The sequence below is a fragment of the Athene noctua genome, chromosome 3, assembly GCF_965140245.1.
Source record: "Athene noctua chromosome 3, bAthNoc1.hap1.1, whole genome shotgun sequence".
NCBI lineage: Eukaryota > Metazoa > Chordata > Aves > Strigiformes > Strigidae > Athene > Athene noctua.
The window spans coordinates 7,178,002-7,249,456 of record NC_134039.1 but is presented as its reverse complement, the minus strand read 5'-3'; the positions used below and the strand labels follow the sequence as shown (position 1 = coordinate 7,249,456).

General features: G+C 39.9%; 2 protein-coding genes across 6 annotated transcripts; one reads left to right on the top strand and one right to left on the bottom strand.

Annotated features, from left to right (window-relative positions):
- Window positions 1-23,681: 23,681 nt before the first annotated feature.
- Window positions 23,682-32,580, bottom strand: RAD51AP1 (RAD51 associated protein 1). Of its 3 annotated transcripts, XR_012633278.1 has the most exons (10): window positions 32,528-32,580; window positions 31,697-31,746; window positions 30,226-30,367; window positions 29,326-29,435; window positions 28,919-28,993; window positions 28,121-28,270; window positions 26,827-26,982; window positions 25,238-25,384; window positions 24,530-24,708; window positions 24,229-24,360 (listed from the first exon to the last, which is right to left on the bottom strand). XR_012633278.1 is itself a non-coding variant. In XM_074901223.1 (9 exons), the coding sequence occupies exons 1-9, from the start codon at window positions 32,545-32,547 to the stop codon at window positions 24,233-24,235; spliced, it is 978 nt and encodes a 325-aa protein (XP_074757324.1). In that variant the 5' UTR covers window positions 32,548-32,580; the 3' UTR covers window positions 23,682-24,232. The 3 variants fall into 3 exon arrangements, 2 of the variants coding, with proteins under 2 accessions (XP_074757324.1, XP_074757325.1); XM_074901223.1 differs by lacking the exon at window positions 24,530-24,708 and having other exon boundaries at window positions 23,682-24,360; XM_074901224.1 differs by lacking the exons at window positions 24,530-24,708; window positions 28,919-28,993 and having other exon boundaries at window positions 23,682-24,360; window positions 25,238-25,372.
- A 101-nt stretch (window positions 32,581-32,681) lies between these two features.
- FERRY3 (FERRY endosomal RAB5 effector complex subunit 3) lies at window positions 32,682-56,407 on the top strand. 3 transcript variants are annotated; one of them, XM_074901849.1, is made up of 15 exons: window positions 32,728-32,794; window positions 33,720-33,832; window positions 34,383-34,577; window positions 34,853-34,998; window positions 36,367-36,548; window positions 38,241-38,340; window positions 38,436-38,557; window positions 40,799-40,905; window positions 41,633-41,830; window positions 45,239-45,367; window positions 46,481-46,549; window positions 48,132-48,334; window positions 53,307-53,364; window positions 54,586-54,653; window positions 55,649-56,407. In XM_074901849.1, the coding sequence occupies exons 3-15, from the start codon at window positions 34,400-34,402 to the stop codon at window positions 55,739-55,741; spliced, it is 1,653 nt and encodes a 550-aa protein (XP_074757950.1). In that variant the 5' UTR covers window positions 32,728-32,794; window positions 33,720-33,832; window positions 34,383-34,399; the 3' UTR covers window positions 55,742-56,407. The 3 variants fall into 3 exon arrangements, with proteins under 3 accessions (XP_074757951.1, XP_074757949.1, XP_074757950.1); XM_074901850.1 differs by lacking the exon at window positions 33,720-33,832 and having other exon boundaries at window positions 32,682-32,794; window positions 45,239-45,346; XM_074901848.1 differs by lacking the exon at window positions 33,720-33,832 and having other exon boundaries at window positions 32,682-32,794.
- The last annotated feature ends 15,048 nt before the right edge of the window (window positions 56,408-71,455 follow it).

Here is a 71,455-nt window from a genome sequence, read left to right as displayed (position 1 = left end):
CTAAAAGGCACATCACTCCCATTTCCATCGCTCCCACTTTTCCATACTTCCAAGCTTGGCAACTCTCTAGTCAACAAATCCTCCCCAGTATTAGACTTCACATGTAAGAGAAACTTCTCATTCTCTAGCCAAATAACCACACAGTCATGCCAGCGAGGCAGGTTCAGTCCTGGGAATGTATGGAGATGCCATGTGCTGGAACGCAAATTAAACAGCATAAACATGCATCAATTGTATTTAAGTTAAATCACTCCTGCACAAACATATACAAACAGGCACGTGCAAGCACTTGCAGCCAGTTACGCTCCAACTCTTCTCTCCCACAGGTATATTAAACATTTCTGAGTAATTTCACCAAGGTTCACAAGAAGGGATTTAACTAATGTAGTGTGTGGCATGTATTCTAGCTGGGAAAATATAGATTTGGGGTACTGGGAATTATCAGTACAGTCCCCTGTTGGTATCACATTTATGAACTACGTAGATGGGGAAGTAGCACGATCACTACTGGCACTTGCTAATAGCACAAGGGTTCTTCTTTCGACCAGCTGTGCTAGGTATGTGCTAGGTATATGAGGTGGGGTATGTGACAGAAAGCTGCACACTGCATTTCCTCTGGCTGCTTATAACTCAGCCATTCTTTCATTGAGAAGATTTATAATACAGCTTTACGTATCTCCACAACCCTCTGGGCCATACCTTTCCCTCTCAGGTTTTGACTCTTGTTGAGAAATGATTAATCTTCCCAGGATAGCCTACATAGATTTGACATAGATCTGACCATGCATTCAGCTGTCCCCTATTAAGAAGAATGTCCTCTGTTTTCTTTGATTTATTTCTGTTCTTTATAATGCTTTCTATTCTTCTCCTTTTATTTTATTACATTCTCGTAAGCCTATTCAAATTTGCTGTGCTAAGTCATGCAGGAATAGAAACAATGTTCAGGATGATTCTTTTCTCATACCTGAAGAGGACCAATTAATTCTTGAAACACAAGAAACTGTATAATCTACTACATTTCTCAACAACACTCTCAAAGCAAGAAAAACCTTTCAGGATTTCTACTAAGTTTCAGTCACGATACACTGGACTAAAAAGCAGTGCATAAAATGTTTCAGCTATAAATTACAAAGCAATTTTGTTAAGTTTGAAGGAAATACTTATGGTGTTTTTAACTAATTTTTTTTAAAATACCCATTTTTGAAAGATATTTAATTAAAGGGACTAAGTGCAATGGTAGGTTAATTCCTCATGGATGTGATCACTGGCTATGATCATCCCATAGACAAAACCTTAACTATAAATCCATTAACTTTAGCAACACCTCTGTGAAGTAGAATTAAAGAACTTCCGCTGCAAAGGAACGGGCATTCTGGAGTGGGAAGAGGATGAATTCCATCTTAGCCTAAACACTCAGGGTAAACAAACTTCCCTGTGTAAATTCTTGTGTCTTTTTATTGGCTTGGCTTGAGAAGGAGCCTATGCAAATAGTGTAGACTAGCTATCCCAAATTTTTATATCCCTAAAATTAGATTAGATTAATTCTACTCTTTATACCATTTACTGTGCTCCTCCTGCACTTCAATCCTCCTGATCTCAGTGAGAACAAAAGATACAGAAGAACAATGAACTGAACACCGTCTCCAGCCCTGTGCTGTGACATACATACAGGCTTGACCAGTGCCATGGAGAAAGTCAAACGCTGTCACTGCAGGATGAAGCAGGAAAGATGAAAACCAAAAGTCTGTGAAGAATAATGTGAGTGGAATTATCAGAAAACTTCTTAAATCACTCCTGCTCTATTTGCTGTAATGAAGCATATGAGCTATGTCAATAAGACTGTTTCAAAATCAGTGCAAATGGAAAGGGTGGTTTAAGGTTTTGCATACATTTACTTGGGCGGAGATCCCATCAGATGAACCAATTAGTCTGAGTCTGATGGAAATGGAAAAGCCAGTTGCACAGTTTCTGACTTCTTTAGAATGTGTCTTCCACAGAAGAGTGCAAAAGCTTGGTGTAAAGTCAAGTTTCTAACATTTAAATTATTTGCTAGGAAGCTGGGTCTTTAAAGTTTATTAGCAATTCGTATCATGGTTAGGATCTGCTCCTTTTCCTAGCAAACATGAAAAATAAATTAATGATGCTGTTCAGTTCTAAAAGGGCTCAAAAGCGAGATAAGAATCATGAATGTAATTTTACGTAGGAGGAAATTAAGACATCGCGTAGCTAAGGGAGATAATTCCTAACATCTGAGCAAGGGTCCATGACTGAATTCAAATAGAATTTGGGTACATGGGGATTTTCCAAACAGCTGTTTGACTGTATGAAGCCACCAGGACCTTAATGACATCATCATTTCTCGGAAACAGACTGGGCAAACAAAGGACGGCCTAGAAATTAGTGCTCAAACAGGTTTTTCTAAAGCATCAATCTGTTCTTAGGACTATTCCAAGAACAGAAAATATGGTTATTCCCGGATTCAGAAAATGAAGAGGATTCACATGAGAAGCAGGAATTGGACATGGACCAGATAAACTCATTTCAATTGAGTGGGGTGCACAGATGAAATGTAGCTCTAGATATGTTGAAAAGTCATAGCAAATTAAAAAAAAAAGAAAAAAATTGATAGGCAGATAAGATCATTACCATGATGGAAACATTTTTTTAGCTTTCCTATCAAGCCCTGAAAGCCTTGCAAGATGTTCCTTTCAAGAAAGAGCTCCAGCTATTTCTAACGATCTGCAGGTCAAACTGGGGAAATTCCTGTGTCACCCCTGTGATGACTGGGAGTGGAAGCTTGAGAGGCTGGTCCAGAAGAATCAAGGCCTCTGAGTCCTTGTATAGTTCATAAGGACACTTACTACATACCCTCCCAAACACTACTGACATCAGACGTTCATCTGTGCGTTCAGATATACTTCCTAAGTGGTGCCATCTGGGGAGGAAAAGCAGGGGCATCATTTCACAACTTTATTACTTCAGAGGGGTTATACTAGTTTAACATTTACTAATTTAAATTACTATTTTTATTTAAATTTAAAATTACGTCAGTGAATGATCCCTCGCGTTGATTTTTTTTCCTGTAGAAGGTCAGTTTAAACAAAATGATCAAATTTTAGGTTTAAACTTAGAAACACGCATTTTTAAAAAGGCAGAACTTCTGATTTCAGATTACTTTCTACAGAGCATCTCTTTTTTCTCTAAAATACAAATTAGACTGTCTGTCTACAATATACATGTATTTTTAATAAATCACAAAGCAATTAAACCTAAAGGTCAATCAGACATCCGCAGAACCCTAGGTACTGTGGGATTCTACGAATTAATTATTTGCTCACCATTTATGCACAAACCTATAAGATACTCCTGTAACTTTAAAATGTTAACAGTTCTTAACTTTGTAGCATTAATAACGCTAACGTTTTCATGAAAAATTGTCATCTTAATGCCACTTCTCCAGATTTAAATAATGAATAATCCAATAAAAATATCATATGGAATTGATAGTAGATGGTACAACTGATCAAACTGTCTTATTTCTGTTTTCTAACGTTATTTTCCATTCCTCACAACAGGTATGCCATAACCTAATACAAACATTTGTACATCAAATAGTAAAACCAAATGCCAACCACTATTACCTTAGGCTTGATTCTTCTATTTCTCCTCATTCGTAAACAAGAGTTATTGAAGAAGCTGAAATCACAGCAGCTCTCGCTGCCTCCTTCTTTCCCCATAATGACAAAGCTCCATGTTTTAAATCTGTCTCCATTAAATTGTTCTCCTTGTAATTTAAACCTGACGCTACTGTTCGTCTAATCCAACACAGCCACACAGGTGCCCCTCTGTGAATAATAGCACGGGTTGATTGATGATTTTTATGGGCGAGCTGGCTGGCATCAAATCACATGTTGTTTTACCACAGTTCCACAGGAGTGACACAAACCAAATAATATCAAATTGAACTGTGAATAGTAGCTTCTTTGCTGACGTGCTACGAAATCTTTGAGGACTTCACGCAAGCACAACATGTTTGTCAATTAGGCTCAGCATGATTGCAAAACCATCCCTGGAGGCGCCACAAGGTGCATCATTTGGTTTCCTTTTTTTTTTTTTTTTTTTTTTCCTTTTTAAAAGACACAGCCATAGCTTTAGCTCTCCTGCTATAAACATAAACCGCCTAATGTAATGAAGTAATTCAAAGGTAATTCAGCATTTTACTGAGAATCCAAAGAGTGCCCCAAGCATTTCACTCACTCACAGCTTCCTCTTAGACCTCAAAACTACTTGCAATCTTGGAATGACTGTTTCTAGGTAGTCTTGTCTCTGCTTAAATTTTAATCTTCTGTGCGCCCTGACAGCCTTTTAGATACTCCATCAGCAAAACAAATGCTTGCAGAAGGTGCAGGCTTAGCTTGGAATATTAAGGGAATAGACTTCAGTGATCTTTTATTCATCATGCCGTAATCTATTTTTGTACTCCTGACAGGCTCCATGGGGGAATAGCTAACACTTAGTCTCAATTCATTATTTTCTTTACTTTTCTTCTGAGAACAATAAAGCAATTCACATTTCATAAAAAGCAGAAAAATGCAGACAGAATCTTTGTCAAAGTGGAAAAAAGATTTTAAAAAGCAGAAGAGCAACACAAACCTTATGACAATAAAGTCATAGTGGGATTGGAATAAAAAAAGAGAAAAGAAATCTCCAAATCTTTTTTGAAAAGACTGAAATTAATACCAGTTAAATTTATTATATTTTTAAAGTTAAAAAATAATTTTACAAACACTATTATCATTTGATCCTTAAAAATGATTTCATGCAAAAAAAGATTCAGGACAACAGAGACACAGAAATTATATTCTCTTGTTATTCAATTTTTATTTCCTTTGGAAATTTGAAAAAAAAAAAAAAAAAAAGAAGGGCGGGAAAGAGAAGGATGAGAAAAAAGACAATTGGATGACAAAACATAAATGCCAAACAGTCAAACCCCAGAACTGTTTTAATTAAAAAAACCCCAAGGAAACAAACAATGAAATCTGAAGACCGTAACTTTTCTCACAAAACAAATAGAACCTCGAAGCCCGAGAAAGATTTTAGAGAATCAACAAAGAGTTTGTTCCACATGGCAGGAGATACAGCAATAAAATAATAAATGGAATAAAATCTATAATGAACAAATTCAGCGTTTGCCTTCATATCCTGCTTCACATCAGTGAACTGTTCTTCTGTTCCCAGGAGTCAAATTTAGAGCTTGAAAGGAGAAAAGACAGGTGACGGAAAATGGAGAAACTGTATGAAATCAAATAAGTTTTTTGTGAAGTCTAGTGGAAGATGGATCATTTCCCAGATCCTGAACCACGGTCACTATTAACTGAGCAAGTCCACATGACATATGTGAGCTTTCATTCAAGCATCGAGAAACCTGTAATGACTCTCCTCATCGTCACAAACGCAATACTGATGAACCTGACAGTCAAAAGGTGCCAACTAACTGATCATTTTAGTGTAGGTTAGGATAATTGCCAAATGAATTTGGAGGTGTCGGGAGGCAGCAACTTGAAAAACTTAAGTTGATTCGGAGGAAAGACAGCTAAATGAATCTGCACCAGCTCCTTTTACAGCTCAACAAGTGCAGATGCATGGCAATGACTTGTCATCAGTATGCTACTAGAGTAAATATTACTCACATTTGGAAAATAATAGATATTAAGAGGTGCTGAGCTTGTGTGTACCTCCTGTACGGGTATAATTTGATCTGCACTTGTGAAAAACTGAATGGGTGTGTACCACAAAGGAAGCCTGAGACGGGCATGGCTGAGGGAACTGGGTTGTTTAGTCTGGAGAAAAGGAGGCTCGGGGAAGATCTGATCACTCTCTACAACTACCTGACAGGAGGTTGTAACGAGGTGTGTGTTGGTCTCTTTTTCCCGAGTAACAAGTGATAGGACAAGAGGCAGTGGCCTCAAGTTGCACCAGGGGACGTTTAGATTGGATATCAGGAAAAATTTCTTCACCAAAAGCCCTGTCAAGCACTGGAACGGGCTGCCCAGGGAAGTGGTTGAGTCACCATCCCTGGAGGTATTTAAAAACATGTAGATATGACACTTAGGGACACAGTCTAGTGGTGAACTTGACCGTATTAGGTTTATGGTTGGATTTGATGATCTTTAGGGTTTTTTCTAACCTAAACAATTCTATGACACCCTGTTTCCCAGTGTGGATCTCCCAACTAGGCATGTCCTAGACCCTTGAGAGCTGAACCCCCTTCCTGCGAGATAAAAGTCACAGTGCTCTGCCATTGCAGCATCTGGTTCAGTGGTTAAATGTTTGCCCACCCTACCACAGACATCTCCTGCCTCTCTGCTGGATAGACATCAGGCCTATTCAAGCAACAATGCAACCAACATTACCTGTCTTCCCATACTTTTCCCATTTACATTACACTAAAATTTTCATGTCGATCTTGCAAATTGTTTACCTCTGTATTTCCTTGGAAGTTTCTAGAGACCTGCTGCTAATCATAGGCCACGTCTCTTCTAGTTTCGTCAGATAGAATCACTTCAGTTCTTCATACAGAGGGCTCAAAGTAAAATAAAATAATTGGTTTACTAAAACCATACATGTAACAGTTCAAGACCCTCCTCTGTGCTTGACACTGCTTCACTACACCTTTGATTCTTGCAGCTCCCTGTATGGAGCAAAGCTCTTTGCTATATACAACAAGCCTATACACAAAAATTACATTTGCTGCCCAGATTTAGGGTTCCTTGAGGAATCTTTACTTAATGAATCTTTTCTGGTTAACATTTGATAAAGACAAATAAAAGTATATTTGTAACAGAATGGGCTTCACTCTAGGTTTGCCTTTGTAATCACATACACAACTCAGAGTTGAGCCACCACCTCAGTGAATGGCAACTTACATCAGTCCCTGCTCCTTCTTATGTAGGTGTTCTAAATCATTACATCATACAAAATCCACCTTAGTTTCCCTTGACTTTTCAATTGTCTGTTCTTTCAGTGATCAAAAATGTCCATAAATTTCCATCAGTCAGCAAGTCCTTTGTTGTCTTTGGTTCTGCTCCTGCTCACATTGCCTGTTTCAGGGTCATCAAGTCATCCATCCTCAAACAACCCTCTTCTTCATCTGTCTTCCACAATCTCTTATAACCTTTAAGAACATTAAAACTAGACGGTTTGATTATCACCCATTTCTTATCTTATGTCTATATCAGTTAAAGTATTACAACTAGCTCAAGCACGCCTAAACTAAAGGTTTCGTTTCATCTCCCTTTATCCACTGATTAGCTAGGCTGCATTTTTGGCCAACCATGGTGAGGGCTATACATAAGACAAATGAGCAGTACAGCATGGTTGTATGACTTCTGACTGTTTGAACACCTGCATCCTTACAATAATTCACTAACACCTAGTGTCTTATTCAGAATCACAATGACCATTGATTTCTTATTTCTATGATCTCATTTATTTATATGTAATAATTAGATAAATTTTCATCGTTTCTTAACATGTTTTGATACATTATTTGACTGGAGTTATCAGTCAGGTGTCAGGACAACTTTGTGCTGTTAATATTTAGCATTTCTAGGTAGGGACTGACCCACAAAGTGTGGTTTCATGTAAAGCTGACATCAGTGGTCATAGCTAAGGGGAGTGTAGAAAAGGGGAAAGAAGATAAGATCACTGCAGAAACAATGAAGCATTACAAGCAAAGAGGCAATCACAGGCTTTTCCAGCTGAGGTTGATAGTAGGTAACCTGGGAAGAATGTTGGAAGAAGGAACAATTTAAGAAAAAAACACTTTCAAAATTGGACAGTTAAATTCTGAATGCAAAATACAAGTAAAGCAGATAACTGAATACTAAAAAACCCAGGCATCTGTATATGCAATCACCTGAAAACATGAAATCTTCTGTGACTCCTAAACTGAAAAAAAATCAAGTCCCAGTCCACAAAATAGATGGCCACAGTTTTTCTGGGGAGCTATATCATGGCTGCCAGTGAACCACTTAATAGAAAAAGTACATGGTAAAGGAAATCTGAATGAGTGGATAAATACAGGAACAAACTTCAGCTCCGCACATTAACTATGTAATTATTATCAGAAAACAGAACCTAGACTAAAAAGGAAAAAAAAAACAAAAACAAAACAAACACCCCAACCAAGCAATAACAACCAAAAAAAGAAGTCGGTGGCTTTCCAACATTTTTAATTAGGCTGAGGAAAGAAATTACCCCTCTCTCCAAACTTCACTTATATCCTTAGTCATCACAACTTCAAATACATGGCCCCTACTAAAATATAAAGACAGCTCTATCCATATATTTTTGGTTAGGAATAAAAACAGATCTAATGATTAGGTGGAAATATGTGAAGGCAGGAAGCTGCTTCCAGGCACATCCCTCTGCCTCCATTTTGCTTCTGACCAGCTCTGGGTGACTCCCTCTGGGTGTTTTGAGTGATTCTTCCTTCCTGCAAGGGCTGTATGTGAAGCCCAGGGACCTTATATAGGGAAACCAGACTATCTACTCCTGATATCTACTTTTAGGTATTGCAAGATACCTACCTTTAGCTATACAGGTTCCAGTGGCCAAAAGCCAATTTTCAGAAATGTTGTAGGCACTGAGGTGTATCAGGAAATTGGGTGTCCAGTCCACTGCTGTCCAGTCCCTCCTGCTCTCATCCAGAGCCTCATTTAGGAGTGCATGGCCCCCTCCTTCTCCAGACCAGCAGCAGCTACAGCTGCAGCTAGAGGTACAGAGGTGCTGTAGTATAAGGGGAACCAGAAATGGGAAGGGTTGAAATTGCCTCCCATAATATCTGCACTACCATCCCCACTGCAGCCTCCTCGGGGTGTTACCAGCTGTGTTTGGCAAAGGGGCCAGGTGAGCAAACCTGGCAGACCTTCTTGATTCACCTCTGATGCTGATGTGCATCGCTGGCTGGCGATCACTGTCCTAGTGAGGTATTTCTCTGTCCTAGTGAGGTATTTCTCAGTGCCTGGACACCACGGGGAACCCCTGGGATTCAGACTGGTCTGCATTTCATGTGCTGTTGTTAAACTGAGAAGTCAACTAGGTCTTGAATAACATGTGGTAAGGCAACACCTCTGTGGGGGAGACATGAGTTGAATAAGCAGTCTGAGGCACTGATTCCGTGAGGTATTTCAGCACACGGTTAATTTGAAGTATGCAAGCAGTTCTATGAACTTCAAAGGTGAGTGCTTACAGTCTTTGCTAGATCCAGGTATGGACACAATCTCAGTACACACGCTGAATTTTAATACATTAGTCTCACTGTATTGAAGACAGATGTGACAAAAAGTCCATAGCTGGCACACGTGTGCTGCTACCATTAATTTAAATGAAAGACTTTAAGTATATATTTTGCCTCACTTTCTCTTTGGAGAGGAAAAATGTGTTACAGATCATGCCCCAGTGGGATTCCAGGAGAAATATGTATTTAATAAACAAGCTTTCCTATTATTTCAGGAAAACACTTGCATAATACTCTCTTTACATGCATTATAAATACACAAGAATATTAGGGAGATTTCAAAGGAAAACTATTTCCTTAACCATTACATATTATTTTACAAAGAATAATTGGGGTTGAAGTAGATGATCTCAAGAGGTGCCTTCTAACTTAAACAGTTCTGTGACTGTCATATTGCAGCATCACCGTTTACCATACACACAAAGGTTGTGTTCGCCTGTCTTTTTACTGGTGTTACCACAGTTGTGTGTCACACTTCGGACAGTAACATTTTTTTAGCCTGTGTCAAAGACACCCCCTGCATGTTCAACTACAGAGTGCAAAATAATGTCATAATCAAAACAGTAATAAATCATATCACACGTTAACAAAGCCAAAATTTGCTCATAAATCCTTTTTCCTTTACAGGGACACATGCAGAAAGCATGAAGAGTGTAGAGAGGAGCTACTGCAGTATGTGCTGGGTAACATGTCTCAGGAATGAGACAGATCAAAATTTGGGAGTTAGGAAGAGTTCTTGCTTAGGAAAAGGCTGTCTGTGATGTGTGGAGGACAGAATGTTTCACATCACTTAAATAACATACTTCCCCACTCTTTCAGGAGCAGCTGGAAAAATCTGCCTCCAAATTTCTTTGGCAAGAAGGCAAGAAAGATGAATCAAAGCAAATGAAAAAAAAAAAAAAAAAAAAGGAAGCAGGAGCTGATCTCAGCAGAGACAAGCTCACTCATGTTCCAAAGTGTACACAATTCAGCAGAGAACATACACTCTCTTATCACTTATTTTTTATTACAACCTCACTGGAGCTAATGAAGATACAGTGCACAAAGGTGATGAATGAGGAGAATCAGACTTTCTGTATACAACGGCATAAATTAGAGGTGGAAAATACATCCCATACAGACCATGAGTTTTCTTGAACTGATGGTTTCAAAACTATTCAGTGCTGTATCTATATCTTGCCGATTTAAATGTTCCCAGGAACTTTCGCAGCTCTCCACATTTACATTTCCTTTGTAGGTAGCCTAAATTCAGCCAGCTCTTAGTAAATAAATCTCATCTTTGTGCTTTATGGGCACACTTCAGCCTTCCTAGAAAAGGCTTTGGGCTATCGTGTCCGCAGGGGTCTGTCAGAAGGGCAGATGGAATGGGTGGGAGCAGCCAGACGAGGCACAAGAGCACTAAGACCCATCCGTGTGGCAGGAAAATGAGCTCAGAAGTGTTCACTTAAGGATCTTTCTCTCAAGCATACCAGCTGGCCCTCTTCTCCGAAGCTGGCAGTGGCTTCATGCTTCCTTCTGCACAGCCATGTGACCATAGTCAAAGAGAATATCTTTTACGAGGGATTTGAGTTCTACCTAAAACGACTACAAAAGAACTAGATATTACTAAAATTATTATGATGAACCTGCTAGGTCTTCATACACATGGACACAGAGCTTTAGCATACATCGTGTACGGCAGAAATGCCTTTGATGTGAGATATGACTAAACTCAATGTATGCTGACGTGGCCCAGGACAAGTAGAATTTTAAAACTCTAATGGTTGCAGGTTATATAAACCCATCATTATGATTTCCATCTTATCTTCAATTTCCTGAAAAAAAGTTAGCACTTTTAACAAGCAATATTCCAAGATTTGTTAAAGCCAGAGTAACCCATAATCAACTGTACACTGGAGGCAGTGAATGTGTTGAATTTCAGTAGAATTTCTACAGATGAGGTTCTAGTATTTTACTATATTCCAAAAACAGCTTAAAAGATTTCAGAATATTGGCATTTCTTTGGAGCCTTCCAGCTTATTCGACTGAAATAGGGGTCTGGGAAAAGAAAGATGATTGCCGAAATTGTTCATTTTTTGAAGTTTGAAAAGGATAACCAAGTCTGAATTGTCACTATAAATGGAAAATGGGGAAAGAAAAATGCCTCTGAGTCCTCAACTACTGGTCCTTAAAGGCATTTTAACAATACTGTTTGAATACGAGTGCAGGGAGTGAGAAACTCTGCATCTTAAATTAGTATAATTCTATTGTCTTGCTACATTTGAGACAAAGGCAGTCTTCAGTGTCAAAAACCCTTGTGTCCTCTTGTCATAACCTGATTAAAGAAAGACATATTTAATGCTCAGCCAAGCTAAAAGGCAACTGTCTCATTATCCTGGCTCCCTCTTAAACAGAGATACCCCCCATGCCAAGAGAAATTATCCACCTTGTTTAAAAAAAAGCAACAAAATGCAAAAGATCATAGGTAAAATTAAGTCTCTACATGCCAAGCAGTGAGAACACAATGATGCTTTGCTTTAAGCTCTTCCTAGGGTATCCACCGTGGGTCAACTCAGAATTGCTCCATTCAGTGAATTCTGCTGGGCTTTTCCAAGGTCACCAGGAAATAATGCTTTAAAAAAATAAAATAAAATAAAGTAAACGTCTTAGTTATTACCAGGTACTGTCCTCAAAAATCCTGACCAAAAGCCTCCTGAAATCAAGACTGATCACAATTTCAGTTGGCCTTGAAGCAAACTTCAAATTTCTGGACCTGATGACCTAAATCATGTTGCTGTCATGAAAAGTGAGTTTCCTGCATTGAGCTGGTTGAAATTCAGTTTCATATTTTGAGAGGATAAAATTTAAGTAATTGTCAGTTATCTGTCATATATCACAACTTTTCCTATTGGGATGTGTTATCACAGATAAAATGCCAAATACAGAAGAAACTGCGTATATCTGACATAGTTATTGTCTGCTCTCCCCCACCATGTGTTTAATTAACACACGTTTCAAAAAACGTTAAGTCTTTCATACACCAAACTAATATTTAGAATTAATAACAGCAGTTTGGATGGGTCCAGACTGAGAACAATCGAGAAAAACAAGATGTCCAAGATGTCACTTCCTGCATACTGAGACAGACTACAGCAGGACAGCGAAGAGCACTGTACTTTCATGAGCATTTTAAACCAGCACTGTTGCTAAAAGGGGGCTGGGGAGGAGGGGAGAAGTCTGCTTCTCCCTTTGCTATTTATTCTTAATCCTCAGCTGTCCCCTTCTTCATGCCAGCACAAATGTTCACAAAGTCCTACAATAAATTGGATCAAAAAATAACGCAGGTTAAAATTAAACCAGCAAACCAAACTCAGCTTAGTTTTAACCTGCACCAGTCCACTCCCAATTCAGCATACTGTGGCAGAAATGTTCCCTGTGGTTAAGGACCAGTGACTGGGGTCAGGGAGGTATCTGAGTGCCTCCTCCAGCAGTGCTTGTCAGTTTATGTCGCTTTGCTACGCCGATGGAGCCACCCTCTTGGTAGCATCTCTGTTGTGCTTTGACACTGCCGTTGCTGTCTGACATTTAAACTGGAAGCGCAGAAATATCTCAGCAAGCTGGGGGCTCTTTTCTCTATGCTGCTGGAAATATTAATACTTGTGTGGACCTTACTGTTTCCAGCGGTCAGTTCTTTGTATCACTGACGTTCCCTCGTAGCACCAAAATAACAGATCAAAATCTGTGCCAAAATGGTAACAATAATTTAAAAAAAAATTGTCAACACTCAAGCAGAGATTATTTTTATTGTCAAGAGCCAACATCATCAGAATTTGAATCATTAATCAGGACTTGCGTAATCCAGCAAAAGTGAAAATGACAAGTAGCACCCAAAAGAAATCACAGTATCATGAAATCAGCTATGAATTCCACATTTAATGACACATTATTGAGACTGACTTGACAACATCAAGAATACTGTGATTACATGAGTTCAAGTAAGAGCAAGGCAGCTATTTTGCAGACTGAGGGTTTAGACACTGGTGAAAATACCGATATATGGAAGTTGTCCCTAATGGCAGATTTGATCAGAACAAACATTTAACACAAAAAAGATATCATTTTGAATTTTTCTCTCATTCTTATCCTGTTGCCACCGTGAGTCTCTCAATGACTAATTCCCCCACTTCCACTGACATTTAGCAAAAGAAGCCACTACTTTGCCCATGTTGCATATGGATCATCGCTCTGCTTGCTGTCCTCCAGCAAAACGCAATCCTTCCAATCCCCTTTATAATAATCCAAGACATGTAACACATGTGGCACAACACGGCTCACTTACTAGCATAGGTTAAAATACAAATGATTGTATAGAACAGCAAATCTGGTTTTCTATTTTTTCTGCAACCCCGAGTTAGAAAAAAATACTAATTTTGGAAGAGAAGATAGGAATATTTGAGAAACTTGCACTATTACTATCACTTTTTGTTTTCACACACGGTTCCCCCAGTTAATAGACCTCTGAGTCTCCTTTCACTCGTCAGGAAGACAGATCAATACATCTTTGAAATCTTTGGGCAAAACCAGTAGAAGGTGGTCAAGAATATGTTGGCTGTGTCACAGAGGAAGCTGGGAGGTGCAATGCACTGAAGAGCAGGGGCTGCCAGGCTGCAAAGGGGGTGGGAGCCACCTGCTATGCTCTTCTGAACATCCTACACAGGCAAAACTAGGAGAGAAGTGACTTCTTGAGACAGCAATCAAATGTGGGAGGGGAAAGGCGCAAGCCAAGACACGGTCTGCCCTGCCACCGTAGGAGCCTTGGTCCTCTCCAACTCCTTAGAGGGAGGTTTGTCTTAAGGCACGGGAAGACAGATTTCCCTGCACTGCTTCAAGTACGAGTTCATAATTGCATCTGGCTTTTGTGAAAGAAGCACAGAGAATGAGGGAGGATTTGAGTGATGACATCCCATCTGGGCCTGGACAATAGCTGCCAATTGCTACCTAATTTCAGTACAGGGAAGCACTATGGCGTTCTGAATTATTGCTAAATTAAACCTATGCCTCCAGCTTCTGAGGTCAATGAGGTTCTCTTACCTTTGGTTGTGCTGAATGCATTCCTTTTCCTGACTCAGCCATGCTGGGGAAGATGACAAATCTGGCTATTCTTACATTTTTCTGACTTGTAGTAACTTTTTCCTATGAAATGGTGACAAAGAAAGTGAATCGGCTGGACCACACTCACAAACTGCATCAGTATGATTTTTACCCAGGTAGGGGTAGGTAAAAATGCTTGAGAAAAATTATAGCAAACATCTGGAAAAGAACTATCCATTAAAGCTTATAACTGAATGAAAAAATGCAGGAAATACCTAGTAACATTATTACTCACTTCATCTTTGAAAATGCATCAGCGTAAAACTGTGTTGCTGATATAATTTGACAAAAGTTAAGATGATTAATGCTTATTAAATTTTGATTCTATATATTCTGGATTCAAAAGAAAAAGTTGTAAAATAGATAGCTAGAATACCTTCTCGTTATTTTTTTTCCCGTTCAGCGAAACATATTAGACTTTTAAAGCTGCAAGATACATTAGGGCACTAGCAGTGTACTGTAATGTAGTATTTTATTTATTAAGTGATAATTGCATTTTTTATAAAGCGCTTGTGTCCAGAGAGTAATAGACATCAAATATGGAAAAGATTTATAAGATCATCTTCAGTACAGATACCTGAATGTCTTCATTCTTATTTCACTTTCTGCCAAAATACTACACACATTCAAAAAACCTACAGCAGACCTGAGAAACATCCAACTACACTGGCAACTGCCACTTAATAGCCTCACTCTCTGGTTTTGTCTTTTTTTTTTCCTGATTTCATTGCAGTGACTTCTTTCTGTTTACATCCAAGTCTTTCATATGCATATACACTTTGCAAATACAAATGTTAACCATATAGCTCTACTGTACTGGAATAATAACTTAAGGTACTGCCCTCTAACGTTGATTTCCAATATAGCTACAAGCTCCTGTGCGTTCTAAGAAATACGCACCTACCTTCTAACGTTTCTGCTGAGATGGGCTTCACAAGGTATTTCTAAAAGAAATACCTGATTAACACTGTTGAGAAAATTTCAGTTTAATGAATCCTGCAAAACTAACAGGATTCAAGATAGATTTACACAGATTCAGTGGAAGTAAAAAAAAAAAAAAAGTGAGATACTTGAGTAAGATCTCTCATTTGTTTAAGGAGGGAAACAGTAAAATGATCTGTCATTTTTGGCTCTAGTTTACAGGATGGTCTATCTCCAGGCATCACCTGTCTTTCATGTTTGATCAGTTCTATTGTCTCATATTTCAGATGGTTTCTTTGCTCTTCAGAGTCTGAGGATTTTTAATGACAACATAAATATGATTTGGGCATAAGGACTATAATTACAAAAAAGAATTTGGTGAGAGGAATTGAGATGCCTGAGTTAGATAGAGAGAAGCTTAAATACACTAAGGAAACCATAGAACCTGTCTTCTACACGCAATGACAATTTGTCAAGCTTTAAGTACTTTCGTTGTCTCATTCAGTTAAGGCTAGGGAAAATTAATCTTTAACTCTTTAGAAATTAGAGTTCAAAAACAAATGGTGACAGAAAAAAAAGTTAAGAAAATTAATTTTCAGATATTCCCTATCCCAAATGTATGGGAACAACACACGCGCAAAGTCGCTGTTTAAAATGTACACAAGCAGTGTGAATATTGGGTGAGTGAGGAGTGAAAGATGCAGCACAGCAGAAACAGCCTTAATTCAAATCAGATCTGTTTCTTCTCACAGCTTTTTGGCTTCCTCTCAAGAGACTGATGCCACACATGAGTGGAGACAGACCAATAATTCTTTGAAGTAGCAGGACAAACCTTTTTAAAATGCAAAGAGCAGGTTCCTGCCCAGAGGACCGCAGGAAGTGGTAACATTGGTTTTTCATCTTTGTGGTTTGCACCGACACATTACTCATCAGTTGGATAAAAGAAAGTTGAGACAACAATAAGGATCAAACATGGAAGACAGATGATATTTATCGGCTTAGAGATAGTGCATCTTGTAAATGACACCTAACCCCTGTGTCAAAAATTAAAGAGCAGTTTAGGGAAGAGCAACCCACAGAGTTGCACTGAATTCCTGATGCAATTGATCTCAGGAAATGGTATTTGGGCATTCTTGTTCCTATTACAAAAATAATGCGAAAAGCTTTGTTTCCCTTATTAAATCCCATAGCTTTGAGTAAGTATTAAGTTACACCTTTATTATTTAGCTACTAAAAAGATGCAGAATTTCACATTAACAGAATATCTGAGAAAAACCAATACAGACCAGGGAAATGAGGGCTGGGCTTCAGACCTTTTGAATCATATAATGAATTATTCACAAGCTGAGAGCTTCTGAGTCAAAAGTTCCTTTTTTTCAGAAGTAATGAAAGCTGAAATAGTGATTTTTGTGTTATGATGGTAACATGATTGATAATATGTCAATAGCAAATAAACAACAAACCTGCAAGCAACAAAATCAGTGAAGCCATTAACGGAATGCTTTGCAAAGGCATGGATTAAGGATGATGGTAGCAGCATATATATTTGACTAAGTATTTAATGATAGCTAGTGATTGCTCCTATTTCATAGAGATTTGACGCATATCATCCTCTGCACATACCATATTCTGTAAGATAATGCTAAAGAACAGGAGTGATTACTCAGTAAGAATTGCTAGTCAGTTAAGTTGCATTAATTTCTCTGCTGCAAAATTTTGATATTCTCACATGTTGCTTCCCAGATATGTTACCAGAAACAGGAGGACAAGACGGAGAAACACAAAGGAAAAACTCAGACTAATAAAACTGTATTAAGACAATATCCATGAGTTGGTTAACAACATTTTGAGGAAGAATTATACTGCATCGAGAGATTCAAACGTGACAACATGTCAGCATTAGACTTTGAGCAGACTCCAGCTCTACCAAGTCTGAAGAGATCAGTTTATACCTGGAGATGTAGGAGAGTGTAACAAGACTACAGGCTAAATTAAAAACTCAAAAGATCTCCTTACCACTGCTGAAAAGCTTTCTGTGCTCTGCCAGACTCAAGTTCTGGAGCAGATCACCCAAGGAAGCGAGGGGCTCTCCAGCACTCTCAGAGAAGATTCAGACAAACTTCTGTCGTGACAGGATTAATGGATCCTGCCTCAAGGATGGGCATATGAACTGCTCAGAACCTCTTCCACGTTTACTTTGTCTAATCCCCAAAAAAGGCAATTTTACAGGCACAAGTTCTTAGATATCTTTTGCTGAAATCCAGCGCAGGGCTGAGTCTAAGCATAGAAACAAAGGCTGAACAGGTTATTTTCAAGAACTCACAAGTAGAAAAATACGTTATAACTATCTGAACACTAAACACAAGGATTACTTGCACATTATATAATCTATTCCACTAAATTACAGCTCATCAGTCACCACAACCTATTATTTATCTATCCCCAACTCCCTCAATTATAATTACACAGAATCAAGGTTGGAAAATATCTTGAGGATCCTCCAGTCCAACCATTAACCTCACACTGACCGTTCTCAGCTCCACCAGATCCCTCAGCACTGGGTTGACCCGACTCAACTCCTCCAGGGATGGGGACTCCCCCCCTGCCCTGGGCAGCCCATTCCAACAACTAACAACCCATTCTGAAAAGATTGTATACAATGATTTTGTTTTATTTATTTTTCTTAATGTTAAGCTTGTTGTTTTATGTCATTATTTACCTTTATACATAGACTCTAAAACAAGGATGAAGAAAAAAATCCTAACACTGGTAAAACTCTGTTCTGAAGAAGCCTCTTTATTCTTTCAAATCAAAATCTCTAATCCTTCATCCCACCATGGTATTTCAACACCACAGAAATAATAATCTGCGACCACGTTATCTCAGCTGTTCCCTGAACAGTGCAGAGGAATTCAAAGTCAACGTGAAACCCAGGCTTTGTGAATACAGTGCCAATTTCTTTAGCATTCATTAGTGAACAAAACTCCCATGGAGAATAAATGCAACTTTTTGACAGACTATGAATACAGACCATGCAACAGAGCACTTGAGCGTGGATCAGTCAGTGAACATAAATGAGGAAGCTGGATCCAAGAGCTTGGTTTTCATTCTCTTGAATGTGGCAAGAGGCCTTGCAGGGGGAGCATTGGGCAATCATCAGTGGCATAAAACTTAATGAGAACAAATGTCAGATTCTGCACCTGGGAAGGAGTAACACTGGGCACAAGTGTAAATTAGGAGAGGAATGGCTGTAGAACTGCCCTGCAGAGAGGGACCGGGGAGTGCTGCCAGACAGCAGGGTCAATGGTTGCACTGTGCTCAGCGCTGGTGCAGCCTCACCTTGGGTGCAGTTCCGGCCCCCACACTTTCAGAAGGATCTGAAGGTCCTCGAATGTGTCCAGAGGAGGGCAACAAAGGTGGTGGCTGTAGGGCATGTCCTGTGAGGGGCAGCTGAGGACTCTGGGTTTGTCTAGTTTGGAGAGAAGGGGCTGGGGGGCGACCTCGTCGCTCTCTACAGCTTCCTGGGGAGGGGAGGTGCAGAGGGCGGTGCTGAGCTCTTCTCCCTGGGATCCAGTGCCAGCACACACGGGAATGGTTCAAAGCTGCACTAGGGGAGGTTCAGACTTGACATTAGGAAGCATGTCTTAACTGAGAGGGTGGTTAAACACTGGAACAGGTTTCCTAGAGAGGTGGTTAATGCCCCAAACCTGTCAGTGTTTAAGAGGCATTTGGAGAATGCCCTTTATAACATGCTTTAACCTTTGGTCAGCCCTGAAGTGGTCAGGCAGTTGGACTAGATGATCATTGTAGGTCCCACTGTAGGTCCCTTCCAACTGAAACAGTCTATTCAGTTTGATTCTGTTCATTCTGATGCTGGAGCTCCTCACTACACATCTGCTGCAGGTCTGTTGAGTAACTACCGAAACCCTGTGTCCAACCATAGCAGGAAGGCTGAGCCCTGCTCTTGCTTTATATCTTATTCTAATATTCTCCTTTAAATAATGCTCTGCATTTAGTATTAAGAATATCAAATCTAAAGTCAAAGCCTTACTGCATTAGAAGGTACTGCTAAACCAGCTGTTCTTCAGAGCTGCGGTGGCAAAGTGTCATTGTTAATTGCCAAGCTGTCACTGATGGATCTTAGTGCAGAGAGATGTCTTCCGTGAAATGCCCAATCAATCACCGCTGTCTGAAACAGAATCTCTGTGGTACAGAGAGTCAGGAGGTGCCGTTGGTGCACCTGAACGCACAGATTTATTCCACCAATCCGCAGTACTCAACTTTTGCTTTGTAGGTTTCTGCTGATCTTGTCTGGCGACTTCCTCCTCTCTTTTTGTGGTATTATCAGTACTCTCAAAGAGAGTAGGAGGTGAGAGATGCACTGATGACATCAAATGTCTGGAGGTACACAAATCTGCTTTATGAATATTCAAAGCAATTTCATGCTGCTGTGTCCCTAAATTGTAGCCATTTCTAACTGTTTTTTTAAGCTTGTCTCAGACCTAGCCTATGTATCAGCCTTGGAGCACAGTGTCTTTGGGCTGGTGGAATTCTGCAAAGTGTTTTTGTGATGCAGCCCTGCTCCGTCTAACCAACCTGTGTCCCCGTGGGCGTAGCAAAGGCGCCTTTGAAGGGCTTCACAGTTGCTTCCACCCCTAGCAGTACGGCGTGTTGGAGTCGTAGTCAGAGCTGGAAAAACACTGCTGTTCCGAAGCGAGAGCTGATCTCCAGATCAGACAGGGGACCTACTCATAGTCGTGACTTTAATGAGTTGGTAGCGAAGTTTACATCTATAAATAGTGATCTCTTCTTTAACAATCTTGTTCTTATTTTTTTACTCATACAGATGCAGTTCTAAAGCAGGCAATATGTGAAAACGGTAAACTCTGACATGCAAACCAACACACTTTCTGATTGCTTTACAAATTGAAATCAAAATGCATTTCATGTCATAGCACTGTGCAATCAATGGAGAAACGATGCACGGACAAGTCTATGTAGTGGTGTTTAAAATTTAGAGCAATAATGGATCTGTAAATGTTATTTTCAGCAAAAAAATAATTTTCCAAGTGTTCTGGTTTGAGCCCAGAGGGCAACTGAGCACTACGCAGCTGTTCACTCATCCCTTCCACCCCAGCGCTGGGAAGGAGAAAAAGGAATCAAAAGGCTCAGGAATGGAGATAAGGACAGTGAGAGGTTGCTCACCCATTAATGGTCACATGCTCGTTAGGGGAAGAAAAATAACATCACTTTAATTCAAAACACTAATGATAATGACACTTAGCAGACAGAATGGAGCAGTGAGAAGCGTTACCCTATCTTAAAACACCTGCCCCCACCCCTCCTTTCTTCCCAGGCTCAGTTTTGCTCCTGACATCTCTACCTCCCGTGGCAGCAGCTCAGGGGCAGGGGATGGGGCTGCAGCCAGTCCACTGCTCCTTCCTGCAAGCCGGAGGAAGCACTCCGCTGCATTCTTCCCCTGCTCCATGTGGCACCCGTCTCACGGGAGACAGTCCACCACAAACTCTCTCCGCCGTGAGTCCTCCCCACAGGATACATTCTTCTCGAGATTCTCCGGCGTGTGTCACCCCCACGTGTCGCAGTCCTCCCAGTGCCCAGCTACAACAGCGGGGGCTGCTCCTTCCCACAGAGTCCCAGGGTCCTCCCCAGGCTGCAGGCGAATCTCTGCTCCGCCAGTGACACCCATGGGTGGCTGGGGTGGCCCTGCCATCTCACCACGGGATACAGGAGGGATCTTTGCTCCAGCACACCTACCCTCTTCCCCCTCCTTCCTTCCACTGACCTCGGTGTTGGCAGCGGTGTCCTTCGCAACTCGTCCTCAAAGTCCCATCCCCAGGGTCCCTTTCTTAAATAGGTTGTCGCAGAGGCGTGGCCATCATCACGAATTGGCTTGGCCTTGGCCAGAAGCGGGTCTGACTTGGAGCCGGGGGAGCTTTGAGAACCTTCTCACATGGGGGGGGTCACCCCTGCAGGCCCTCCCTCACTGCCAAAAATCCCAGCACACCAAGGTTGAAAGCAGCTGGAGTAACATAGCCAGCCTCTCGTTACTAATAGAAGAAAAAAATTAACAAGAAGTAACAATTACAGCCCCTAAATCAATTTGGCTGCTTTTGACCATGTCCTTTAAGAACCTAGAACAGAAAAGAAGTTCTTTTATAAAAATAATCTACACCTATCAGCAAGATACTGTTTTCTGCAGGTCGGGTACAGAGTAGCTTTGAAATAGCTGATCAAGGACATTTACTACTTCCCTTTCAAAGACATTTTTTTCTAATTGCCTAGGTGAAATTTTCACTCAGGAAAAAAGTAGAGAAATACTGGCAAATCCTCATGAACTGTAAAACCCCACAAACCTAAGGAGGGCCTCAAGGACAGGTGGTGGACTGAATATTACGTAAGCCCAAAGCTCTCTGTGCTTTCTGTTTTGCTGCAGCCAGTGATCCGCTGTACACCTCAGAAAGGGGCTACGTAAGCAAGCACGAAGAGCGGGAATCAAGGAGAGACATAACAGAACACACGTATTACATACTAGTTGTGACAAGCATTGTCCTTGGATACCTACCTTCCCTCCTGCAGGTAGTCCTGCCTCACCCTTTGTGAGGAAACTGAAGGAGTTAATGCCTCAGATTCATCGATATGAAAAACCTCAAGGACAAATCGTGGCCTTTGTGGTTAGTGTAAGGAATGAATTATCTGCCCAGGGAAGCGCAGAGCGTGTGGAAGCATGAACAGCTCCACCCCCCTGCAGTTGTGTGGCCTGATTCCCTAGATAAGCCTTGAAACAGGGAGATGTAGACTGAGTAAAACCGTACGTTTAATGCCTACACTTTAATTTATGACTTGAAGAAGCAGTTAAATATTGATAAGAGAGAAACTGCCTGCCAGCAGATGGAGCCAATGACTGGATAATTGCTCAGGAGACAAAAAACTGAGGAAAAGGTCAAGGTGGTAGGGGGAGATGATGACCACCGACTCAGTTGGACAAAAGGGTTAATGCACCCCATTCCCCCTCAACTCACATGCAAAACCCACGCTCCACCTTTTCCCTGTCTCTCATGCAAGTGAGTTTGTGGAATACCTGCCTCTCCTCATCTAGTATGCAAATCAGCCCATAAAATGAACTTAAAATGTGTCAGAAAACTTTGCTGGGTGTGCACCCAACAACTGAGATTACCAGACCTGAGACAATGCTGGAACCTAGGGGATGGGGGTGCGATCTGGATTCTTAACTCTTTTTCTCTCCCTTTTTTAAAATTTATTTTCTTTCCTCTTTACTCTTTCCCCTTCCCTTCCCTTCTCTTCCCTCTTTTCCTTCCCCTTTTCCCTTTCCTTTCAATTTATCAGTAAGAGGACTGATTGCTTATTATCCTTTCCCAAGTTTAAATTGTGTCTACTACAAGTAAAACATTTCAACCAGTTGTTTGGTGTCGTTTCACCTTAATTTAATCCAAGGGGACCACAGAACCTTTACGACTCCCTGGGCTCCCAGTGTGGGTTGTAACACCCTTGTTTAGGCGCAGTTTCAAACTCATCTGACAGGAACCTACTGCAAACTTCTGGTTTTGCGATGTGCTGATTTAGCAAGAGAAGACAACTGGCGACCGAGTCAGCCAAGCCCCAGAGACAGCGGGCACGCGCCTCCCCTCCTGAACTCACCCTGTGGTTCCATGCCAGCAATCCAAAATGCGTGTGATGAGAGATTATGTGTCACAACGCCCACGGTTTCTAGTTTCTGAGAAAGAGATTTTCATCCACAGATTTCTCATTCCTTCCATAAGGCAATAGGTGTATTGTTTTTAGTAAATATGCATTTATTAGTATCTTGGTTTAATAATGGAAGTATTATACAGTTAAAAAGTAATTTGTCATACCCTGATTTTACTTTAGGCAGCACCATGCTTTTGTCTGTGTAATTATTCTGAACAGGGCTACATATTCCTTTGCTAATGCAATTCACCCAGTCATGACCAGATCCCTTAAGTAACAGAGGCAGAAATGCATCTGCTCTGTCATCTGACGGTCAAGATGTTCAGATCGGAAATGGTTTACATGGGGACTAATACATTTGAAAGCTCGGCTGCATTACGCAGGAACTACCACTTCAATGCTTTACCAAAGCCACTAACTACGCACAGTATTGGGGTCTTCCACGAAGACCAAGGAGCTCAAAGCAAAATCCTCACCATCTGAGCCTGACTAATGCTGCTGACTTCCAAAAGAGTATGCAGATGCAGAAATATTTGCCAGGCTGTAGCCAAAATTTAGAAGTGATTTTCAAAATGGATGGTCAATTAATATGATTCATTAGATTATATAAAGCGTTTTATTTTCTTTTTTTTTTTTAAAGAGCAACATTCTACAAAACATTTATATCTATAATACATAAAAATTGATTAAAATCCACATATAAGGTATGCAAATGTTAACAGATTTTGAGAGAGTGGTGACAAACTTCCCAGGAAGGGGGTGGAAAGTGATAACTTCACTCTTCCAAGATGTATTTTTTAAACAGTGGCTTTCACTTGTGTTAAGAATCCATCTGAGACATCAAATTCTATAACTGACAGTGCTGTCTAGACTATTTTAATGCCAAGAGTCCAGATATCAGAGAACAAAAATTATCACAAGGCCACATCTCTGGCCCAGGTGTCACCTTGTTTAAATAATGCTGTTGTTCAGTAGCACTTCAGGCTGCCTAGCATTTTGCAGAATAAAAACTCATTATGGTATTAGACACGTACATAACCAACAGTCCTCCACAATGGATGATACCATGAAGCTTTTGCTGCCCAGCCTCTATTTATAAGCAAAACCCTTTCCAAAGTCTTTTCCTTCATGTGGCACCTTGTCACTGACCACTTAACTGCTGGGAGCACTGGGATGCAGTGGTTTGACTCTCGCTAGTCTGGAGAGGCCGAGTCTAAGACACTGAGTAGGTGACTTCACTGAAACATATTTCATAGAGTTATTACTGCTTCCCGATGCACCTGAAAATAATTTTAAAACAAAAAGGTGTAAGAGGTTTAGAGGGGGGGAAAAAAAAAAATCAGACTGTTGTCTTTTTACAGTTTTCATAGCACAACACAAGAAGTATTCCAAATGTACTGCAAAAAGGTTTAAACAACCACAGAAGCACATGAAAATCAGCACACTTACCAGGAATGAATCTATGTGGGAGCCAATGCAGCAGGTATGGTGCAGAGTTTTAACTAACCAGCAACACCCTGGAGCAACACTGGACAAGCACATACAAACTGTTCCCAGTGTACTGTGCATTTTCAGGTTCTCCACAGAGAATCACACAACTGAACACAATTCCAAGTGGAAAACGAAGGCTTGAGAGAAAGGAGCCAAACAGAAAGAAATGTGTACAGAAGAGTGAATATGATAGAAAATCAAAGTAAGAGGCAGGAGTCAGCAGCAGCAGCATGCTCAAAACACCTTGAGAAAACAAAACTTCTAAGCATTTGCTTTACTAGAGTGGTTAAAACACTCCAACATTTTTCTAATATTATTTGTTTAGAATAAATTATAATGCAGCACATACCAGAGATAAAGAAAGCTCTTAATGAGAGAGAAATGGACACAAAACAACCTCTTGATTAAGATTTGATCCACACTCTGAAAAATATTTTGTTATCCTCCCCACATAAAGGAGTTAAGGATAATGCTGTAAAAGGAAAAGAAGCATGGAGAGAGATTCTCTTTTTCCTCTTTTTAAAAATCTATGGTCAGAAGAATACCTTTCCCTATAAGAGGGCAGTTGTTTGTCTGAAATACTATTTGCTTGTTTGTTTTTAGGAGAGATTGTGAAGAGCTTAGGTCAGCTAATGCATCTGTTTATAGCTACAATCTTACAGGTACCTGGTGGTATCCATTTGGGCTTCTTGTCTGTTACAGGACTTGATGTGTGTAGAGGCCTCCCAGCTGGTTCTGAAGAACTGGACATTTTCTTTTGTGTTGCCTCAGATTTTTGTTCCGTTATCCGTGAAGGAGAAACTACAGGTGATACTTAGTTGGAAAATAAAAGCAACCTTAGAAGATACTCTTTAGCAGAGATATCATCACATAGATCGCTGTACAGCACCAGCTCTCTGCATTGAGTGAAATAATGACTATGTTACTAGATTGTCACATCTTTAATAGTATATGTTTATACAGTCAGTCCTGTTATACTCTGGAATTTCAATCCTGCTTTGAAAATAAGCAGTGTAACAATTTCTTCTTGAAGACCTGCCAGATACCAGATTTCTAAGAGGGAAGATTATTCTGTCAGCTACACAAAGCAAACCATTCCTTGTCATAACTAAAACTAATCTTAAACTAAATGGCATGTTGTAAACTCAGGCCTGAAATTAAACCACATTACCAAGTCAGACACAAGATTAAGACCATGATAAGAATTTTCTTAAGCTATTTAAATTGTGTTAGTGACACAGTGAACAATTAACTCTGAAGGGCATGCAGATTTAAAGTTTTCCACTAATGCAAGAGGAGGCTCTGAGATTATAATTTTTTAAAAAATTCTCATATCACTCACTGTTATTTAACCTTTTAAAAACCAGACATATAAAAGAAATGAACTCTGTCTATTCACTTCTGTCTGCTTTTATTGTAAGGAGCGTTAACTATTGAAATGCTGGGGTTTCAACCCCAAGCCCCAAGTTAAGGTTGACATGTGGGTGATTCCCACAGCCCTTCCCAAAGGGGGGTGAGTTTCCCTTTAGGCTCCCCCCCAGGGTGCTCCGGCCTGGCAGACAGAGCCATTGGGTAAAGGAGCCCCAGGTGTCTGCAGTGAGTAACCCAAGGTCAGGTGTCCCACTGAGGGATCAAAGCTGGGACCCCTTGCAGGAGGGGCAGTGTCTGTGTGTGAGGTGGGTGCCCTGTGCAGAGTTCCCTGTTGGGGAAGGACCTCCTGCCTCCCTGGGACTGGGCTCCACTCAGGTCTGGCTTTTGTAAACGCGGGCTGTGTAGAGATTCAGTGTGTGGCTTCCTTGGTCTGATGTGTTTGGCTTGTTGACTCGGTTGTCTCCCATCCCTTCTATGAGAAACTGCATGTCACCATTTATTCCACCCATTGTTGGTTGTGTGGTGTTGTTGTTGGGGTCAGTGGGATTGATGTCAATTATGTGTAATCTGACTTGTTTGTACCCCCAGTGCTCACCCTGGAGGTCACCATGTACTGACCCTTTTGTGTCAAATACAATTTGGTTATTGGTTCATCTTTATGCTGCCTGTGTCCTTTATGCTAGGCCTGATAATTGGCAAAACAACTATAAAGTGTCTCTTCTTTCAGGATTTTTTTTTCTTCTCTCCTTCCTTTACTTTGCATATAGTAACTTTTGTCATAACCCTGACAGTCAGTCTGTCAGCCAAATTTATCTATTCCATCATGAAAATAAAGGGATATTTATTATCAAGAAGTCTATTTCAAATTCATAGTACAAACTTACCTGTAGTATCAATCTTGGATTTGAGAGTTTTCTTCTCTCTCTCAGCTGGCATCTTTTGTCTGGCTTTCTTTTTATTTCCTTTGGCTTTCTTCTTTTCCACAGCAAAGTCTTCATCATCACCTTCACTATAATCTGAATCTTCTTCTGACTCCTCACCTACAGCAAGGAAAAAGGATGTAATCTCTTTACAGGAAATACAATTTATTATTACTCCAGGACCTTCTAATCAAATTCTGCATGTAAAAAACCAGGTTAGCTTAAGGATACAATAAAATAAATTTGCCCATATTTATATGTTAAACTGAGAAAGAAATAGCCTCCATAAAAAATTCTGTATTTGCAGAATTCTTGCTCTGTACTTTTATAATGGAATGTTCTGGTATAAACTGCATACAGTAATGATCTTCACAGCAGAATCACCAATATTTCATGTGTGCAAGATGAAGCAGCTAAAATTATTTGGAAAGGTTTCCAATTTTTACATATATCTTAGTCATAACTATTTAAAGTGGAAAAACACTACATCTAATTTCAGCTGTAAGAAAGATTTTATAGATTTATTACTAAAAAAATCCAGACATTAGCAAATCTTAAATAGTTCTTTATCAACAGGAGCATCTGGGATTCCCCTGATGTTTTATTTCACTGACAATTCTAGAAATAGTTTCCAATAAACCTTGCAGTAAGGAATAAAAAAGTGTATACAGACACATTAACCACTGGGGAATGAGAGAGAGACGTCTGTCATGCTCTGTGTGTGTTCAACACCAGGCTGCTACCAGAGGCAGAATGTGAGGCCAGCTGACCTCCAGCCACATGCAGCAGAGTTTTTTCTAAAAGTTGAGAACTGGAGGAAGGAAAGAAGGGAGGCTACTTGCTTTTTTTAAACAAGCTTAAACAAAGCTGATACTGAAAGCACTAACATCTGACACTACTCCAGAGTCACTGTTTTGATGCAAATCCCAGTCAACAACTGGAAAAATGAACAGAGGCTCTAAAGAGACAAAACTTTCCTGGACAAAAATAGTTGAAGAAATTTGTTCTGACATACTGCAGCAAATGCAGAGAAGCAGCATCATTGCTGCCAGTTTGGGGAATGTGTATGAATAAGCTCCAATGTTTAGATTTAGTATCAAAGTGCAGCTGAAATGCCACTAGTATTAATATTCAGTAAGGCTGGGGGCGGGGAAGGTACAGTAGAAGCAGTATGCATTTCACTGAAAATATAAACTAAATGTAAGGCATCCCCTTCAAAGCATACCTAAGGAGAGGGTTTTTATGGAGAAGAACTTACTGGGTACAGACTCTGGCTCAGAGTCAGTAGCATGCTCTCCATCATCACTGTCAACAGTCAGTAACTTCTGATGTGCTGGAACTTTAGATGCTGCTGTCCTTTGCCTGCCATCACCACTAGGTATGTCATCATCCATAACCTGATTGAGACCTGGAAAACAGATGATGCTCTAATTAATTCAAATTCACAGCACCTCTATTCTGGTTCTCAAAAAGAAGCAGGTATTTGAGCCCCCAGAACTAATTATTGTGATTTAGAAGTATACTATACAGAAGCATATCATCAGCACTTGTTTTCATGTGATTTTCATTTTACTCTTATAACTGACCGAACTGGACCTTCTGGTTGTGAAAGTTATCAATATTAATCTGTAATCAAGTAACAAAAGGACATAAGACCAAAAATAAAACTGGAAAAACGAAAAAGTTTCCAATGGCACAGCAAATGTTTTGGTCACATTTATTTGATGCTGAGGCATTACAGACCCATTATGGAGTTGAGGGTAAGTGTAGCTCCTTGAAGAAGTAAATAAACTCAGCATCTGAAAACACATGTCTGTTGCTTTTTCCAACTAACTTTTGGTGATCTCTGACAATCTCATTCAGCAATCCAGAGGTTTTCCTAAAGACTGGGATCAAATTTTTAATGAAAAAATTAATGGATCCTTTAGGTTTTTTAAGAATCTTTTTTTTTCATGTAAGTGAAAAAGATAAACCAATGGAAACAAAGAAGGCATAAGCTACTTAAACGTATCTTGAAATGCTAGTTCTGAGAGGACAGAGTATGAGAACAACTTACCTAAAAGTTCACTGTCAACACTGCAGTTGGAGAAAAGCGGTCTCCTCTGTACATTTTCTGATTTGATATTTTTACCTGTTTTAGGATCCAGAAAACGAACAAAAATAATATAAAATATTAGTATTCAAAAGCCACATTACAAAATGCCAACATATTAAGAAATGAAAATGGCTTAACATTTTTATCTGTCTCTAATGAAACTGTATGTTTGGAAGATCTTACAGAATATTTTTTTTCCAACAGAAAAAAAAATGAACATAAGACAGGCATTACCTAGAGATTCTTATTTCCTTAACATGACATCTTAAATAAAACACGACTTTCAAACAATTTCACAGTAAAATGAATTGAGTCATGTTTGAATTCACTATATATAAATAAAGTGTTGCATTGAACTGTAAAATAACCTTGTTCTTCTGAATTTTGCACCTCAAGGATATCTGCAGATTTTTCTTTGACGGATAAGGCTAAGGCAACTTCCAAATCTCTTTGATAAAGTTTGTCATCCAAGGATATCCTGGAAAAAAACCCCAAACATGCTAAATAATAAGAATGACATAAGGGTTATAAATCTACTTCTGACTCACTGAACTTCTTTAAATTAAAATACTTGTGAAGAGATTAATATTTCAATACATACTTTATAGCATATCATATCATGAATATTACTTCCCCAAAAGACAAAGTATACACTAATATTTAAAGCACATGATACTCAGAAGTATTTTAATTGCAAAACATTGTGTATATATGGATATATGTACTAATAACTGGCATTATCACAGAAAAAGCAGATTATGTTTGTTTGAAATACCACACTGAAATGTAATATTTATATACAAATTTGCGACCAAAACCATCAGAAGTGTTTTTTCATTTACTTTGTATTTTCTATCAAACTTTTAAAATGTTATTTTTTAAGAAGTCAAACTTGTCTTTATGTTTCTCAGTTTTAGGAGCCCTTAAGGAACTCAGAATTGTTACAGGTATTCTGCACTGTAAAGGTATCAAGACAAGATCAGACACGCAAACCTGTTTCTGCACCTATGCTGGCCACTTGTTCTGGAGTTCTTTAGAGCTGTAACAAAATAGACATAGCTGACTACTGAAGTTGGGCAAGTTTTCCCCACTCTATGCACAATCACATCATTCCTGATTTGCAACTATATCAATAAAGCTGAAAATATCACATTAATATGTTGTTTATTCTCAGCTGCTTAAAACTCTAAGGGAAAAAAAAGAAAACACAAATAGTATTATGGAAATCCAACTTTACACAGAGTTGGCCACGTTTCAACATTGTTTACCTTTTACTAGGTGCCTGCTTTTCTGACAGGGGCAATTCTTTCTGTGGCTTTTTTTGCTTCTCTTTTTTCTCCTTCTTTGGATCCTTGAGCTGCGTTCTGGATTTTTTGCTTGAGGGTGCAGTTATACAGGCAAAGTCTTCATCTGTTTGGGAAACGGCAACAAGCTTTAATGAGTTTTCCTATATTTTTCCATATGGTCAAAGGGAGTCATTCAACTTAACTTCCTCACACACTGAAAATATACCAAAGATAACCTTTCTGAAATGAATTCTATTTTTAAAGAACACAACAACTATACTATTCTACTCTCAAATGTCTTTTAAATGAAAATTTAACAAGACCTCTTTTGCATATACTTTTATTCAAGAAGTAATGATTTAAATTTTTTTTACCAATATGGCAATAAAGCTTCAGTGTCCAATGTGTTACCAGATTTTCAGTAACGTTCACTTTTTGATATGTTGAACAGCTATCAATTATAACAGTAACCACTGTCATGAAACATTTTTAGAGTTCTTGGTGTTTCAGGAATTGTTCCCCTTAAAAAAAGTTGGCTGCTCCCCTTTTTCTCCCATTTTCATACTGCCTCTTATCAAATACATTTCTCCACTTTTCAAAAAAAATTAGAAGCCATAAAAACTGTCTGTCTTCCAGCCGAAGATGCTGCAGATCACAGTGCAAAGTAAGGAAAAAAAAATCTTCAGTATTCTCTAAATGATGGAGAACCTTAGATAAGATCACTAATGTTTCTGAGAATTTACACTTTTATTTCAGATTACAAGTGGTCACTTATTCTTGAAACCAAGAATCTCCATTAATCCACATGATTCACAAGAGACCTTCAATATTATTTATTTTTGCCCTCCCTTTCCCTCCAATTCAAACTGTTTCCTGGATCCTGCAAACAGCATGGAAAAAATCAGAGAAAACAAAAACATTAAAGCAACCAAATTCTGTAAGAAAAATGCATAACATCCCTTAGGGCTTAGAAGGAGGACTGTCATGAAAACAAATAGCTGGCAATCTATTTTTCTGATCAAGGGAACTCAAAATTTGACTGCTATGTCCTTAAACAAAACCCGTCAAGATACAGAACTGTAGGAGAAACGTTAGATATATGTACAGATGGTTTAGACCTCCTTTATATTCTGATTTACAATCCTGCAAACTGATAATCAGGAGGACACAGAGCAACTAATTACCACTGAAAACTGAGGCAGGGAGAGAAACAGATTTTCCTGCAACAAGACACGGCGTATTCACCAGTTTATTGATGTACTGTGGTTATACTCTGTCTTACAGCCATCATATTCTTGTTGAATTAGGATATTTAACAGTGTGCCCAGATCACTTCCAGTGAAAACAGTTAACAGCCTTCTCAATGAACTAATTCATTATGAACACTGATGATGTTTTGGGTGGTTACATTAGTGCTTGGCATTTTTCTTACGTACAAGAACAGGCCGCTTACCGTCATCTTCCAAATCCCCAAACTGAGAATAATCAACAATTTTCTTGTTCCTGCGGCAAAAAAAAAAAAAAAATACACTATTAATCGTTTTAGATTGAGCACCTTGACTCGCTAACACTTGATTTTTGGGTGAATCGTGTTTTAGAATGAAAAAGCAACACATATTCAAATGTATGTATAGCCAGTGCTACTGTACACCATATGGTTATTAGGAATCACTTTTAGATATTTTAATCTTAAAATAACAGTGCTGTTTGTTGTTCTCGTTGTGGGAGCGCTGTATCCTCCTTACGTACGCGCTGTCTCAGAACTGCTGAAGTGCAAGGGAAATTAAGTATTTTAATAATCCCCCCGGGTCACTTTCAGGCACTTGAAATGGGTTTTCCGTGCGCCTTCTAGGCAGTTTCCTATCCGGCACTGCCGCCGGTGCAGGCGTTACCAGACCCAGAGTGGGGCACCGGTGGCACTGTGACACCCACCCGAGGGCCGCCACCCGCAGGGGCCGTTCTTCGCGGGACACGGCGCAGACCCGTCCCCGAGCGGGCGCGGAGAAGCGCTCGGTGCGGGGGCGCAGGGTCCCTGGCGGGGCCCGGGCGAGGGGCGGCGGATGCCCGCCCGCCCTCCCTCCCGCTCGCTCGCTCCCTCCCTCCCTCCCTCCCTCAAGCGGGCAACGGCCGCCGCCGCCGCGCGCGCGCGCGCGCCCCTGGGGCTTTCTAGGAAATGGCACCCGGCGCCGCTCGGCGCGAGCTCCCAGCGCCCGCGCGCCGCACGCACGGACGGACGCACGTCCCGCGCGCCTCACGCACGCCCCGCACGCACTCACGCACGCACCTGCGGACCGGCCGCGCCATCGCCGCTGCGGGCGGGGCACACGCGGCGGTGACGACAGTACCGCTGCCCCGCCCCCTCCCTCCGTGCCCCCCCCCCCCCCCCCCCCCCCCCCGGGCGCCGTCCCGGCACATTCGCCACAAAGCGCGCGGGTGTCGAATCTGCGGCTCCGGAGCCGAAGGTTGTAACAGGGAGGCGGGGATCGCCCGGCGTCGCCGCCTTCCTTAGCGGCCGGTTCCCGGCTCCTTTGCCCGCCCGCCCGCGGCCCAGGTGAGCGAAGAGGGAGGAGGACGCCGCTCCCGCTCTTCATGGCGGGGGAAGCGGCTCCGGTCCCTGTGGGCGCGGCCTCTTCTGAGCTGAGGGGCTGTGTTTACCCCGGGGTTATGGAGCCTTCCCGGGGAGAGGGGATAAAGGTGGATGGGATCGTGCAGGCCTTTCCCTGCCGCCGCCAGCTTTGCTTCTGCTTTTTCAGTAAAGGAAGCTAAGTGGCTCTGAGGAAGGATTTCTGTGCAGAAGGCGCTGTTGGGCGTTGGAATGGGCTGCCCAGGGCAGGGGGGAGTCCCCGGGATCCCTGGAGGGGTTGAAGAGTCGGGCTGACCCAGCGCTGAGGGATCTGGTGGAGTTGGGAACGGTCAGGGTGAGGTTAATGGTTGGACTGGAGGAGCTTCAAGGGCTTTTCCAACCGAGATGATTCTGTGAGTCTGTAACGTTGCCTCTCTTGGCGTGGGCCACCGGTCTGGCACCCCAGAGCCTCCTGGGGGGGGGCACAAGCGCCGGTCTGGCCCTTTCTTCTGGGGCATACCGGCTGCCCAGCTGCACTGGGCTCAGAGCCAGCGGCTGTCACCTCGTCTTGCCCTCTTCCTCCCCGCTAAACCTTGTTCTGTCGGGGGGTAGCAGAAAGACCTTCGTCAGTTTTGTATGTCTAAGTGGTACCGTTTAAATCCCTCTCTGTGACGGGCTAGGAGAGCAGATCAGTTTAGCTTTGGTTGCCCTGAGATTCTTTTGTTACCACGAAGACTTGAAACCGATTTGCTTAATCCGTTTCCAACACCGTTCACCACAAAAAACCCAAACCAAAAAACTAAACTGGTCTCATTAATTTTGCTGTAGAAAGTACACTCTTTTTTTTTTTTTTTTTTTTTTTTTTTTCCTCCCCTTATGTTTTCTGCTTTTCTTCTTGGATTGTGGTTTTTAGCACTGGGGAGATTTCAGCTGGAGTAATGTGTCCGGCTTTGCCGGTAATGTTCCAAAAAGAGGAATGTAAATGAGTAGGAGGAGCCCTCACGGAGGGAAAAATTACTGGCACAGGTATGTGCTCTCATCCCATAGACAGTTCTCTTGCTTTTCTTTTGGCTCACTTTTAATGGTATTATTAAAAAATAATTACGGTCTGTCCTAAAGCAGGACAGCTTTTTCTAAGAATTATTGCTCCCTCCCAAGTCTACCACCACAGAAAGGACAAAATAAAATCCTAATGAGCTGTGAAGGATTTCAGATTTTGAGACGTGTGGCAGCAGTTGTGTCTCAGTTAAAGTTTGCTATTTATGAGGATTCTTTCTGTCGTGGTTCTGCCTTTAAGTCAGGGCACTTGTACTGTAATTTGTAAGAGTAATTACCCAAAGTCATATACTGATACACTCAATAAGAATTTAGAAGCATTCAGTGTTTTGGAAACTGATATTTATGCTTCAGTTCCAACCTGTGTATTTGGAAGTCAAAATGGAGATGAGTATCTGTGAATAATTTGGGGGGTTAAGTTTTCTTGCCAGAAGCTGTTAATTGTTAAAAAGCCATGGTTTTAGTTAGCATTTTTTACTTTACAAGAATGTAACTCGTGTTATTTTCATTTCTAATGCAGGAAATCTACTCAAGAAGATGAAGCCTAATAAAGGAAAGATCTGCACTAGGGAGAGAGACTATGTATACAAATTCAATGCTGGAAATCAGCACTTAGTGCTTACTGTGCCTCTCAAATTCCCTGTGCAAGAGAATATTAGTCATCTGCATGGCCGTCTAATGCTTCTGCACAATCTGCCATGCTTTATAGAAAATGGTAAGAGTTGATTTCTTAAATTAGTGTCATATACTGATGTCCACAAGCATCTTACAACCTGCTTTAAGAAACCAAAATAAGCGTGTTTACTAAAACAGTCTTAAAAAAAGGTTTTAAAACAGCAAAACATTAAATAAAATTACTGTCAGTACTAGCAAGTAAGGTGCCCAAGTAAAAGGTTTTCAGAAAAACTTTATTTGTGTGTTTCCTAGATGATTACTGATACTTCCACTGACATGCTTTGTTGATGGAACGTTCTCTTCTTGTTGTAATAGATCTGAAGCAATCTCTTAATAAGTTCATAGAAGAGGAAACGATAGAAGATTATGATAGAGAAGCTGAAATAGCTCTGGAAGCAGTGAAATCAGGAAAAATAGACATAAACCAGCTGGCAGATACCTGGGCTAAAGCTTATAAAGAGGTAAGATTAAGGCTGAACAGTTAATATTCAGGACTTGCTTTGTGAGAGTGTGTGTGCATGTACAGACAATCACACCTGTGAAGAGGCAAAATTACACTAAAATTCACTTTTACTGATCAATTCTTACAATTTTTTCTTTTTATCTGAACGTGATCGGTAAGTCTTCATCATACAAGTTGCCAGTCAGGTTTTTCCTGGATTTAGTAGAGTCAAAAGATACAAAATTGAAAGGTAAGTAACTTAGTGATATTCAGACAGAAATAGACATGAGGATTGTAGTGTATTAGAATCAAATCATGAGATAGTAAAGTGGTACTCTTATCCTAAATGTTAGCAATGAAGACTCCAAGGAGAAAGTGTATGGTCGGGAGAGACTTTTCAGCTCATTTCCTGAGTTCATGTGACTGTTTTATGTTACTTAGTGTTGATGAGGCTTTAACTGGAGTAACGAATCCAGTTTTGCATGTGATCTTCAAAATACAGGCATGCAAAAAAACTGAAGGGGTCCTAGCAAAGAGAAAAAAAGAATGACAGAAACTGCAGCATTTGAGGTAAAGTTTATAGGAATTGAATTTGCTTATCATGGAATATAGAAGAATATTGTGAAAAATTCCAAAACATATGTCTGTTATAAAGAGAATTGGAATCAAATCATCTGCCTTAACGAACGCCAAAAAAATCTGTACTGGGGGAGCATGAGAATGTGATAAAACATTGGAGGAGTGTACAATCTTCTGTGCTAGAGGTTTCTATGAATAGGTTAGCCTGAGCACAAGGGCTAGGATTAGATTATTTAGATTATTAACCTATACTTCAATGATATGATCTCAGTTTGTCTGCTGAATCTGGTGGGAATGATTGCAAATCTAAGGAGTGTTTCAGTAGAAAAGGGCTTGCAAAATTGGCATCTCTGGGCCACTCTTTGTTCAGTAAAAATGGCTTTTCTTAAATCAGTGTTGCTGATCAAATTCTAATGACATTGGAGGTTAGTCATCCTTTCTAGCAAAACAGTTTTGTTTACACAGCTGGTATTTTGGGCTCTATCTAAAATTAATCGATTGCAAACATTGTTGTAGATGATATTATGCTTTCCAAGTTGGTGATGTCTGAAAATTGGTAATTCCTCACTGTAGCCAACACCTTAATGTTTCTGCTGTTAGTTGCTTTGAAGGAGAAAGAATATGGTAAGGGAGAAAATGTTAAAGCTGAAGCAGAATACAAAAAGTTCAAATTAGATAATCAAAAAGGTAATTCATGTATGTTGAAGGTTGTGCAACAGTGTGCATGCCAGCTGGATTTGCACTACCATTATGAGGGATCCTTTTATGTCCTAAAAGGTATGCTTTAAAAATCTCTTATAATTTTTAGACAACGTTAGAATATGCAAAACCTGAAGAAACCAGCTGGGATGAAGATTTTGCAGATGTTTATCATGATCTGATACATTCTCCAGCTTCTGAAATGCTGTTAAACCTGGAACACAATTATTTTGTTAGTATCTCAGAATTAATAAGTGAAAGAGATGTGGAACTGAAAAAACTACGTGAAAGGTACTCCTTTTTTTTTTTCCTTTTTTCTTCCCCTTATCTTATTAAAGAGGGGTGCATACCACTGGGCGTATACTCATGGGACAACGTGTATCAACTTGCATTCATCTTTGTAAGCCCTGTTTCAGTTTTAGGTTTCCCTCTTTAAAGTTATATAATACTTATCAATACTTATTGTTACTGTCAGCTATCTTATATTCTCCTCAGTCACTGAAAATAATAAAAGCTAAGGCCATCAAAGTAATGCAAGGTTTGATTTCCATTGTTCTATCCACGTTGGTAGTGGTATAGCAATGTAAAGTGCTTAGGATATCTAGAAAATGAAGTACATGTATGTACCATGTTTTGCCTTTGTTATGGTGTAATTTAAATTAAAAACTGGAAGTTCTGTGGGGGGAAAAGATGAGCAGAAATCTTGAACCAACTTTAAATCAGAAACTTGAGTATGAAATTTAGGAAAGTCTATGTGGGATCCTGAGTTTCCAACTAAGCTTGAATAGCTGCAGGTGGCTGCTTTGCCCACAAGAGGGAACACTTACAATGCGGATTTTTCTTTCCTCTTTTTTTCTTTTTTTTCTACGGAGACTAGGTTGAGGAAAACGAATGCACACAAATATAGATATAGCATAGATACTAAATACTGTAGATGCTTGCAAGGTGCCAGAATATTCTAAGTAGGTCTGTTTTAGCATTCGAAGTGACAATATTCCTCTTGAATTGTGCGTGTTTAATCTCACATTATACAATGCATATCTGTTTATATAGTTTCTTCTAGACTGAAACACACATATTTCTATAAATGTTGCCAGTAATGTGTTAGCGATGCTTTTTGCTGCTTATCGACTCTTCTCAAGTATGCACATAGAAGAAAGAGCAATTAATCCTAAAAGCAGTAATGTTGTAGAGCTCTGGTGTGATGTAGCTGTATAAATGACTCCAGTGGAATTTATCGTATCAGTCTGTTATAATCGAGGAGCTCCATACGTTGGTGGCAGCTGAGGCTTTCCCAGATGAGCGTAGATGTTGTTCTGTTTACACAGAAACTGACTTGGAATCCCCGACCCTCAACTCAAATTTGTTTTGTGGGTATTCATTACTAAATCTGTGCCAGGGTAAAACGAATGTGAAAGGGCTGAATGTGAAAGACTAAATGAAGCCAGGGATGAAGAAGACTAAGGCGGGACTAGGTAATGGTTGAACTGATAATAGCAGGGCAGCCCTTTAACTCCAGGTCCCCTTGTTGCATGTAGTTTGAGCTGGAAGCTCATTTTACTATTAAAAATAGGTGTGTTTAGCCTCCTTCCTGGTGTTTACCTGTCTGCATCAGCTGTGGTCGGGGCAGGAGGAAAGCGAGGGATTGAGTAGATACATCTCAAAAACTCTCCTACAGATAAGGATAGCGAAGTGCTATATTAGAGTATCTGGAGATACTGTTGTACCTTCTTTTGAATAAATGTGAGGGCAGACTTCAAACATACAAATTCCAATTCCAAAATGACCAGATGGACAAAGTACTGCATGTCATATCTTCCAGCTGTGTGTTCAGTTGTACCTCTGCTTTGTGATGAGCATTGACCAGCTGCCTGATAGAGCTGGTCATTGTATCAGTAACTGTATCAACAACAATAGGTGTTCTTCTACCAGTATTTTTTAGAAGTGTTGCTTGTGGTAAATGTACATTTGCTTCCCTTTCAGACAAGGAGCTGAAATGGATAAGGTGATGCAAGAGCTAGGGAAATCGCTAACAGACCAAGATGTAAATTCGTTGGCAGCTCAGCATTTTGAATCTCAGCAGGTAAGCTTAAGTTCAATGCACTAGAATACATCACGCAAATAATTGTCTTAAAAAGGAAACCCAAAACACTCAAATTATCACTGTCATATTGTTAGGATTTGGAGAACAAATGGACCAATGAATTAAAACAGTCTACTGCTATCCAGAAGCAGGAATATCAGGAGTGGGTGATAAAGCTTCACCAGGATCTAAAAAATCCCAACAACAGCTCAGTCAGGTATTTAATTCCTCTGCAATGCTTGCTTCCATCTGTAGTAGTTCAAAGTAATTGCTTTTGTATAATCTTTATTTCAGATTAGCCTTTTAAACAGGGTAATCAAAGCAAATCAAAGGCAAATAAACCGTCATAATTAAATATTTATATTTTTAGGATTTTTCTTCATTGTTGTAACCTTTCTGTACCAGAAAGTGTTGTAATGCATTTACAACTTGAGCTGAATGGGGTTTTCTCCTATTTTGCCTTTATTTACAATGTCTATCTTTTAACACCATTTCACAAGGCTTTCTGTCACCACTTAAGGATGTTCTGCAGAATTACTTGTAGCTTAATAAATGGGAACAGTGTAGCATGTTTTGAATTAATAAACCTCTCTTTTTTTTTTTTCTTGTTTTGTTTTGCTTTATGTATGCGTCACTGGACAGCTAAAAAAAAGTAATTTTTTAGTATGAATGCTTGTGGTGAGAATGAAAAACTTTCTCAATGAGGAAATCACAGGGAACTCCAGAATTTGTATCTGGAGGAGATCCTTATTTTTTATAATTAGTAACCAGCAGCTTTGCTACTGATAGGAAAATAGAAGAAGTAAAACCTGATGCTTTCTCATGCCTTGCATTAGTAGAAGAGCCTCTCTGAGTAGATTTAGGTGGATGCAGTAAGGAATTTGTGGGAAATGCAACACCTTTGAACCACGTGGATGCCAGTGATAAGGAGACAGGCATGGATCATAATGCATGAAATACTTCATCACTTTCTCTTAAGTGTTTCCTTTTGGGATAAGGAAGACGAGTGTATGGAACATGAGGGAAGAGATAGGAGGGGGAGTATATTGGAAGATGGTCCTGTAGGTTTAGATTTGTCACTACATTTCTCAGGACTTTGTCTGTGAATTTATATTTTGGAAGTCTTTCACAGTTCTCAGGTTAGTCTCCAAATGTCTTAGAACTGCATAGCTCACACTGCTGCAGTAGTGACAGTCTGCTCAATCTCTAAACCCAAGCCTAAAATATTTTTCCACACAATTTTCATGTTGGCTTTGTTGATTATTTCCATGAGGATTTAAAGATAGTGAAATTACAAAGGCTGTTCATATTTACCACTGTCAACCTCTTCCCGTGTTCTGGCCTTCTACTGCTGTGAAATAAGACCAAGGTGAAGTTGCTTAGAGCTGAAGGCTAGCAGAAATGGACTGCTCAAAGTCCAGAGGCAAGGACCTCTGAGAAAGGGTGAGGACGTTTTGGCTTCATAATCTTGGATACTTATAACACATGTGAAGTGATAGTATTTTACTCATGGTACTTGCATGCAGTAGCAGAAAGTGTGATCCCTCTGCTTGTGTTGAGTCCTGAAAACTATAGGTCCCTAATGCATTTGAAAATAATGCACAGGAAGTCCAAAGCAGGGCAACTAGAAGCTTAAAGAGAGAGAAAGATAAAATGTGTGTGTTACACGCATATATAGACATAAAAGATACATATATATATACACAGACATATATATCTTTATGCATCTACTTCCTTATATGGGTTTGTATATATATGTTTTATTAATGGTGTGTCTTGGTTCTACCTCATCATTAAGTATTTGGAATTAGTGGAATTGCTTGTGAGTCTATAAAACACCTTTGAAGATTAGGCACTTTTGAAAATAAAGAGAAACTTTTCATTTAATGCAGAAACAAATCAGAGAGATGTTCATGTAGCAGAAACAGTACTGATTATATCCCTTACTACCAGATAGTCGAATTTAGGAAAAAATAATTAAAACTGATATATCTGAAACATTTCCTTCTAGTTTGAACACTCTGGAGCATTTGATCTGGCTTTTTTTAACCTCCCATTTTGTGTGGGGAAAAAGAAATGTTTTATCTAATAACTCATAAATAAGTCTTTGGTATTACAAATAGCCTGAGAAGAAGAAAAAAATTTTTTTTCCTTTTATTCCTATGTTCTTGTTATAACTATGTATTGTGATTTATTTTCATTTCTCAATCTCGGAATGCTTTACAAATGAGCTAGGTAATGTAAATCTAACAGTGGAGTCTACTTTTCCTGCTGGTGTGCTCCTGGAGTGTTGCGTGCCAGAATGGTAGAGCCTCAGCTGAGTAGAGTTCAGTCAAACAGGTTTAGTTTCTCAGTTTCCACAGACTAGCCAAGAAAACTTTGGATAGCTCTCACAAAATATTATTGGTCTTGAACAAAAATTAGGATGAACTTTTCAGTACGTTTCTTGTTATTTCAGTGATGAAATTAAGGTTCAGCCCAGCCAGCTGAGAGAATCTGTAGAAGGAAATGGAAGAATTTATGAAGAGCAAAGGCTGTTAGAAGAAAGTTTTACTATTCACTTGGGTAAGTAAACTGTCACCAAACCCAAACATAATAACAGATGCTAATAAATAATGTATCTAAGGCATGTATTATTTATAGTATTTAACTGTCAATGTATATAACATATACAGTTTGTAATTGTTTTGTATCTGTTCTTTATATTTGTAAGAGAAGTACAGTATGGTATAAACTGTATCAAACGGTATCCAGCTACCTCAAATATACTTAATGGAAAACATTCTAGAAGTAAGTTTTTATCCACGCTGGTAAGGTCACTAGTGTAGAAGGGCACACTAACATCAAAACACATACTAGTTAAGAATTATATTTTAACTTTTCTTACGACTGGTGAGAACATGTGGGTATTAAATTCAGTTCCTGCAACCAGTTAACAGAAAATAGATACTTAATTTTTTGTTTATGCAATAGAACGTTCTTATGCTGTCTGTTTTGACTGCATTAATATTTCATCTGTAGCCTTATCATGGGGAACAAGGCTCACTTCTGGTATAGACGAGCCTTGCTTTGTGACAGTATGTGAAAATATTGCATTTTCCCTCTTTGTAAATTGCTGATATGTATGTAAACTTGAATGTATGATTAAGAACTTTCTTTGAGTATTATTGATTGTATTTCCTTTAGACCTTTTTCACAAAATTTAGGGGAGCACTTTGTTCCCTTACATTTTAATAACAGTCCCGAATGTCCTCTTTTACTATATGTATTAAATCATTTATATTCCACACAGGAGCTCAGTTGAAGACCATGCATAACTTGAGATTACTGAGAGCTGATATGCTGGATTTCTGTAAACATAAGCGCAATCATCGAAGTGGAGTAAAACTTCACAGACTTCAAACTGCAATGTCTCTCTATTCAACTTCACTCTGTGGCCTGGTTTTGTTGGTAGATAACCGTATCAGTTCATATAGTGGCATCAAAAGAGGTGAGTCCTCTAATGGGGTATATTGTGTCAGTGAAAACCAATGTCACTTAAAAACTTGCTGTCTTCTCTCACAAAAAATATTCTCTGTAAAATTAAAATTTACTGGAGGCCCTAATGTTTTGGACATGGTATTGCAGAAGGGTAACAAATGCAAAGAGAGATATGGATAAGGATGGGGGACAGAGTTGTGCTCTGATACGCTGTTATCTCTCATCTCTTCCCTAGGTTTTGTGTTTGAGTAAGGAACATGTTAGAGCGAACACTTCAATGTTGTTTTCCCTCCCTTTGACTTACAGTAAGGGGCTTCTAACTCCCTAATGTCCGATTAGCATCCTGAAACCTATTTGCAAAGATGAAAATGAAATATGCTAAGATTCTAAATTGATAATTAAGTTTACAAAATTACCATGTGCTTTAGATATCTGCAGTACTATGAATTACATTTAAAAAAAATAGAACAATAGCAATATTACTTGCCTACTCCTGGAAACCTTGATTAGTAGCCATTTTAAGTGCCTATCTTTTGAGTAACCGGACACTATGAAGGTGTTCTGTATCAAGGTTTAGCAGTGAAACGTGTTCATTTCTGTGCCAACTTTGGCCGCTGAGGCTTTCCCTGAACCACATTATTGAATTTCCCACCTTCCTCTTGAAGTTTTAATACCAAAATATTTACACCTGAAGTGTGTTTTTGACTGAAGCCAGTATTACTTGTCATTATTCTAGCGTGCCGTAAAAAAAAAAAGACTTTGGTCGCTGATATTCTCTGAAAACAGTATGGAATCAGGCTTGTAGCAAGAAGGAAAGGGAAGTGTACCAGTAAAAACTGCAGTTGCATTTGTGCCGTTTATGGTTTCTAAGTTGCTTCTGGTGTGGTTTCCAAGTTAATTCTGACAGTATTATTTCATACCTGTACTCATTTTCAGTTACTTTGTTTTTACCACTTAAATATTTAAATTAATAACAAATAGAGAAGATTTGGTTTTTTGCTAAATCTTAGGTGGTAAGAGAAGATGGACATTTAAGTAATACCCTTAAACACAAAATTGCATCTTTTAGCCACCAGTTAGATCTTGCAGCCACAGCAGAGGGGAAAATAGGGACTGTATCACAATCTGTAAAATATAATCCTCAATAAATGTTGATTTGAGTTCTGAAGAGACTTTGGCACACTTAACTCTGGGAAAGTTCCACAGCTGTCTGCACACTGTTCTTTTTAAAAATGTTGCAGAAATGACTGTCTCATGTCTCAGCATCTCTGACCTAGTCAGATGTATTACTTTAAACCATTAGCAAATGTCTGGTTGTACTGAGACCCCAAACCACTCTGGGAGGCAACTGAGGTTTGGGCGCATTTTTTTAAAATCCACTCTGTGGTGACAGTGGTAGCTTCTGGCAGAAGAGCAGTAATAAACACCTTTTGAGAGGAGAATTTGTTCTTAAACTGCTAAAGCTGTTTGTTGCAAGAGCACTAGCCAGAACCAATACTCCTTCCTAAAAGGCTCTTCAAGAAATAAATACACCAGGGGGTTCAAAGGTTCATAAAATCTTCTATAGAAGATCTTTAAATAATATGTTGATGCTGTTGTTTAAATAGTGAGGTTGTGGCTTGCTGGGTTACAAAAGTACCAATTTTCTGCTTCCATCTTAAAGCTGGCAAAAAATACAAACCTAATAGCCTTTATTTTGTGATGGGCTACGAGTTCCCTCAAACCTGTGAGATTTTCAGAGGTAGCTGAAGTAAATGAGCTTCATGTGAGCACGCTATTTATCCAAACATTTTACATTGTTTTGAGCAACACTAATTACTCAGCAGGCACTAAATGGAGATACAAAGTCCTGCAACTTGCTTGGTTGACTTTGTTTAGCTGTATCCTGAGGAAGCTTATGAATGTGCTTCGTTTAGTGTATTTTGTGCCTTGTTGTGGCCGGGAAATAGTTTGTTATTGCACCTTTGGTAAATCCAAAATGGTTCTGTTTGTCTCCAAAATTCAGGATGTATGTGAGGTGTTTGCAAGACTGAAAGCCAATACTGCGATGTTTTCTGTATTTCTAACAAGGTGTAAATGGCAACTAGTAAAACATACCTTTGAAATTGGATTTGGGCACATCTCTAGAAAACAGCCTTTCAACAGAAAGTTGAACTTACTTGTGAACTTTCAGCATGCTAATTCCATTCAGACTGTTTTTTTCTAAGCTAGATGAATAGTTTCTTCATATACATTATATTTATGCATTGCCTAGCTCAAGTCTTTTATATTAGGACTTTGTAAGGCCACCATGACTCAGGCTTTGAGTAGGTGTAACACACTCAGAGATATGAAAACTAAAATTAACTTTAATTTAAAATGTAAATACAAAAGATTTTTCAGTTTGATTCAAATAAAATGTCTTGTGACCTTATTTTATCTTGATACACACAGAAGACAGTCTTTTGGAATATGAGCTGCTTCCTTCCTTGGTTTTGGACACCAGAGTTTAATAAAGCCTTCTGAAAATAGATTTGATGATGGAAACTTCATGTAGAAAGATAAAATACATTAAGATTTTTGTCTCTACCCTGCTTGTTGCTGTTGCAGCCTGTTCACAGGAGTATATGGTGCTCTCCAGATAGGCAATCAGAGTACATTAAGAACTATTTAAGGAGGACTAGAGCAGGTACCTCAAAGTGGGAAGTAAGTAGCAATTGCTTAGTATAGTCCAGCCCCTTGCTAAGTGCTTGTTTTGGCTCCTGGTGACTTCCCTTGGAGAGATGGCTGGACATCAGGATAAGGAGCTTAGAATACCAGTCACAGAGGCAGTATGCTATGATCCTAATTATAAGATTTCCAAGTCTGATATAATACTTGCTTATCAGGAAAAGGAACTCTTTACAGCTGAAAACACTTTCCTTAGCTTTCAGAACTGTGTTCTGTGTACTAAAAGGAAAGAACGGTAATTCCAGCTTTCCAGATAAAGCTGTTTACAGATTTCATTAATAGTTCTGATCTTTCAAAACAAGCTGGAATGCTGCTGTTGCTGTTGGAAGTGTCTATTATGCATGTTTTGATAAAGTGTCACAGGTTGAAGGGCTGTTAGTAGTTAGACGTAATTTTTAAAGCACAATTGCATTTAATGCACATATATTATCGCTGTTATTTTGGGGGTTTTTTTGGTCTGGGTGGTTTTGTTTGAAGAGCAGCAACACTGAAGGTTACTTTTTTCCTCAAGCAATTAATTTCTTTCAAAAAATGTTTTGTCTCCGCCATAAATTTTTTAGAATTTAGAGAGGAGTACAGCAGGGCCTTGTCTGGTTGGGGGGAGGCGGTTGCCTTTGTAACTGACCTTGCTTGAACAGTAGAGCAGAATTATGTAATGTTGCTAAGCATGGTCTTATGACGTGGTTTTTAATCTTATTTTTTTTCCTAGATTTTGCAACTGTTTGCCAAGAATGCACGGATTTCCATTTTCCTGGAATTCAAGAACAGCTCGAAATTGTCCAGAAGGTTGTACTTAAGGCCAGAGCACAGCGTAGCAGTAAGTCGAAAAGACATCATGGTCAGTGACAACCAAAATTACTTTCCTTGAAATAGAATAGTGGTCAGCTGAATGTTTATGCTTATGGGCAAGTTGATTTCACTTTTTTCTTCAGTTACCTGATCTGTAAAATGGTACATTTGTGTTTATTGATAAACTCTTGAGAATTCTGCATTAAATTCTCTCTTCACAGACGCGTGTTCACATGATGTCTCTGCTGCCATAACACACATACCTTACCAAAAAGAAAAAAGCATAAGTCCTTAGGTTCTGATCAGACTTTACAGCCTGAGAAGTGTATAGGACCATTGTGCTTTTCTCTGCAGTTTAAACTGCTTGTAGCAGCACAGACTTTATCTGACTCGACTTAATTTCTAATTGAGTACAAAGCTTTAAAAATCGCAGAAGAAAAGTTATGACATTTCCCCTTCCTTAAAAGTGACTGCTAAAACCTGAATAATAAATTAACAAAATATGTATACTTTTTAGTGCTGACCAAATCCTTGTGAATGGTTTACTTTGCAGTTATATTTACAAGTGACTGTGAAATTACCTGACCACATGGTGTTAAGGCAGTACTTGTACATCATGAAACTTTGTTTTTCTTACAGAGAACTACTTATGTGATTTAAAGACGTCAGTAACATGAATAGATTTGTAAGAGTACACAGAGAAACAAGTTTTCTTAGGAACCTGCATATTGCTGTAGTCTTGAGGAAAATACTGAAAGCTGTTTTTATACTGCTGATTTATGTAAATCTCTAACATTTTTCATGTCATACTAGGAACAAATTTGTTTTAAATAGTTACATTGTTTAAAATTAATAGCAAGATACTATGTAGTTGTGGGTGTAATTTGGAAAGTTTAGTATTATGTCTGAGAATATTTTGGGGTTTTTTTTGTCCAAATGAAGAGGTATCGTAGGGTGATTAAGTAAGGAAGTTAATGATTTGAGGTAGGATTCGGTTCAGTGTCTACTGAAGACAGCAAAAATACTTCCTGTCCATTCCTCTGCTCTTTAGGGACTTTATGGCAATAATTCAAGCCAGGTGTCATCCGTACATAAAACTTTCATGCCAAAATGTAATTAATAGATAATATGTTTAATATTTGTGTTCTGTATTTATATACAGAAAACAAAAGTAGTGGAAATGAAGATAAATTAAAGAATATTGAACGAAACCAGTCAAATATTTTGCCGGGTGAGTACTGTTGTGTTCTCCCCCTCTTCTTAAAGCAAATTGTATTTTATAGATGCACATTTTTAGCTCTAAAGTCAGAACATAAATTATAATTATAACTAAACCCGGGTTGACCTCAATCAGAGGAGAAGGATGTTCTTGTGGCTAAGGCAGAGAACTGGGTGTCAGGACATCTGGTTTCTATTCCCAGCTTTGCCATTGCATCATGTGACTTGGGGCAAATCACTTAACTTCTCTATGCCTAAAATCTCTTTTCAGAATTTCAGTGTGAAAAAAAAATAAATCTCTTGAGTATCTTGGGAAAAGGTGAAACTTAAATACTAGCAACTAATTTTATTTTTGAAAATAATTATGTGTATGTCCCTGTGATACAGCAAAGCATTTTAGAATGTATATTTTAACTCTGAGAATGTACAGATCCATTCCTCTCAAAGAGGAATTATCTTCTGTGTATATTGTGATTTTTAATAAGGAAAGTTTCTGTGGAATTTGAAGATGAATACACAGTTGGAGAGGAGTTAAATCCATACAACCCATGGTTGAATAAGAGGGCTTCTTAAAACTGCTTTCACGATTGTCTCAGATCTTGCTAGTATAAGTGGATTATAAATCATCTTGGGTCCTTAACAGATAAATCCACGTGAATCTTGTAGCAGTGGCTTGTGTGTTACTACTCTTAGGTGGTCAGTGCTGGGGATTGCCACCTCCTTAGCAGTCGTCAGACAGGAGTACATACTGTTCTTCAGCTGTCCCAGTATGAAGGTAGTATCTTCACTTAAATGACCAGTGAGAATAGGTTTGAAGAATGATGTTTCTCTGTTGATGGAAGCAGTAGGGGTGTTGCATCCCTGCTTTTCTGTTGACTCTGCTATAGACTTTTGATCTCCAGCAGAAAGGTGAGATGGAGAGACCTGCATTTCAGTGCCCCTTACTCTTTCTCTACCTTTGATAAATGAATACCAAGTTTAAAAATAACCCCGACAAGTTGTCTTGGTAACTTTCTGCAAACAACTCTAACTATTCTTCCCATTACTATGAATTATTTTAAATTCTGATGATCATTGATATCTTTGTCTTCCAGTACATATCTCAGTTGTTATGTAACCCGCTATCTTTTTCCACAGACTTTTTGCATCCTTTATTTTAACCCATCCATTTTTGGTATTTCCGCCTCCCACATCTGTCTGCAATTCAGTGCTTACATTATATATTTTAAGTATTACACCTCCTCTGTGTTTGTTTTTCTGTTTCGTGCTATATATAGATCACATCCGCCTGTACCAGCACTGTTATGTCTTATTACACCAGGTGTCTGTGATGCCAGTGAAACCCATCAAAGCAGGAAAGTGAGTGTAGGATGAATGTAAAACAATGATATTCCAAGAAATTTTAGATCAGTTGGTTTCTAACTTTTTTTTTTCTCCTGATGTATGTGTTCTGATTTATGTGTTCTGATCTCAGTTGTATATTTGTATTTGCCTTTTTGTCTTAACTGACCCTATCCTTACATTGCCTAACAATTGTATTTCAGTACAGATTGCTATTGTGATATCTTGCCTTCTTGGTTTGTATTGTTCTGTAGGAGAATTCTACATCACACGCCATTCAAATCTTTCTGAAATTCATGTTGCTTTTCACCTCTGTGTGGACGATAATGTAAGATCCGGTAACGTAACAGCTCGGGATCCTGCTATCATGGGACTCAGAAACATTCTCAAAGTTTGCTGCACGCATGATATTACTACCATTAGTATTCCTCTTCTGTTGGTGCACGATATGTCAGAAGTAAGTAAATGTAAAGATTTTATTTGTTTTTATCTTATAGGATCCAACAAAAGTGATTTTTCAAAGGGTGTGTTTCATGCTGGTTTAAGCTAAATGGGACCATTTATCCCAGTCACATGCTCCTGCCACATCACTCTGCTGGCACTCGTATCTATATGGTGACCCAAATTAGGGAACTTAACCAGTTAAAAACATTTCAGCTGGCTGAATCACTTTTTTTTATCCTGACCCCTCATTTTGGACCTTTCACTTCCTTGGTCCAGCTCATTATGCAGTTGTAGAAGTATTAATGAAAGATGGAACTACATGCCTGGAAGTCTTCTGGCAACAGCTCTTGCTTAGAAACTATACCTTAAAAACTATACTGCTGATGTAATAGTGATACCAGCTCCCCGGTTTTAACTGTAGCTAGCTAGAAAACCTTAAAACTAAGTTTAATTAGCAGCAGAACTAGCAAAGCTTGGCTTAGAGTTCTGTATCCCTAAAAAATCCAATCTCTATCAGCTCAGCCCTATGCAGCAGCAACCAGATTTCACCTTTGCTCTGAACTGTCTCCTCCTTCATTGCCTAATCACTTGCATCCTTAATTTCTGCCCCATTTCTTCAAGTCCCCCATATATCAGCTGGCCAAGAAGCAGCATACTGCTGAGGTGCTTCCTAGCTACAAGTGTGCTTGCTTGTTGCGCTGACCTTTTGTATTCTCTTCTTCAGTGGGATGCCGGTGTAGAGCTTGTCTCTTGCTCCGCTGTAACATTTCACAGTCCGTAGTAATTTAATGCCATGGACAACCTCTTTGTCACAGCTGGCTCACAAGATACTAGCAGAGAAGAAAAGGGGTAGGGAGGCAGGGAGCGAAGTAGTGGACAGGCAGTATAACCATGGTGCCTCGCCTCCTTAGGAGGTGAAAACTCTATAAACTTAAAGAAATGAGAAAAATAAGATAATGCTGCCATTACTGATACCCTTACATGGATAATTATGGTCCTTTTTTTTTTTTTTTTTTTAAATGACCCTTTGATTTTTTGACTTGTATATTTCCATACGGTCTTTCCTTCTTTGAAAGAGCCCAGCTTGTAGCAAGACAAAGGCTCCCCAGTGTATTACCTTTAACAGTGACATTTTTTTTTATAACAATTTGATTGGAACACAGTGTAGAAGTGGTCTCCTTTTGCAAGATCAGGATCTGTTTTTCTGAAAGTGCAAGCAATGCAAAAGTTTATCCAATAATGAAGCTTCCGAAAGATAGATTTCCATACCTAAAATTAGACTTTTTAGGAACAGGTGATATTACTTCAGAGATTTTTTTTCATCTCTGATATCAAGACCTTTTTTTGGGCACAAATGCAAGTAATTAACTTGTAGGACGGCAGCTGGGCTTACTCATAGGGCCCAGTTTACCATGTTTCATAAATGTATTGATTTTTTTTTTCTTAATCAAGTTTCCATCTGACTATATTCTTTTTATCTTTTTTGTTTAAACCTTGTTAGTTTTAGCTTTCATTTGCATATCTGTGTTTTAAAATACAAATAAAGCACAAGACCAAGTGTTTGAGGTGCTTTGAGAGTGTGGTGCCGCTTGGATGCATGAAACTAAAGAATTATCTTCTTGCCTAGCACTGGATTCTTAAAAGGTCCTAGTGAAACAATTTCCCTTTTATGTTAAGCTTTAAGTCTTTGCAGAGTGAGCAGAAAGTGCTTGTATGAAAAGTGTATGTTTAGCCAAAGCTGCACTGTGTGAATTGCATTAGCAGCATCGCTTATTACAGTGCTTTGCAGCTGGCTGACCTGATTTGAAACACACAAATATGTAACTTGTTGTTGAGGGAAAAGTGAATAATAACAGATTTCTGAAGGTTAACCTGAACTTGGTGCCTTCAGCGGCCCCAGTTTTGAATCTGCATTTACCACCTACATAAAAACATTTTTGTAAAGTGGTTAACCAGGAGCACAGCTGCAGAGATGTTTGCATGCTTCACTGTGACAGGCATTCATCACGAGTTTTCTCTGTGCTTTTCCCAAAGGTTTTTTTGTTTTATGAAAGGAAGAGTGGTGTTTATAACTTCACAGAAGTAATGAGTTTATCAGTCTCAATGAAGCCATTACATTTTGTTACTGTTTCTATGAAAAAAAAAAAAAAAGTAGGAATTCCATTTTGCTTAGTTTTTCCTATGGTGAGAACAACAAAAACAGATGTCTCTGTTCTGATCATTAAGTTAAATGAAGGAAAGAAACTGGGTTTGATACTTGAGAAAGGAAAAAGCAGACAAGTTCAAATTGAGGACAACTGAGATGTTACTGTCTGATCACTGTTCTGAATCTGATAGAAACTGGGGAGTGAAATGGCTCTAATAGCATGGCATTGCTAAAATTGCCAGAGCTGGCACAACTTCCTTCGTAGTTTCAATGTAGGAGCTGTTGCTGCCGTCCACACAGCAACACAGAAAAATGTGACTCTTCAGGGATTTCAGGCAGCTGCCTCTGTTACCGTGAGTTAAGACAAAAATGTTTTGGAGGAAAGTAGAAGTGAAGGGAGTATAAACTCTGTAACAAATATTTATGAACAGGGTTTATGTATATAGAGAGATTATCTATTATCGAGAGATTATGTGTATAGAGAATGTATTTACCTCAAATATTTCTCCTCTGAGTTTTCTGCCTTTAAATGTACAGCAGCTCATAGAGTGTTTAGGATTTGATAGATGTGCCTTGAGTAAACAACTTGCTAATTCTTAATAAAATTAGCCATTGAAATTTTGTTTGATATCTTCATCCCACAAGACATTATTGTTTTCATTACCTGGTTATGACATGGTTCTGCAAAGGCATAAGCCCTTAGCTTTACAAAAACAGCAGCGCCGTGTAGCGAGTCTATGACATTTCTTTGAATAAAAAGGTTTGCAGCATATCCTTCTAGTCAGTGAAGCTGACCTCCCCCTCCCCTTTTTTTTAATTCAGAAGAAAGCTTAATTTGACAACAAATCATTGCATCTTAAAAAAGTAGTGTGGTGTGGTCTCTGCTAGTCAACAAAACCAAAAGTCCCAGGTGGTTTTTTTACTTGCTTGAGTGCTATTAACCAAAACTCACTATAGTGATGGGGTGTTTGCTTTTGTTTTTTCCCCTATCCCCTGCACTGTATTTTGAATTGGTATTTAACCTGATCCTTCATCATTGCTACAACTGTTACTTAGTTTACGTATAGAGAAAAATCCTGATAACATGGCCAAATCACGAGAACATACTTTTTTTTAAGATGGATTACAATTGAATCACTGCTGTGTCATTTTCAGTTCTTTTGGCTTTCATGGAGTGATATTCTGGATTCAACCTGTTATTTCCCTGAGTGCCCACAAGATTTAACATCTTTGTTCCTCTGAAATAGTCCAAGGAATAGTGTCATATCCTGCTGGTTTGATCAAGCCTTTTAAGGCTTAGTTCCCTTTATTGATTATGCAAGGTACGCCTGGGTTGCTTTGAGATCAACAGGACCTTTCTTTCTAGACACTTGTTTTTTTCACCAAAGCCAAAACGGGGATCAAAACTAACAATAAACACCTACATTATTTGTGGCAGAAAGTACACGTAGGCAGATAAATTATAACAAAGAGCAAGTATTTCTTCCAGAAAGCTTAGAAATTAAAAAAACCCAAAATTGTCAAGCATGTGTTGTCTACCCTAAAAGCAGCATCTATTGATGCAGTGATTTACATAATGAAAGGAAGTTTTCTGAAAAGGTATTTCTAGCTTATGCTGGTTTTAACATATTATGTATTTTGGGGATGGCAGGAGATACCCCCACCTAAGTAGGAACTTTGGCTGTAAGTAGTTTTTTAATGCAGTCACATTCAGTATGCTGTTGCTGTGTTATCAGTTGGCATTCTTAGATAATCTTGCTTTTCAAATAACTTTTTTTTTTAATCCTGAAATTAAGCTCTTTGGTAATGACAAGATTGCACAGTGTTTGGCACTGCAAAGTAAAGTCTGGCTTTTCTGAATAGAAAATTGTACAGTGCTTAAATTTGAAAAGGTACATAGAATAATAAATTTGTTTCCACCTCTATATTCCTGTATTCAGACTCGAAAGTGCTCATTTTCCATGTCGAAGAGTGTATCAGAACAAATAGGTACTATTTTCTTTGAGAAGTGTTTACAGTGACAGTCATTCTGTCTCTGACTTGGAATATTCATCTTGATATAATTCACTTTGTAGCGTATAGCCAAGGGATGTTTAATGTACAAAAGCGTTTAAACCGTTAATTTTTTCAGACCAGTGGTTATAGCCATATCTTAAGAATAAACCACTGTGATTTTCATATCCCATCTTGGTATTTAACTTTAGGTAAGGATTTGCTGTCTGTTTATATCTGAAACGCCTCCGTTAAATGAAGATGGATTTTGTTTGTTTTAACAGTTAACATAAATGCATCTTTAGGGGAGAAAGGCTTCTTCCAGTTCCAGTATTAGAGAGGTTTTTCCTGAAGGCAGCAGGTGTGCCAACAAACTTTAACCAGAATCATCAAGAACAGCTAGGAATCATCAGTTACTGCTGTTAAGATGTGGTCAGGAGCCTATCTTTGGCTAGCTGAAACACAAATGTGACTTATCCATTGGATAGTATACATTTTTCTGAAGCTCCTCAGGGGAATTCAATAACCTTGTTTCCAATGACATTAATAGGATTGTCAACAGTGATTTTGTTCAACACCTCAGCTTAAAAATATATAGATTGTTCTGACACTGGGCTCTCCTAACGATAAGCAGTGGCAGTGCTTTTATGGTCACATATAAGGTACCTACCTCCTGCATAGAATACTCTGGAAAACTGCATCCCTCTTCATGGCCTGTAATGCTGCTTGAGTACCTGCTGGGAAAATGAGGGTTTGTGGCAAAAATGTATTATTTTTATTAACTTCCCTACTACTCTTGTTGGTTAGATCCATTGGGCACTGAGGTTTTCATTTATTCTTTTTTCAGGAAATGACCATTCCATGGTGCTTGAAGAGGGCAGAGCTTGTATTCAAGTGTGTCAAAGGTACAATAGTGAATGCTTCAGCTGGGGCTTCTTGTGTTGCATTTGGTGATATCCAGCCTTAGTTCAGACTGTATATTTTCCAATAAAAAGGCGTTTTTCAATAATTTGTTGTTTGTTAAAACCTACACTTTTATTTTCTCTTTTAAAAATTATTAACTGATGTACCAGGAAAATAGTCTCAGACACTTAGAATAGAGACTAAAAGTGTTTTGAAAGTATCTTAACAACTTAAACATACACAGCAGAAGAAAAAGCTCTTACTACAGATTTGAGTAGTCTCTGAAGGAAGGTAAAAGCTGGTGGTTCTCTATAGTATAATTTACAGTGTCCTTTGTATTTTGATTGCTTCAGACAATGAGGACTCCGTGCATTTTTCCAAGAGTAGTTCATACCCTAATTCATTCCTTTGCTGGAAAGTCCTCATGATTCAGCTTGGCTTTCTGTCTTTGCAAGTGATGTTATTACTAACTGCATTCTTGTGTGCTGCACTTAAATACTTCAACCAGTCATTCAGAATATTTAAAATGTTAGTAGTGTTAATGTTCTTTCCGCCATCTGCTTGAGGAACCACTTCCTATCGTGATCTTAAGTAATTCACAATGGAGTATCATCCACGTAGCCACTTTCATTAAACAAGTCTTTTTCTGAGTATTTTTATTTGCCATGAGTGTGTTCCTGTGGACCTTGTAGTTCATTAGTAAGGAAATGTTAGCATAAAAATGCCGTATCGTAACTTGAGCAATAAATGAGCACTGAGCTTTTTCCATGTAAGCAGGTCCAGGTAGTTTCTGTTGCTGCCAGATTGTCAATGTACTTTTGGCAACAGGCTTGTACTTATTCACGTGGATGTGGTCACATCAGAGCTAAAGGAAAGAGCTATTTCTCAGTGAAAGCAACCCATTGAAAGGAATTGTAACACACATATTTGGAGAAACCTCTCACTTCTTCTGGCTGGCACTGTGCTGTACAATAGGACTGCTTATCCTGCTCTTCAGGGGTATATTGATTTTTCTACGTAACTCCTCACTAATTTTTTTCCAGTTAAAGCAGATTTCAGTCATGAGATTGGCCAAGTCTGATTTTAAATGTGATTAACTGCCTTAACTAAGGATGTCATTAAAATCCTAATTGTATGTGAAAACTTCCTCGTTGCTTGATATCTGTGTAATTGGCAGGGAAGATTGCATAGGTAATGCCTATGATATGAATGCTGTTTTTTAGGTTTCATGATGGAAATGGCCTCGTGGGATGGAGGAATTTCTCGGACTGTACAGTTCTTGGTACCACAGGTAGGTTAAACCAAGTTCATATCTAGCCTGGTTGGAACAAGAAGTTAAGTGTCAGCAGATCTAGTTTTGATTTCTTTACTATGCCCTGTTCCTTTTCTGTGAGCTTAAATTAATCACTGTGGGTTTGGTTCCTTGCCTATAAAACAGGAATAAAAGACATTTATATTTTTGGATACCCAGTAGTATCTTCTGATTTCAGACTGGGATGTTCACTTTTATGAGCAGTGAATACATCATCTTTGCAGAAGATATATTTTTGCTATTTACTCTGAAGGGACTAACCTTGTGTAACTTAAGTTTAGGTGGTCATTAGTCAAATTGTCTAACAGCTTGGAAAGTTGCAATGCACTGAGTTCAGTCATGCTTCCACAAAGTCATTAAAGGCATTAATTAATTTGAAGTTAATTGTAATTAAGATTCTGAAATGATTTAATTTGGAGTTCTAGCTGATCTTCAGAAACAGGAAGTTTTCCAAAGGGGGCCAGCCCTAAGTTTTATTTGTTCTAAAAAGTACTGGAAGTAATATAAAAATCAGAGTTATATTAGGAAAGAAGTAACATGTATTTCTTGAAAGTAGTAAACTGCTGAGCAAGAAGGAAGCAAAGAATAAACTAAGTACTGAAGTTGAATCTAATCCTGGAATTTGGAGAGCAGGAGTCCTGTAGATAACAAACAGTACTGTCCTGCTTGTGCTAGGCAGAAATAATCAATTACTGGAACAAGAAACCTACTGGAAACAGATATGTCACATAAATAAGCAGTATTTTTAGGTGAATCTTTACCTTCTGATTGCATTAAATAGAATTATAACACATAGTTTGAAAATTATCTCCCTGGTCATCTGAAAAACAGCAATTCTCTTAAATGTTAAGAAACAAAGTTGAGAGAGACTTAGGTCTTCCAAACTACAGTGAAAAGCCAAATCTTACTTGTAAGTTTTTTGATTTTTTGTTGTTGTTGTTGTTGTTGTTGTGGTTTTTTTTTTTTTGTTCCAGACAATTTCTGAGGAAATGTTTTACCAACTGAGTAATATGCTTCCACAAATCTTCAGAGTGTCTTCCACATTGACTCTGACCTCTAAGCACTGAATTTTGTGCAGCAGTAAGATGTATCCTGTTGACAGCAGATGAGATTACAGAGATTCTGGACTGGAATGTCTCTTTTTCTGAGGGATGATGACCCTGAAGTGACGTTTGTTGCAATTTAAAGAATCATGTCGTCGTAATAAAGGATAAATGCTGTTTGTACATGTGTGTTAGCAGTTGATTTTTGCCTCTTGTTTCAACCCAGTATGAGTTGAATTCCTCACCTATATCTGAAAAACATTCAATGTAAGTTATTGTAATTAATCTACCAAAATATAGATGTAATTCTCATATTTAAGTAGTAGGAATAAGAGCTTATGGTTGGAATAGGCTTCAGGTTGTTGTTTTAAAAACATTTTCTGAATTTGCTTGGTGAAGCTTATGAATATATGAACAAAGCCAGCTGTCGTCTTAGAGTAACTCTGACATAAGTTGCCACAGTTGTCTTTCCAGTGTCACAGTGACCACGAAATAAAATATATTGCTGCCTCATTTTACTGTTACATAAGAATGAAAGATGTGAAATTACCATTTAACCTGCTGCATTTTGTAAATCATGGAAGTATTTAAAAAAAAAAAATCAAAATAACATACCTGTGACAATAATCAGAATTTTTCATTATTGTTTCTTCTTTTTTTTTAAAGTAAACTTTTTCCTTTATTTTGAGATTTCATATTGACAAGTCTGTCACATGAACAACTTTATAGGAGCACTATAGTCTTCTGGATTCTGTTGTACAGGTCTGTTTTGCTGCTTATTAATGTTTTATGACTAAACAATCTAAAGAGAAATGCTGAGGAGACAGCTCAAGTTGCAACTGTGACATTTCTTGGGACAAACTTGAATCCAGTCAAAAGAAAACAAAAACCAAAAGCCCCCAGGCCCTGCGTCCCCATGATGGGGGCGGGGGGAGGTTGGGGACTGCTTTTCCCTCATCTTGGCCAGGCAAACTTTTTGAACTGAGCTGTGGCCCCAGGCAACGAGAAGCAATCCTTCCGTGCAGGCACTGGCCATGGGGAAAGCCCTGTCTCAAACTGGGACTCTGGGGACTGCAGCCAAGCAGCTGGGGGTGGTGAAGGTCCCGGGTGACTTTCTGAAGTCCACAGGCCTGTTTTGCAGGAAGCACGGGGATCCTGGCAGAGCTGGCTCTGAGTCTGACATCACTTTCCATGTGTTGCTGAAATTCTGCACTTTGAAAATTGGAGTTTCTGGAGGCCACATAAAAAACAAATTATTTTCTATTTTCATTGTGATTTTTTTTTTTTTTTTTTAATTTTTTAAAAGCAACTTTGTTAAATGTGAAGATTGCAAAGCTCTTTTCTGGGGAAACTGTGTAATTCAAAATTCTCACATCGAATCATAGTTAATGTTAAATTTAAAATATTTTAAATTATTAAAGTTAATAATGTTAATCCATTCATGATATTTATAAAGTCCCTATGTAATTAATGAACTCTTAGCTTAGTATTTTTGAGTCCTGCATGCTGTACAGAAGCCATATAAGTGACCTAGCAAGCATCTATTGCTGAACTGTCAAATGCTTTCTTTTCCTCTGCCAGCAGTTTCTAAAGAAGAATCATGCGAGTATTGTGACCTAATTTGGTGTTCTAGAAAAGAAGGATGTAAATTCATCTAGAAGGAGCTGGATTAATCCTGTTCGAGCTCATTTTACATTGCTGGCCTTAAGCTGAAATCAAACTCTGGTCCCAGAAAAGCAAGTGCTCTAACCACTATTCTGCCTGTGAAAGGTGTGATAGCAGAAGTATTCCTTTTTATAAGTTGTAAGACTTAGCTGTGTTGTAACACAGACTTTTTTCACATGCTTGGTGCTTCTATTTTGTTGGTTTTTTTCTTCAATCAGTGCCTCTACCAATAAGTAGCCTTTGCCTAAAGGATTCATGATACAACATCTGTTATTCCTGGTTTTCACATCTATTCCCCAGGAGTAGGGCTAACAGCAGATTTTTAGCTGTCTTTGTAGAAAAACAATCTAGAGATGGGGTGACCTAAACTGTACTTTCTGTTTGATCTGTACCTGGCAGCCGTACAGAACAGTAGTGTACAGGCTGCAATTTATGGAGTAAAGCCATGTGAGAAATCCTGTTGGGGTCATGAGAAGCTATTTGAGATTAAGAGGAAAATGATTCAATAGGCATGAGGTTTTCTATTTGTATATGCAGCGCTGCATTCCTTGGAAGGATGACAGCATTTAATACCTTGAAAACGTTGGGTAAAATTTTATGTTGTGGCTTGTATTGAATAAATTGTTCTTGCCACTGAGAAATAGGAGCGAATGCCATTGTTTAGCTTTTTTAACCTGCTCATGGTGACCAGTATAAACTGCAGGTGCCCTTTACAGAATCTGGACTGAGGTTATTACAAGAAAAAAGATTACATTGTAGAGAGTCTCTGTTTGTCAAGGACATAGCTAACTGACCTTCAGCCTCTTCAGCTCTATGACCTGTATCCATTTGCTTACATGGTGGCTGATGACAAACAGGAGAAGAGTGCAGGTAGCTGAGAAACGGGTTTACAGACCTTGTCCTGACCCAGACTGCTTTTACCCTGTGGTATTTCCAGAAATTTCACTGTAAATAGACGTCACTGCCCGGAGAGGTAAGGATCACATCTGAGGTCTTCTGCTATAGTTCACTCTGGATAGCAGAATCTGTTAATGAAGCAAAACTGAAAGATGTTATTTTAGAATTTTTCCTGTTGTATGAGAAGTGAGTGAAGCCACAGAAAATTATTATGGAGAGGCAATATGATATAAAGGAGGAAATTATGACTAAGATTACATGTTCTAACCCAGTTCTGTTATTTCTGTGAGCTTAAAAGTTGATCAGTTTATTTGATCTGTACCTCATTTTTCCTCATTAGAGGAAAGTTTAGTTTCTCCTTCTGTAATATTTTCTGCATTAGTCTTGCATGCCACATTTACTCTCGTATCTTGCCTGTACTGTATCCAAAAATACGGTGCTGTTCCCTGGTATTCACACCAGGTCAGAAGTGTAAAGAGATGCCTACCCTCTTCTTGTATCTCTGCCTTGTGGAGGTATCAGGACAGACCATCAGTGCTGCATAAAAATAAATTTGTTACTTCATACTGTATGCTGGATGTGGTAGAATTCAGTAGCAAGCACAGAATTATGATCCCATGGGCCCACAGAATTAGAAAAATATATTATTATGCACAAGTACAAACAACCTTAATTCTGGTTGTGTAAGTTGAAGGGCTCGACTTCATGCTATGATAGTGTTTAAACACTAAGTTGCAATCTTAGCCCAACATTTAGAAGCAGGTGGAACAAAGCAAGCACGCAGCACTCGGAGACCAGCCACAGCAGTCCTCAGGGGTGAGTTGAGGACCCTGGTAAAACTGGTCACACTGGGGAGAAGGAAGGGGCTGATGCCAGCAGCAGGGTGGTATTCTGTGCCTGAAGGAGCCCTTAGCAGAGCAGAGTGTGTCCTGCTCGTGACTTAAACTATTTGCTCACAAAATTACTTTGGAAAGCTGAACTAAGCCCAGAAGGCAAAGCAGCCTGGTGCTTGCAGGGAACACGGTCAGCGGAGGGGCAGCCCCAGGTCCCTTGGAAACTATTTCCCCCCTTCTGCTCCCTGGCACAACAGGCCCCGGGCAGCTCCCACGGGTGGGCAGGATGGGGTGATACCCCTTGCTCCGTGAAGCCCTCCTGGCAAATGGGGCTGTGAATCCTCTGGGCTGGAACAGCAAATTGAACTGTGATGTTGAACGTGCTGAGCAAGTGCTCCCGGGGTGGGTTTTTGTATGAAGTGGGGGCTGTCGTACGATGGTGGTTTGCCAGGGTGCATGTCACAGGTTTGACGTGTCTAATGGGCTGAGCCCCAGAGGGGGTGTCTAGTGAAGGCAGTCTGACTGATAGTCTGATTATCTGGACAGAGACAGTTGCTGATGTGCTTGTTGCTCTTGAGATGAATTTATGAATGCTCAGAAGCGGAGCATTTAAATTCCTGGGAAAATTTTCATTCTGGTGCTGCAGTACTAAGCCCTTCCCCAGCTGGGTACTGGGTAAGCATGGGTGGCAAGCTCACAGCATCTGAAGTAGGCATATAAATTGCATCTTAATTCACATTTAGAATGTGATAACTGCTTCCTTTGCACACAATCCAGGCTGTCCTGGTGATTTTAGGCTATAGAGGAAGCCATAAGAAGCCTGGAAAACTCTTTATTGGATTATTTCTTGGAGGTTAGGCCAGATTACAGGAAAAGAAAGGTGACTTGTGGTTCTTTATTTCCATTTGCCCATCTGTCAGAATAACCTGCAGAGGCAGAAAAACAGTGTTCACCCTTCATAATAAAGGCTTCAAAAGAGAAAAGCCATTGAAAGTAGTCAACGTAAGATGTGAAGTCAGTCTGACAAGCTCTGCTTTGTTATATAATCTGTCCCATACAAAGTGTCATGCCTGAATCCACTGCTTAGGAGGGCCAAGCAAAAGTATCGCCCTGGAGGATGCTCTGTGTGACCGGAGTTGCCCACCCATCAGCTTGGACAGATATATCAACGTACCTGAAAAAGATGTTTGGTCTGTTGCCTGTGTCCCACTGGATAAGTATGAGGAAGGTAGCTGCTGCCTGTGGAGGAGGAGAGAACCTCTGCTGGTCTCCCGGGAGGCCGTGTCTGTCTTCAGGCCCGTGGGAAGGCCGGAAGGTGGATCCCCCACAGAGGTTCATACAGCAACAGGCATCATACCTGACATGGCTGTGGGTGAGAAATGGAGGGCAGCCACTAATCCTGTCTAAAGGTATTAATGGGCAAAGCGTAAGGAAAATAAACCGAGTGGAAGAACGCGGTGTAAAACAGCCCAGAGGAACTTCTTGTCAGTGAACAGTCAGCTCTTTTCTTGCTATATCTAATAATGCCTTTCAACCAGGAAAAACATTGACCAAGCGTCTCTAATGTGGCTGTGACAGCAGGAAGAGTGATGCTACAAGGGAAGTCAGGTGGAACAACAACGTGATTTACACAAGGCCGAAGGATTTGGCTGGGAAATAACTGACGTAATTTTGTAGACCATGAAATATTCACTATATATTTAGTAGAATATAGCATAACAGACTGAGCAGGCCAGAGAAAAAGACTCCAGAGCTGGCAAAAGATAGTATAAAGAGTGGGATGTCAAGAACACCTTGGCGAAGATGAGATAGCTTTAGCAAGCAAAGCTTCCTTTGGGCACTTTCACTGCACGTGAAGTATTTTTTTTCATTGGAAAATGAACTATGGACCTAAGTACCGGACGCATCGTTCTTGTCTCTGGCCAGTTTCTCTGCTTTCAGAACTTGACATGGAACGGTGGCTTCAACCAGCCCTTTGCAAGGCTGAGAAAAGGCAACGAAATTTTCTCTAGTGGGGATCATTATCAATGCCCATAGGGAAGAAAAAGTCACAGGACAAAATAAGGTTCTTGCGCCATGTTTGTAACACAGATGAATAAATATGAAGGAGCTAGTATCAAATATTCTTTGTAACATAGAAAAAAACCCAAAGCTAGCAGTGTTAAATCATAAAAGAACTCGGCAGGGACTAGCCCATAATGATGTGCTATATCTGCACTTCCCAGAAGAGCTGTGGTAGATACTGGCATGTTTCAGATGGCTGTTGCAGTTCACAACATCTTCGAAATCTTTGCTTCTGCCACTGGGAATGCAGCAAAAGATACCGTGATGGAAAAACCACAAACCTTGTGCAGTCCAGGGCCCAGGATGTGACGTTAGTTTTGATTGTCTTCCTCGTTTTTATTAAGTATTTAAGAGTCACCTTTTTTTATTTTTTTTAAGAGTCACTCCTTTATTTAGGAGTAACTTTTTGCTCTGCATTTTGCTGGTGTAAATTCCAAGTCTACTAAAGTTCACTTACTCCAAAATTACACAGATGTAACTGAGAGCAGAATTTGGCCTTGTGTGCCCTTCCAAGGGTGCTAAGTTTGAAGAGATACAGAGTAATACTGGTTAAATGACAACTGAAGGGGAATATGAAAACCATCTGTAAATATTTAAAGGATGCATAGATTAAAGAAGAGGCGGGTTTGTACTGCATGTTCCAAGAAGAGTTTCAACTTAATTTACAGATATAAAACTGAGCAAAAAAACCCATGTAAGAATTAGAGAAGCAATATTTCTAAAAACTTAGAAATCAGTCTCATAATGTACAAAAATTCATCTGACAATGGAGAGATATCCACTGTGTAATTTACAAAATGACAGGAAGATACAGTTATGCCTTTGTTTTATAAAGTACTCTTAAGCTGCCTGGGAGATGGCAAGACAGGGCTTCATGGCTGCCTTTCTGACTGCTCAGCTGAAATGGATTGGTTTCTTCTGCTGTTCCATCCTTGGGAAGCACACGCACGACCATCTGCATCCAGGCTGACGTGGTTTGTCCCCAGTTGACTTAATATATTGATCGAAGGAGCATATCGTGGAGAAAAACTCTCTGCTCCTTCAAGACATACTTTCTGTGAAAGACAAAACCTTTGGGGAAGAAACACATTAATTCAGGTTTGGATAAGAGGTATAGGGAGTCACAAGCTGCATGGCACTGCCAACTCTTTCCTAATGTGCACTGGTTCATTTACAGCAGCGCCAAAATACCGTCAGAGCATCTTTGAGATGTAGTGGTTTCAAAAGAGCTCAAGGCCCTTGGCCCCCATGCAGGAATGGACCCTACATATAAATTTAGGAGTGTCTTGAACTGGGAAGTTACCAGAGTTGAAGCTGGTTTGGTTGTCTCCCAAAAGTCTTATTTTAAGTGCTTTAAACTGAACCATAACAGCTCCTGCCCGGCATAAATTATAATCCTCCAAAATGCTCTGTACTCACTCATACAAGTCATTTATAGTGACTGTTTCAACTTCGCTCCAAAGAACGCTTTTAAATCCTGTCAGAAATAGCATCTCTCCACAAACAGGGGCCTGCTTCCTTCCGCCACTCCTCATGTGTGCAGCATCCACGTTATCACTCTTCTGCAAGCCTGTTTCCGCAGCGGAAATCCTACCAGTGCCTCCTTTTTTTGAGAAGTGAATCTTTCTTCGCTCACCAATAAAAGGTGGAAATTGCAGTGGGCCAGTGACAGGAGCTTGGCCTCAAGCTTGACCAGCTACACAAGAGGATGTGAGCGCTTCTGTTGAGTAGTTGTTTGGAAACCGCTGCCTGACCACCAGTTGTTATCTTGGATATGTTTTTAGCCATTTCGGGCAATTCTCCCTGCCCATGGAAGTGGTTCATTCTTTCAAGCAGTCCATAAATCATGGGCAAGTCTTGCAAGCTGATGTTACTACATGCAAAATGGTACACACCACTCTTGAATTGATAGCTACTCCTTCTCAGCTCTCTTTATGGAGCCTTCCTGTTGAGAAATATGAACTGCAGATAAAAATACATTGTTGGCATCTTTCTGAGGTTTGCTTGATTTCTAAACCTTCAAAATAATTCAGGGAAGTGCTGCCTAACCATGAGGGATATTGTGCTTTCTTTGGTGCAGATGAGTTCACTAGTGCCTGTTTCTGCTGTTTCAGTAGATGGAATTTGCTGTGCAGCTTGATCCACTGCTTCTTCTATTCCACCTTTAATAATGGATGTGCTTTGGAGTCCTCAAGGAAGGCAAAGTTTCCCCATAACACATTTCCTACTTGTGTTTCTGAATCACTTGGTAGCTGGCAGTTATGAGTCCCAACAGAGACGATGAGGTGCAGGCAAAGCTAAGCGATGAATGTAGCACTCAACATGAGCAGTGCAAAACCTAAACCTCTGGGTGTCCAGCCCAGGGCATGTGGCACACGAGTGACCACAGCAGTGCAGAAGGCAAAGCTTTATGGTCTGACTCCCACAGCCTGAATGGGAATTAGCTGCTTCACTCCAAAGTACTCAGCACTCGGCAAAGTCAAACTCTTTATGTTTCTAATTATCTAGTTCTTTTAAAACCCCTGTCACTGCATCGAACAATTTATTCTACTAAGTTAATGTAGAAACTGAAGGACTCAAGTGACTGAACAATGTAGGGTTGACAGTCACACAGAAGACAGGCAGCAGACTTTAAGGGTTTGTTGTTCTTAGCTCTGAAGCTACATACTGTGGGCTAGATAATGATAGGATAAATTACGAAGTGACGAAATGTAGTTGACTAGGAAAACTTTACTGATTGGGTTCATTATCAGGCTATAGAAAAGTTAAAATGATTTTAAAACACCTGGGCATTAAAAATCACCTGGATGGTGGACAGGATATTCTGTCACATAATGGTGGGATCAACCTTCCTCCGTGTGAAACAGAGGCCGCTCCTCGTTCCCATAGCTTTCTCTCCAGCCTTAGGTTCACATCAGCCCCACCACAGGCACCCTGAGCGGGAAGGAAGCTTGCTTGTTGATTTTGTGTTTGTTGGTTGGTTGTTTTTAATGTCCACTCGCTATTTGCAGGACAAATAGTTCTGTGAGATTGAAGTCCATTACATACTCCAGGACATCTAATTCCTAACTCAGAGGCTACTGGAATTAGTGAAAATGAAAATCCAGTGGCTTGAGAGCACTGGAGATCTCCAGATCAAATTCTAGAGTTGATCACTTTATTATTAAATGGATTTCTGTCTGGCCAGACACAACCTTGGCCCTTTCTGCCTCTACAGCAATCATGGATGTTCAGACCATTGTGGTCTGCGGTGGGATAAGTAACATGCCCAAACTCTGATAAGGCCTCAGAAGAACATACCAGCACCCACAGGTCAATTGAAGCTAATTACTTAAAATTGAAATCCCATACCAGAGAAAAGACAAGGGTCTTTCAGCCAGACCAACGTACGTGAGCAGCCACACTCTCTCCACCTGAAACCAGCAGGATTTAAACTGGAATGGCTCCGTATTGTGCCATGACTGTTACCTCTGAGCTACCAGATTGACTACAGTCCGGTCCATTAGGCTGTCTTAATTCTCACATACGTAAAATACTATCTAGGGGGATTTAACAGGCTTTTCCCCCTCAAAAAACCAGAAAAAAACATAATAAAGACAAGAAAATTCTCTGCTGATCAACTGAATAATAATGCATGTAAATATAAAATACTATGTTCAAGAGGATGGCTCAAACCAACACTAAGAGAAGGCTTTCGAGTAACTTTCACTTCGTGTGATGGAGGTGAGTGATGAAGCCAGAGATGAATCTTTGCAGACATTTTCTATAAACTCTCTGCCCATCTGTTTAGACTCCTTTGCTCTGTAAAGAGCACCATCAAGGCTGTTTACACTGAAACTACAGAATTTGAAAAGCTAAAGCCCAAAACCTTCATAAGATGAATCTTTGCTGGATTCTGTTACACTGTCTGACTTTACAGTCAGTCTCCTCCACACAGTTGCATGCCCAAGCCAAATTCAGGGCTTTTTATCAGAAAGTAATGTTTAATACTGGCCCTACCGAACTTTGTGGGCGTTTTGCTATTGGCTGCAGTGGGCTCAAGATTTCACTGCCTAGCGTATCTCTAGCAGTCTGCAATGGTTAAATAAGAAGATGAATGTGTGTAAAATATGGAAGACGTCAAATATTTGCAACTCTTCTATACAAAAGATGTCTAGCAGCCAGATCTAAAGGCTCAAACTCCAGACTGGGCATCAGAAGAACAAGACTCACTTTCTTGGTGTTACCAGTGCCTCATGGCTTCTTTAGCCAACATATCCCCTTTCAGCTACTTCATTTGAAAACCATGGAACTCACCCTCGCAAAATTGAGAAACACAGTGCAAAAGTGTTGGGTGTCATAATATATTTAAACCACCAGTGGGCAGATGGTTTTCCAGTAATAATATATAGAGCTCCTCACCATGCAAACATATACTTCCCAAAGCCCCCTTGTTAGCAGTGTATCAGTGTAGGCCAGGTAAATCTCATGAAAAATGAAACAAATGAATGGACATTTATATGTTTCATTCACATCAGTAACGCTATTCAGGTGCTTATGTTTTCACAAGATCTGGCCGCTTGCAGAAAAAGGGAAAGCTCTGAACATTTAGCTTGAAGTTAAAAAAAAAAAAAAGAAGACAAGCAAAAAGAAAGAAAGATAATAATACTGCAAAAGGTCTTTGCAATAAATTGAATCAGAGGCTATGCAGTGTATTTAAACGATCACCCTGGTCAGAGAATTATTCTTAGCCTTATAGTAATCATCATATGTTAAATTAGATGGCTATCTCTCTATGGCTGGAAATACAGCATGAAGGTCAGCCACGGCTTGATCTTTTCTAGAGTTGGCAAGAGTCCCACTTCAAGTGGGAGGTTAGACTAGATGACTTCCAGAGGTCCCTTCCAACCAACATTTCTATGATAGCGTGATCTAACATCTATATTGCAATTAAAGGGACTGTGTTAATTTTTAAAAAATCGTTGGGATGTGCAGAACTCGTTAAGGGTATTCATATATACAAAACTTAAAAGAAGGGGCTTTCAGTCGTGTTGATTCTTTAGCTGTATACACCACACTCTAGACAACAGTATATCTTACTTTTGCTTACAGTGGGAAACAATTTGCTGAAAGTGGACAACAACATTTTCTAGCTTTGCTTCTCGCCGTATTTATTTTGCAGTAAGTTGGTAATTATTTATTGATGAGGACGATCAGCCCTATTGTCTGGGTGTGAGACCAACCTGGGGAGGTCATCTGGGTAGGCTCTCCCCACGTCACTTTGCAGACTGAGGGGGGTTACTGCCTACGGGGCTGTGTGACTCAGTAGGGCATGCCAGGTAGAGAAGAAACATTTGGGGATTGCACCAGACATACTATGGGATGTTTAGGGGAAGGACCAGAGGTGGGGAGGGAGGAATCAAAGTGGGTTGGGGAGGAATGAGTCTGGGAAAACAGACGCATGAGGCGTCAAAACCTGCTGCATGTAAACAGGTTGGTGGTCAGTACACTTGTCTGGCCATGCCCTGTACGTGGTCTCTGCAGTCTCTTATTACTAAACTCTTGTTCCTGACTGTTTTCCTGGGTGAGGGGCTCTCTGTTCTGTGTGCAGGTGTGTGTATGGAGCTCTGAGTGCCAGCCACTGGTGAGGGGCCCCTGGGTCAAGAGGGACCATGAGACTGAGGTGCCAGCAACTGGGGAGACTGGAGAGCGTGCCTGTTACATGGATATGCATGTTAGTGGTGTGGTTGCTCGAGAATCTCACGCTGGCCTACCCACAAGCAGGATTAAAGCCTTGCCAGCCAGGTATTGGAGTGGCCGTAAGCAACCAGGGAGTCTGAGAGGTGGCTACTGGAGGGTCTTGGCTACTGGGAAGGCTAGTGGAGAGGCTGTGTATGCCTGTGCATAAGGTGACAGGGAGGCCAGGGATCCAGGGGCCAGAAACTGGAGAGACTCAACGTCTCAGTCCAGTTGTGGAGGGGGGATCCATAGGAGGACGGAGTACCAGCAACAGGGTTTGTAGGACTCAGAGGCTCGTATGTCCAAGTTCCAGCAGCAGAGGAGATCAAAGATTGGGGGAAGTTCCTAGATAGACTGAGTGAATAAAAGCACATCAGTTACTGGAGGGATACATTTAGCATATATGTACGTTTTGCATGTGTATGTGTGTGTATACATGCATGTGTACTTGCACGTATATTTTCAATTAATGGACTTTCATCCTGATCAGTCAGAGCAGGTGACAGGGTGAGGCCATTGATGTGTTTGTGTTTGCCTGAGTGCCCTGTTGGCTGCCTGTGTTGATCTGTAGGACCAGGCACACAGATACGTATGTATAGTGTACATGTGCGGCTGCTGAGGATACATGCTCAGCCTCACTGCTGTCTGGACTGGGGGGTATGGAGCTGCAGCAGCCTCAGCTGGATTTGGGCTGCATTCAGCAACCCCCAGCACTCATGAATCCTCTGACTCCCAAAAGCTCTGACATTTTTTTGCACTGATAGAGAACTTAATAGCTCATCTGTCTCACGGCTAAAATAAATCATACCCACCATCTGTACAAAATGCAAAGTCAAGGTGGAGAACTGATTTGTTTATGACTTTTGCTTATGACTACCACTCTGCAGAACTGTTTAGGGCCCTAATTCAGAAAACAAGTACTTGTCTAACTGCAGACATGCAAAGAGTAGCCAGATGTGAAGTTATGCTCATATCTGAGCACCTCTTTAATAAGGTTTTATGACAACAAGGAGTCATCTTCATAGCTGAGTTCCCAGTCAAGGGTGTTGTTCCTAACTCTACTTCTCTCTGCAATAGCCTTCGCATTCAGAAGGGTTTCCAACCCAGGTTAGGTGTCTTTTCCAGTGACGGCCTGAGTTTCACACAAGGCTTTCAGATCGACTGATGCCTGCTGTGCAGTGAGGACATATGCCATATCCACACGTTCCCTGGCTTTTAGGACACTTGCCAGCAGTGGTGGTTCTTTCTCATTCATCCTTTATTCCAGCCGAGCCTGGCTTCATAACATACTCTTTTTTTCCCCTTGTTTGTCAAGCCATTCTTGAGCTGTATTCAAACAGCTTCACACAAAAGTGGGCCTGTAATCTGAGTGTCCTTCAAAGAGATTGATATAGATTACATACTGGTAGATACGTACAAACATAAAACATCTCTGCCACAGCAGAAGAAAGCCGGGTGACCTTCTTTCCTTTTTGGTACCAAACCTCAAAAAAGGGTTTGGGGCTACAATTCCAGGTCTGAGAGAAAGGCTTGAACCTGGAGGCCTTTGAAGGCACCCCGTAGTGTTCCCTTACATCCACAATAGATGGTGCTTCCATTGGCTGCTGTTGTTCTCGGGTGACTGATCCTCCTTTGCTGCCTGACAGGGTCTGGATTCAGCCTGAGGCAAGTGAAGTGCTGCCGTGCTGAGGGTGTGCATGGGGAGCTTCACCTGGGGAGGCTGGAAAAGGGAAGGAGCTCTGAACCCTCCTTTGCTCTCTGGTTGCAGCTCGACCCTCTAGGAGGGTAACAACCTGCTGCTGCCGCTCACCCTGGCTGACTCCCTCTCCTGCTGAAGGTTGACACTTCCATTGGGTGAAACACTCCCCAAAATGCTCCCTGAGCCTCTGTAGGCAAAAAGAGGTGGGTCAGAAGAGCGCCTCAGTTGTTCTGTATAAACTGACCCACCTCTGTTTGAGTGAAAGGCAGCAGCAACGAGCAGCAGTAGGTGATAATCTTTCAGCTGATGTCATGGCAGTGGGAAGAAAACTCGATCGAGGCTGAGGTATTTATTTGAGCAAGGCAGTGGAGACAGCACCCTAATTCCTTTGAGAGGGTAAAAAAAAAAAAAAAAAAAAGCGCCTTTGGATCTTTCCTGACTGCCCTTCCCGTTCACTGGGGTTTTCATCTTCCCTCCCAAAAAAGGCATGAAGAATGTGGCAGTGCAGGCTGTATACACGATAGATCCATGTCACTTGTGTATTTTCTGCATTTTTATGGGGAAAGATGCATTCGGTTGTGATTTTTGGGAAGCTCAGACCATGCACATAAAAGAAAGCTTTCTCCTGGCTACACAAACACCAGTGATGTCTCCATTTTTGAGTGTCCAAACTAAGGCAGCTTAAGCAAATTGGCTCTGAGATGGGGGATATTCAGCGCTTTCTGAAAGCCAAGCCCACATGTCTGAAGTTTAATGAATCTCATAAACAGGGGTGCTTGAATCGCAGGCTGTCTGGGAAAGCCTTGGTCTGCACGCTGTGCAATGCCACAGTACAGGGGCACAGTCTGGCTGTCTCCCTGTGGTCTGCTCACCCCCGTGGCGGTGCTTGCTATCCCGAGTAACGGCAGAGAAGCATTCTGCCCAGTAGTAACTGCTTGTCAGGTCACCTACTCACTGCATAAACCACCTTAGTTTTTACAGGGGAGCCATACACAGGCCAGACCTGCCAGGCACTTAGAAAAAATAAGCAGAACAAGAGCAAAGGTAGCAAACACAAAGCAATCAAAGAGAGGTAAGGGTGGGTCAAGCTGGAGACAGCAGCAGGATTCAGCAGCAGATGGTGGAAGAGGCTTTAACCTCCTGTGTTTGTGTCAACCAGACAGTAATAAAGTACAGTTCAGGGTCTATTAACATGCACTCCTGTGGCCGGTCCTTAAACCAGTTTCTCAAGCTGGATTTTATTGTGCCATGAGCACAACTATTTTTCACAACATTATTTTCATGAGAGGTTATTACACATTAAATTACAGCATTCCCGTGCCTTCAGGCTTTTTGTAACAGTAGGAGAAATGGTGGGCTGGAGAAGACAGCTGGGTTTGCACGTGGTCTATGTCAGTTTACTTAAGCAGAACCATTTTACTGCTGCTGGAGGAATGCAGCAAAAGGTCAGTGCTGAAACTCCACTAAAGTAAGTTGAGCACACATTCCAGCTGCAAACATATGCTCACTACTTGCTTGATCAAAAAGGAAATTTCAGATCTCTGCTACATGCTTGCCTTGACCCTGCTCCATACCGCCTGTCTAGTGTGCATCAGACAAACTATTCTTTAATCCTGCATAGAATACACATTCTGGTTAAAGGATGCTTGGAATAGTTGCATATCATCATTAGCAGCGTAATCTTAAACTGGGCCCATGCATATGGAGAAGGATGTCAAGAGGAGAAGTGTTATACGAATGCATGAAATGTGTGGCTTTATTTCTTAGTCCTGTGTGCCCACCACAACCTGACCCTGTCCAAACGAGACTCATCTCTGCAGAAGAAAAATAAACTCAATGTTATTATTCAGATCTTGCATTTTTCCTTGCCTGTGTCTTCTTCAAGTGTTTAATCTTCTAGAGTCTGCCTGATCTGGTCAGTGTCAGAGGAAGAATTCTGTGCTAACAAAATTCACAAAGAAGCTACACCAGCTGAGGTGGGATGTTAAAAATTGCAGAAGTGAAGCTCTTACAGCTACAAGAGCTTTTGGCTGATTTAGAACATGCCCTCATAACATCACTTGATAAAAATAAGACTCTGACTTTTTAATAGAACAAATTACTTAGGTTTTATATTTAACCACAGTCACTGTTAAAGCTATAACTGGTTTTCAGAATATTTTAGGAATCTAATCTTGATCGTCCATATGTTAAAAGCCATCACAACAAATACCTTACATTACAGTTCTCGGCGAAGAAATAACAAGGTGGCTGCAGCCTTAAATACAGAGTGTATTTTGCGCTCAGATTTGCCACTCTTATATCAGAGTAAGTATTAGAAATAATAATTTCAAGCAAGGAAAGGGGCAGATTTGCACGAGAGAAACTTGCAAACCTGTATGATATTCAGAGAGAAGGCACTAATGTTCTAGTTACTCACAGCCAGGTCTTCAACAGCTCCCAGACTCCAGTGTGAAAACTGGCACTAGCAGATCCCTTGATGCACTGGGAGCAGAGGAGATTTTGACACAGATAAGTGGGTTCCTTTCTGAAAACAGGACTTGCAAGCTTCAGAAATATTACCAAAGACCATTGTAATTAAACAGATTAAAACTATGGGTTTACTGATCTCTCCTTGTCTTTCGGTTCTGTCTTGGGGAGGGGGAGCTTGAGTGAGTTTAACTCAAGGATTAGTAGCCAAGGATCTAGAATCATAAACATTAAAAAGACCGTGTTAAAAATATGATGTTAATGAATGAGGACATTTCTGGCAAAAACCCAACCCCCTTTTTTTTTTTTACTATGGGTATTGTATGGGATGACCAGAGAGTGCAAAATCATGTGAATAGCAATTTGGAGAGTGGAAACATGCTGCATAAATGT

Coding starts and splice junctions, on each gene's coding strand:
- RAD51AP1 (XM_074901223.1), bottom strand. CDS start 32,547: ATGGCGCGGCCGGTCCGCAG. Junction 31,747..32,527: donor ATGGCGCGGCCGGTCCGCAG/GTGCGTGCGTGA, acceptor TTTTTGCCGCAG/GAACAAGAAAATTGTTGATT. Junction 28,994..29,325: donor GCAAAATTCAGAAGAACAAG/GTTATTTTACAG, acceptor ATCCTAAAACAG/GTAAAAATATCAAATCAGAA.
- FERRY3 (XM_074901848.1), top strand. CDS start 34,400: ATGAAGCCTAATAAAGGAAAGATCTGCACTAGGGAGAGAGACTATGTA. Junction 34,999..36,366: donor GGGCTAAAGCTTATAAAGAG/GTAAGATTAAGG, acceptor TATAATTTTTAG/ACAACGTTAGAATATGCAAA. Junction 46,550..48,131: donor CCAGTCAAATATTTTGCCGG/GTGAGTACTGTT, acceptor ATTGTTCTGTAG/GAGAATTCTACATCACACGC.